The 72,089-nt window shown below is 40.1% G+C and overlaps 1 protein-coding gene and 2 pseudogenes across 3 annotated transcripts; all 3 read right to left on the bottom strand.

Annotated features, from left to right (window-relative positions):
• Positions 1 to 29,973: 29,973 nt before the first annotated feature.
• Positions 29,974 to 31,327, bottom strand: LOC308428062 (homeobox protein NANOG-like; annotated as a pseudogene). Its single transcript has 2 exons — positions 30,915 to 31,327; positions 29,974 to 30,415 (listed from the first exon to the last, which is right to left on the bottom strand). The product of its transcript is annotated as a homeobox protein NANOG-like (transcript).
• Positions 30,459 to 30,876, bottom strand: LOC308428099 (large ribosomal subunit protein eL31-like; annotated as a pseudogene). The gene has a single exon. The product of its transcript is annotated as a large ribosomal subunit protein eL31-like (transcript).
• Positions 31,328 to 40,752: 9,425 nt separating the features above from the next.
• Positions 40,753 to 41,694, bottom strand: OR10G3 (olfactory receptor family 10 subfamily G member 3; the record flags this gene model as incomplete). The annotated part of the gene is made up of 1 exon (XM_080926334.1): positions 40,753 to 41,694. One exon carries the CDS (start codon positions 41,692 to 41,694, stop codon positions 40,753 to 40,755), a length of 942 nt encoding a protein of 313 aa, XP_080782460.1.
• Positions 41,695 to 72,089: the final 30,395 nt, after the last annotated feature.

Genomic DNA, 72,089 nt, shown 5'->3' with positions numbered 1-72,089 from the left:
ATCTGGGGAAAAAATGGCTTAAATGTCAAGATAAAAAAAAGAAAAAGGTAGATATTGGGTTGGAGAGATAGCTCAGAAGTTAAGGGCAGTGTCTGCTCACCTAGAGGTCCTGAGTTCAATTCCCAGTAACCACATGGTGGCCCATAGCCATCTGTAATGGGATCTGGTACCCTCTTCTGGTGTGCAGGCACACATGCAGGGAGAGCATTGTATATAAAATAAATCTATAAAAAATAGATATTGAGTCAGGTGATGGTGGCACACTCCTTTAACCTCAGCATTCAGGAGGCAGATCTCTGTGAGTTCAGTGCCACCCCGGTCTATAGAATGAGTTCCAGGACAGCCAGGGCTACACAGAGAAACTCTATCTCAAAAACAACCAAAACGACCACCACCATCAAAACCAAATGTGGAACATCTACAAGGAAACATGTACAGTCCACTCTGGCTCTTGGCTTTGCATGTTTTGTCTGTCATGTTGGTTGTTCTGCTAGTGAGGGAACAGTGTGGCGTAGAGGGGAGCACCCTGTGAGAACTGCCTTGGAAAACAGTTCCTGGTCTCACTGGATGGCTAGCAGTCCTACCTCCTTCTGGGGCAGTTGCCATGGTGTTTCAGAGGAAGTGGGAGGGAGTGAAGATTAAGAATGGTCCTTCAGTTCTTTCTGTTAGAGATGTCAGGAATGTAAACGTTCGAAAGAGGAAGGATAGGGCTTGCTCTTTTTGCTTTCCTTTAAATACCAGTGGAACTTGAGTTTTTAAAGAGGAGAAGGGTAATGGAACAGGAGAGGTGGGGTGTGGGGTGAGGGCTGAGAAGGCTAGGGAGAGACGGAGAGAGGCGGGAGTGGTGTGTGTGTGTGTGAAAATTTCAGAGATACTATATTTACCCATTAGGAAAAACAAAATCAAGGACTGGAACCCGAAATTAGGAGGCAACAGGGTAGTGAGAAACCCCTAACAAAGCTGTCAGAAAGGAGAACAAACCAGAAAGATGAGGAAGGGGTAAGTGTTAGAAGCAAGGTTTTGAAGTAAGTGGGACCTACACTGAGGGTATGTTAGAAACTTTGATTCTTTTCGGTCGGGTCTAATGGGAGCACCTCTTTAATCCCAACAGAGGGAGGCAGATGTCTGACTTTGAGGCCAGCCTGGTCTACAGTGCAAGTTTAAGATAGCCAGGGCTACACAGAGAAACCCTGTCTTGAGAGACGGACAGACAGAGAGGGAGAGGGAGAGAGAGAGAAACTGAATCGTTTCAATTTAGTAGAAGTGTGCTTCCAGGGTTTGGAAGTAGAAGGATTTTAGGGACCGGTCTCTAAGTTTCACTTTCCAGACAAAGAAACTGAGACACAGAAGTTAACTTGTTTTCTTAAAAGCTCCCAGGAATCAGAGTTTATCCTAGGAATTTTTCCTTCCTGCCTACCACAACCTGGAGAAGAAAAAAGGCAAAGACATTGGGGAAATGCTCCTATGTGAAAAATGTTTGCTGTCTAAGCATGAGAACCATTACGAACGCTTTCCCTGTAGTCCCAGTCCTAAAACACTGAGACAGGCTGATCCTGGGGGCCTTGCTGTCCAGTTAGTCTAGCCATTGGTGAACTCCAGGTGTCTCAAAAAACCAAAAAATAAAAACACACCCCCAACTCAAGATGGAGGGGCCGGAGAGATGCTCAGCAATTAAAGAGCACATAGTGCTTTTGCAGAGGACTGTGTTCAGTTCCCAGCACCCACATGCCATAACTTTTAATTCCCTGAAACTCTGGTTCCAGAGGACCTAATGCCCTCTTCTGGCCTCTGAGGGCCCTGCATTCACATATACATAATTAAAAATAAATCTTAAGGGGCTGGAGAGATGGCTCAGTGGTTACGAGCACTGACTGCTCTTCCAAAGGTCCTGAGTTCAAATCACAGCAACCACATGGTGGCTCAGAACCATCTGTAATGGGATCTGATGTCCTCTTGGGTGTGTACAGTGTACTCACAATAAATAAATAAATAAATCTTAAAAAGAAATCTTAAAAAAATATGATGGAGTGACCTGAGAAAACACTCCATGTTAATGTCTGGCTTTGTACAAATGTACTTATGCAACACACACACACACACACACACACACACACACCAGAAACAAGTGGGAAGCAAAGCAGACAGTAACTTATTTTCTTGGTCCTTTCTAGAATTTATTCCATTTCTTCAACTTTGTGGAGGGACACTAAGAGCTCAGCTGCTGGGGCACTGGAGAGATGGCTCAGTGGTTAAGAGCACTGTCTGCTCTTCCAGAGGTCCTGAGTTCAATTCACAGCAACCACATGGTGGCTCACAACCATCTTTAATGGGATATGATGCCCTCTTCTGGTGTGTCTGAAGGGAGCAATGGTGTACTCATATCCATAAAGTAAATAAAAAAAGGTTCAATAATAACAATTAAAAGGAAAAAAAATCCCTCACAGCTGTACACAGCTGCTTGGGTTTTAGTTATTCTAGATGTAGTCAAGTTGACAACCAGGAACAGCTGTCCCATAACCCCAACCTTTTCTTGTGCTCTCCCCTTCCTCCTGGTCTCTTCTTCCCTACTAGTCCTACTTCCGTGTGTGTGTGTGTGTGTGTGTGTGTGTGTGTGTGTTAGTGTATGTGTGCTTCTGTGCATCCATGTATGAGTGCATGTGCATGTATGAGTGTGTGTCCCAGTGAGTTTGATTAGGGTTGTTTAAGGATCATGGGTGAAGGGTTTTGGTGGTGGAAGCTAGGAAGCACGTGAAAGCACTAACACTGATCACTATTGTATAGAATGGTTTTTTATTTTTGGTGGCAGGCTTTCTCTATGTAGCTCTGGTTGTACCTGAACTAGCTCTGCACGTAGACCAGGCTGGTCTCAAACTCACAGAGATCTGCCTGCCTCCGCCTCCTGAGTGCTGGGAGTAAGGCCGGACTTCAATCTTTTGATGGCATCTTTGTTGTTTTTAATGACACAATCTTAAAAAATAAGCAACAATGACAAACTAATAATTATTGTTATTGGCTTTGAGACGGGATCCCTGGCTGGCCTCAAAATGTGGTCAAGCATGACCTTGAACTTGGATCCTTTTGCTCTGCTTCCTGGGTGGTGATATGTTACCAATGACACCAGCACTCCAGCTGTGACTGGGACTGGGCCTCGAACCCAGGTCCTCAAGAAAGATATATAAACATTCTGCCAATTGACCTACATCTCAAGCCCCTAATGCCCCTGCTATAAATAAACGAAAGCATTTAGACTTCTTTAAAAATTGGAGCATGGCATGGTGGCAGACGCCTTTAATATAGGATTAGAGAGGCAGAGGCAGGAGGACCTCTATGAGTTTGAGGTCAGCCTAGTCTACAGGGTAAGTTCTAGGCCAATCTGGGTTACACTGTGAGATCCTGTCTCAAAAAAAAAGAAGATTGAAAGAAAGAAAAAGAGAAAGAAGAGAAAGAAAAGAAAGAAGGAAAAGAAGAAAGAGGGAAGAGAAAAGAAAGAGGCTGGAGTGAGTCCAGCCACATCACAGCCCTGGGCCCTCGACACAGGAAGACAGAAAGGGCTGGGTCACTGAGGAAGGCCTCTGAGTAAGGACAGAGGTAGACTAGCTGCTGTTAGCGCCGCGGTAGCAGCGTGCTTTGAATAAGCAGCCCTGGGTACAATCTCCTGCGCCTAGTCACCATCCCCGTTGGTATCCGATGAGGTGCTGGGTGAGGTGCGGAGAGCTGCAGTTTCCATGATCCTTGCAACCGGACTTCTGAGGAACCAGGGGTACCCTCCCTGTACTTTTTGGGGGTGTCCCAACAGGCAAGACAAACAGGGAGCCAGAGTTGGTAGAAGATTGTTTTATAGGAGGTGGGTGGCTCTTTAGCCCAGGCTGGCCTGGAACTCACTGTGTACCCCAGGCTGGCCTTGAACCAAGTGGCAATCTTCATAGCTCAGTTTCTTAGGTGTTGGGATTCCTGGAGTGAGCCCACAGGCCCGGCTGTGATAATACTTGGGGACAGGGTGTCTGGGACATGGGGAAGTAGACAGAGGTGGGGAGGGACAGTGGATATGAGGGTAAAGATGAGACACGGCATGGCATGGAAAGGACTTGGTGACCAGATCATATCTCTATGAGGTTTAGCATTTTTGTTTCCTATTTAGTTCAACTAATTTCACCATTTTTGGGGGGAGGGGAGTTGAATGGTGGTGTGTATGTTATGTATGTGTATATGTTAATTAGTGGGAGTTGGATAGAAAAGACGATGGAGAAGAGGGCCTAGGAAAATAGGAATGTTATACGACAGAAGCTTTTTTTTTCTTCTATCATTTATTTTAATCTCTGCTCTACAGATAGCCACCATCCTATATATATTGACCCAAAGTAATAAGCCATAAATTATGGAACTGAAATGGTAAGACGTTTATTTACAACCAAGTCTGCTCCAGATACAATGACGATTCTGCAGCTTGGCTTCAATTTAAATAACCTCTTTTTAAAAAAGACTTATTTATTTATTATATATAAGTACACTGTAGCTGTCTTCAGACACACCAGAAGACGGCATCAGATCCCATTACAGATGCTTGCTGGGAATTGAACTCAGGACCTCTGGAAGAGCAGTCAGTGCTCTTAGCCACTGAGCCATCTCTCCAGCCCAAATTACCTCCCTCTTATCATCTGCATTTCCCTAGGCATTTTTTATTAACTTCTATTGGCCTTAGTTTCTTCCTGTGAAAATTGCTATTAGCACTTTACAGGACTGAGGCGGAGATTTAGAAGAATTTTATGCAAGCATTTGGTCTAGGCCTTGCGTCCTTCCAAACTCCATGCATTTCAAAGCTAATGTCACTTTGCTGACCTAGATAGGCAAGGGTCTTCCCATCTTCAGAGAGAGGAAAGTTCACTTCTATCTAGAGATTAAAGGCAGGTCGCAATGACTTCACATGGTAAAACTTGGAAGTTAACTGTTACTTGTGTATGTGTGTACACGGTGGCAGAGTAATGCCAGGTGTTGCTGTAGCCAACAAATGGTTCTTTGTTGATCTAGAGTGTCTTCCTCACCAAGTGTTTTAGTGGCTGGCCAGTCCATGAGAGCAAACAAAACAAAACAACTCCTTCTCAAAACCCAAACCCAACCCCCAACAAGGCGACTGGAGAGATGGTTCAGCGGTTAGAGCACTGACTGCTCTTCCAAAGGTCCTGAGTTCAATTCCCAGCAACCACATGGTGGCTCACAACCATCTGTAATGGGATCTGATGCCGTCTTCTGGTGTGTCTGAAGACAGCTACAGTGTACTTAGATATAATAAATAAATTAAAAAAAAATCCCCAACCCTCCCCCCAAAACCCCAAAACTGAGCTAACTGGTCCCTCCCTTTTTGTTTTTTGTGCTAAAGAGCATTATCCGCCTTTCAAGGCTCTCCACGCAGCCCTCCCTATCTCCTCATGCCCCTGTGTCTGTAGGCATTCCTTGTTCAAGTTTACTACGTACTCCCTAGTTTGCTATTTCTATTTCTGCTGTTGCTCAGAAGCCAGGAAGAGCAAAAATGGATTCCAAGTTGCTGGTCAAACACAAATTCCTATGGAAACCAAAGACAGAGAAAACAAAAAAGGGAGGAATAGACAGCCACGGTTTGACTTCTCAAGTTTTCCCTGAATTCTGTTTTCACTTGCTGTTTTTTTTTTTTTTTTTTTTTTTTTTGGTGTAGAAAAGAGTTTATTCAGGACATGGGGAGGGAAGTTAGAAAGGAGTAGAGAAGTAGAGGCCAGCCATGAGCACGGGGAGAAGGGAATGGGGGAGGAGAACCAGAGCAAGAGAGGAGGAAAAAGGGAGAGCAAGAGAGCAAGAGTCTGTTTTCACTTTTGAGCAAGTATTTATTATTCTAGAAGAGACTAACCTGACTTCTCCAGCGTAACCAGCGTGGAGATGGAAGGCAGCGGGACATTGCCACCTGGTGGTAGAAACGTGAAACCACCACTAATTTAACGCAAAGATCTGAGGTTTTGGAGTCTCTCCTAGCAAAGAGTAGCTAGTACATTAACACGTTCTTCTCAACATTAATTATTCTAGGATTTAAACATTGTCTTAAGGGCTGGCAAGATGGCTTAGAGGTTGATATGGCGCCCTATTCTTGCAGAGGACCTGAATTCTGTTCTCAGCACCATTGGGCAGCTCACAACTTGGCTGTAACTCCAGCTCCTCTCCTCTGCACGGCTAGTCACATACACGTACCCTACCACACAAGCACGCGCACAAACATCTTATATTGATGACTTCTTTTTGAATCCCAAAATAGGGTGATCTTATGCTTGAAAGCACACACTATCTCTGAGCTCTTGCACTCTCGGCTTCATTACGTCAGAATTGCCTCACTGAACGCCCAGCTGTTACAAATGCAGTGACGGAAGAAGCCGTTGCTAGCTTGCAGATGGCAAAGGATGCCGTTTCGATGTAGTTTCTTTGGTTCCTCCAGGGTTGAATTTTTCTTTTCCAGTGGGTTACCGTGTCATTGTCCCCACCCCTGTACAGCCTTTACCACATGTGGCCAATCTTTCTGCAGGAGTCAGGACAAGAGAAAGGTGGGTCCACCTCTTTAGCCTCTTTTGCCTTCCCAGGCAAATACACTAGGGGACCTGCAACAGATGTTCCACACTGGAAAGCTAGAACGCTGCAGAAGAAAATGATAGTGTACAAGAGGTAAAAATTCAAGTTCAAGGATGGAGCTCAGCAGTGAAGCTCTTGTTTAGAATGCTTGAGGACCTTCTACCCAAATGAATGATGATGATGACGACAACAAATCCTAGCTCACCTGGTGTTTCCTTCTCACTGTTTAAGGGAAGGAACCTCAAATCTTAGGTCTTACGGAACAAAAGGGATGTTCCCACAGGTACCCCTGCTGCTGATCTGACGGTGGAGTGAACGAGACCCTGGCTTCTCAAGTGAGCTCCGTAAGTTTAATCTTATATCCGTGGGGGCTGAAGGCTTGCTAGACTCTGTATGAGTTGACTAATGGTTCCATTTCGTACAGTCATGTCTTACGATTGTGAATGAGTAAGATTAACCCTGAAACTGTTTTGCAGATGCCCTTTCTTCAGGAGCTCATCTGATTGGACTTGATACCGCATAGCCTTGGCGTCAGCCTAAATCACGGAGGGGTAACAGCCTCAGTACAAATCTATTTTTTTTTTGCATTATGAAATATTTCTTATTTATTTATTTGTGTATTTATTGACACAGGGTTTCTCTGTCCTGGAACTTGCTCTGGCCAGGCTGGCCTCGAACTCACAGAGATCTGCCTGCCTCTGACTCCCCAGTGGTGGATCACAGGTGTGCACTACCACAACCTGGCTTCTATTTATTTCTAATAAAAACAGAATTATGTTACTTTCTCTTTCTTTTCCCTCCCTCTAGTCACTTGCTCTTTTCTCTCACCCTCCCATAGCTTCTATCCCTCCATTTTCAACCTGACGTCCTCCTTTTCTTCGATTATTATTGTCACACACACACACACACACACACACACACACACACACGTCTGTATATGCACAAATAGATAAATCTAACCTGCTGAGTCATGTGGTTGTCCATATGGTTTCAGGGCTGGCCTCTTTGGACTGGACAACCAACAGGGGCTCATCCGTGGGAGGGGCTAATTCTCCCTCTCCCAGCAGTCAGTAGTTGCCTACACTTCTTTGTCTAGGGGTGGGACCCCATGAACGTCCCCCATTCACAGTAGCACATGATTCTTGATATTGCCACAGTTTGGGCCTTGCTAATGCAGCCGTCTCTAGAGAAAACTGCTTCACAGCAGGCTTCCTTACTGTCCTTTTGCCCCCTCTTCTGTGATGTTCAACAAATTCAAACGCTCTTACTTCTATTTTCTTTTTTCCCTGTGTGTATTATGGTTGCATGTTCACATGAATGTGGTTGCATGACTGTGCAGGCTAGAACTGATGTCAGAAGTCTTCCTTTTTTTTTTTTTAAAAAAAACTATTCTGACTTATATAATTTTCCCTGCCATCTTGTTCAAAAATTTTGTTGGATAACGGGATTAAATCAATTATATATGATATTTCTGAGTCTGTTGATGCTTCTTTATTTCTTTTTCTTTTTAAAAAATTGGATATTTTATTTGTTTACATTTTAAATATTATCCACTTCCCGTTTCCCTTATGCAGACTCTCTATCCCCCTCTTCTCCTACTTCTATGAGGTTACTCACCCACCCACCCACTCCCACCTCACCACCCTAGCATTCCCCTACACTGGTGCATCAAGCCTTCACAGGACCAAGGGGCTCTCCTCCCATTGATTTCAGTTAAGGCCATCCTCTACTATATATGTGGCTGGAGCCGTGGGTCCCTCCATGTATACTCTTTGGTTGGTGTTTTAGTCCCTGGGAGCTCTGGGAGTCTGATTGGTTGATATTGTTGTTTTTCCTAAGGGTTGCAACCCTCCTCAGCTTCTTCAGTCCTTTCTCTAATTCCTCCATTGAGGACCCTGTGCTCAGTCTAATGGTTGGCTATGAGCATCCACATCTGTATTTGTCAGGCTCTGGCAGAGCCTCTCAGGAGACATCCATATCAGGATCCTCTCAGCATGCACTTCTTGGCATCTACAACATGTCTGGGCTTGCTGTCTGTATATGGGATAGATCCCCAGGTGAGGCAGTCCTGATGGCCTTTCCTTCAGTCTCTGCTCCACACTTTGTCCCTGTATGTACTTCTGTGAGTATTTTGTTCTCCCTTCTAAGGACAGAAGCATCCACACTTTGATCTTCCTACTTCTTGAGCTTTATATGGTCTGTAAATTGTATCACGGGTATTCTGAACTTTTGGGTTAATATCCACTTATCAGTGAGTGCATACCATGAGTGTTCTTTTGTGACTGGCTTACCTCACTCAGGATGATAGTTTCTAGTTCCATTCATTTGCCTAAGAATTTCATGAAGTCATTGTTTCTGATAGCTGAGTAGTACTCCATTGTGTAAATATACCACGATTTCTGTATCCATTCATCTACTGAAGGACATCTGGGTTCTTTCCAGCTTCTATAAACATGGTGGAGCATGTGTCCTTGTTAGATGTTGGAGCATCTTTTGGGTATATGCCCAGGAGTAGAATAGCTGGGTCTTCAGGTAATACTATGTCCAATTTTTTGAGAAACCTTTAGACTGATTTCCAGAGTTGTTGTACCAGCTTACAACCCCACCAACAGTGGAGGAGTGTTTCTCTTTCTCCACATCCTTGCCAGCATCTGCTATCACCTGAGTTTTTGACTGTAACCATTCTGACTGGTGTGAGGTGGAATCTCAGGGTCATTTTGATTTCCCTGATTACTAAGGATGTTGAACATTTCTTTAGGTGCTTCTCGGCCATTCGATATTCCTCAGTTGAAAATTCTTTGTTTAGCTCTGTACCCCATTTTTAATAGGGTTATTTGGTTCTCTGGAGTCTAACTTCTTGAATTCTTTGTATATTTTGGATATTATCCCTCTATCTATAGGATTTTTTCCCTAATCTGTTGGTTGCTGTTTTGTCTTATTGTCAGTGTCCTTTGCCTTACAGAAGCTTTTCAATTTTATGAGTCCCATTTGCCTATTGTTGATCTTAGAGCATAAGCCATTGGTGTTCTGTTCAGGAAAATTTCCCCTGTGCCCATGTGTTTGAGGCTCTTCCCCACTTTCTCTGCTATTAGTTTCAGTGTATCTGGTTTTATGGGGAGGTCTTTGATCTATCTACTTAGACTTGAGCTTTTTACAAGGAGATAAACATCCCTTCTGCATGCTGAGTACCAGTTGAACCAGCACCATGCGTTGAAAATGCTGTCTTTTTTCCACTGGATGGCTTAAGTTTTTTTGTCAAAGATAAACTGACCATAGTTGTGTGTGGGTTCATTTCTGGGCCTTCAATTCTATTCCATGGATCTATCTGCCTATCTCTGTACCAATACCTTTTTTTTTTTTTTTTTTTTAATAATCACAATTGCTCTGTAATACAGCTTGAGGTGAGGGTTGATTATTCCCCCAAACATTTTTTATTGTTGAGAATAGTTTTTGATATCCTGGGTTTTTGGTCATTCCAAATGATTTCAGAAGTCTTTCTTCATCTTATTCATGGAGGCAAGGTCTCTCTCTCTGTTGAACCCAGAGTTGTCTAATAAGGCCAGTCTTTCTAGATAGCTTGTCTTGTCTCTGCTGTCTGGGCTCTGGGATTCCACCTGGTTCATGAACTCCATTTGTCCCTTAAACCACTGAGCTGGTTTCCCAGGCCCTTACTCTTATTTCTTTTTGTTTTTTCTTAATATATATTTATTATATATAAGTACTGTAGCTGTCTTCAGACACACACCAGAAGAGTGCATTGATCCCAATACAGATGGTTGTGAGCCACCATGTGGTTGTTGGGATTTGAACTCAGGACCTCTGGAAGAGCAGGTGATACTCTTAACCACTGAGTCATCTCTCCAGCCTAATAAATCCTGAAGCTCCCTTTGTAGACCAGGCTGGCCTCAAATTGAGAGAGTCACCTGTTTCTGCTGGGATTAAAGGCATACATCAACAGTTTCATCAGGACTGGCAGCTTGCCCACAGGTTGCTGAGTGCTCGGAAGAGCTGCAGAAGGGCTCTCCAACCAAAGTGATGGAGTCAACTTCTTCTCCCCACTGTCTACCCTGGGAGAGGCCGCCCAGAACTCTCATGGCGCAGGTGGCAGTTCTGCCTGGGAGTGCACACTTCTGGCCCAAGGCCAGACCTGGCCCAGATGCATCAGGACTGGGCTCTTCCACCGGAACTCAAGCCTACCCAGAGAGACAAACACCCAGGAGCAATCTCCCTCTGGAGACCATGGTCCCACAGACCCACAGGAGAGACAAGCTCCAGCAAGAGACAACAAGATCATCTAGCATCACCTATAACAAGATGGCAAGAGGCAAGCACAAGACTCTAAAAAACGGAAACCAAGACAACCTGGCAACATCAGAACCTCGTTCTCCCACTACTGCAAATAGTGGATATCCTAACTCAACAGACAAACAAGATTTAGATGTAAAATCATACTTCATGATGATGATGGAGATCTTTGAGAAACATAAATAACACACTTAAAGAAGTACAGGAAAGCTAAGAGAACACACTCAAACAAGTTGAAGCCCTCAAAGAGGAAACACAAAAAAACACAAAGATCACTTAAAGAGCTACAGGAAAGCAGAACTAGGTGAAGGAACTGAAAACAGAAAGAGAAACAATGAAGAAATCACAAAAGGAGACAACCCTGAAGTTGGAAAACCTAGGAAAGACATCAGAAGTCATAGACACAAGCATCACCAACAGAATACAAAAGATGGAGGAGAGAATCTCAGGAGCAGAAGATACCATAGAAAACATTGACACAACAGTCAGAGAAAATGCAAAAATAAAAAAGATGCTAACCCAAAACATTCAGGAAATCCAGGACACAATGAGAAGACGAAACCTAAGGATAATAGGTGTAGAAGAGAGCGAAGACTCCCAACTGAAGGGCCCAGTAAATATCTTCAACAAAATTATAGAAGAAAACTTCCCTAACCTAAAAAAAGAGATGACCAGAAACATACAAGAAGCCTACAGAACCCCAAATAGACTGGATCAGAAAACAAATTTTTCCAGACACATAATAGTCAAAACAACAAATGCTTAAAACAAAGAATACTAAAAGCAGTAAGAGAAAAAGAACAGGTAACATATAAAGGCAGACCAGGGCTAGAGAGATGGCTCAGCGGTTAAGAGCACGGATTGCTCTTCCCAAGGTCCTGAATTCAATTCTCAGCAACAACATGGTGGCTCACAACCATCTGTAATGAGATCTGATGCCTCCTTCTGGTGACTCTGAAGACAGTTACAGTGTACTTATATATAATAAATAAATCTTTAAAAAAATGAAGGCAGACTGATCAGAATTACAGCAGACTTTTTAACAGAGACTATGAAAGCTAGAAGATCCTGGACTGACATCATACAGACCCTAAGAAAACACAAATTCCAGCCCAGGTTACTATATCGAGCAAAACTCTCAGTCACCATAGATGGAGAAACCAAGATACTCCAGGACTAAATTTACACAATATCTGTCCACAAATCCAGACCTACGAGAGAAACTAATCCTCTTGCAACAAGCACCAAAGAAGAAAAGCACACAAACCTAACTCTACCTCTAACAACAAAAATAGCAGGGAACAACAATCAATATCTCTTAACATCAATGGACTCAATTCTCCAATAAAAAGACATAGGCTATCAGACTGGATATGTAAACAGGATCCAGCATTTTGCTGCATACAGGAAACTTATCTTAGCAACAAAGACAGGTACTACCTCAGAGTAAAAGGTTGGGAAAAATCTTTTCAAGCAAATGAACCAAAGAAACAAGCTGGAGTAGCTATTCTAATATCAAATAAAATAGATTTTCAACCAAAAGTTATCAAAAAAGATAAGGAAGGACACTTTTTACTCATCACAGGAAAAAAATCTATCATGATAAACTCTCAAGCTTGAACATCTATGCTCTAAATACAAGGTCACCCACATTCATAAAAGAAACCCTACTAAAGCTCAGAGCATATATTATACCTAATATACCTAATAGTGAGAGACTTCAACACCCCACTCTCATCAATGGACAGATCATGGATGCAGAAACTGAACAGAGACACAGTGAAACTAACATAATTATGAACCAAATGGATTTAACAGACATCTATAGAATATTCCATTCTAAAAACAAAAGAATATACCTTCCCAGCACCTCATGGCACTTTCTCCAAAATTGACCATATAGTAGGTCACAAAATGGGGCTCAACAGATAAAAGAAGATCAAAATAATCCCATGAATTTTATTAGATCACCATGGATTAAGTCTGGTCTTCAATAATAACAAAAACAACAAAAAGCCCACATACATATGGAAGCTAAACAATGCTCTACTCAATGATAGCTTGGTCAAGAAAGAAATAAAGAAAGAAATCAAAGACTTTTAAGAATTTAATGAAAATGAAGGCACAACATACCCAAATTTATGGGATACAACGAAAGCAGTGCTAAGAGGAAAACTCATAGCGCTGAGCACCTCCAAAAAAGAAACTGGAGAAAGCATACACTAAAAACTTGACAGCACACCTGAAAGCTCTAGAACAAAAAGAAACAGATACATCCAATAGGAGTAGAAGGCAGGAAATAATCAAACTCAGAGCTGAAATCAATCAAATAGAAACAAAAAGAATTATACAAAGAATCAACAAAACCAAAAGCTGGTTCTTTAAGAAAACCAACAAGATTGATAAACCCTTAGTCAGACTAACCAGAGGGAGCAGAGAGAGTATTCAAATTGACAAAATTAGAAATGAAAGGGGAGACATAACAACAGAAACTCAGGAAATTCAAGAAATCATTAGATCCTACTACAAAAGCCTATACTCAATAAAACTAGAACACCTAGAGGAAATGGACAATTTTCTAGACAGATACTAGGTACCAAAGTTAAATCAGGATTATATAAATCATCCAAACAGTGCATAATCCTTAAAGAAATAGAAGCAGTCTCAAAAATCTCTCAACCAATAAAAGCCCAGGACCTGATGGGTTTAGTGCAGAATTCCATCAGACTTTCATAGAAGACCTAATACCAATACTATTTAAACTATTTCACAAAGTAAAAACAGAGGGAATACTACTCAACTCATTTTTTGAAGCCACCATTACGCTCAGTCCTAAATCACACAAAGACCCTAAAAAAAAAAAAAAAAAAAAGAGAACTTTAGACCAAATTCTCTCATGACCATTGATGCAATTGATACTCAATAGAATTCTTGCAAACCGAATTCAAGAACACATCAAAATGTTCATTCACCATGATCAAGTAGGCTTCATCTCAGGAATTCCAGGATGATTCAATATACGGAAATCCATCAATGTCATCCACTATATAAACAAACTCAAAGAAAAAAAATCACATGATCATCTCTCTAGATGCTGAGAAAGCATTTGACAAAATTCAACACTCCTTCATGTTAAAAGTCTTGGAAAATGTCAGGAATTCAAGGCTCATTCTTAAACATAATAAAAGCAATATACAGCAAACCAGTAGCCAACATCAAACTAAATGGTGAGAAATTTGAAGCAGTCCCACTAAAATCAGAGACTAGACAAGGCTTCCCACTGTCTCCCTACCTATTCAATATAGTGCTGGAAGTTCTTGCCAGAGCAATAAGACAACAAAAAGAGGTCAGAGGGATACAAATTGGAAAAGAAGAAGTAAAAATATCACTATTTGCAGATGATACGATAGTATGCTTAAGTGACCCCAAAAATTCCACCAGAGAATCTTTATAGCTGATAAATACCTTCAGCAAACTGGCTGGATATAAAATTAACTCAAACAAATCAGTAACCTTCCTCTACTCAAAGAAAAAATAGGTTGAGAAAGAGATTAGAGAATCAACACCCTTCACAATAGTCACAAAGAATATAAAATACCTTGGTGTGACCCTAACCAAGAAAGTGAGGAATCTGTATGACAACAACTTCAAGTCTCTAAAGAAGAAAATTAAAGAAGATCTCAGAAGATGGAAAGAGCTCCCATGCTCATGGATTGGAAGGATTAACATAGTAAAAATGGCCATTTTGCCTAAGGCAATCTACAAATTCAATGCAATCTCCACCAAAATTCCAATTCAATTCTTCATAGAGTTAGAAAAAGCAATTTTCAAATTTATTTGGAATAATAAAAAACCCAGGATAGCAAAAAACATTCATTCTTAACAATAAAAAAAAAAGTTCTGGGGAAATAACGATCCATGACCTCAAGCTGTATTACAGATCAACTGTGATACAGTGCCTGGTATTGTTATAGAGACAGGCACGTAGATCAATGGAATAGAATCGAAGACCCAGAAATGAACCCACACACCTATGGTCACTTGATCTTTGACAAAAGAGCTAAAAACATTCAATGGAAAAAGGACAGCCACTTTAACAAATGGTGCTGGCTCAACTGGGAGTCAGCATGCAGAAGAATGCAAATCAATCCCTTTTTATCTTTTTGTAAAAAGCTCACATCCAAGTGGATCAAAGATCTCCACATAAAACCAGGTACACTGAAACTAATAGAAAAGAAAGTGGTGAAGAGCTTAGAACACATAGGCACAGGGAAAATCTTCTGAATGCTCTAAGAGCAAGAATCGACAAATGGGACCTCTTGAAATTGCAAAACTTCTGTAAGGCCAAGGACACTGTCAAAAGGACAAAACAGTAACCAACAGATTGGGAAAAAGATCTTTACCATTTCTACATCTAATAGAGGGCTAGTATCCAATATATACAAAGAACTCAAGAAGTTAGACTCTAGAGAATCAAATAATCCTATTAAAAATGGGGTACAGAGCTAAACAAAGACTTCTTAACTAAGGAATATCGAATGGCTGAGAAGCATCTAAGGAAATGCTCTACATCCCTAGTCATCAGGGAAATGCAAATCAAAACAACCCTAAGATTCCACCTCGCACCAGTCAGAATGGCTAAGATCAAAAACTCAGGTTACAGCAGATGCTGGCAAGGATGTGGAAAAAGAGGAACAGTCCTCCACTGTTGGTGGAGTTTTGAACTGGTACAACCATTCTGGAAATCAGTCTGGCCCTTCCTCAGAAAGTTGTACTTAGTACTATCTGGGGACCCAGCTATACCACTCCTGGGCATATACCCAAAAGATGCTCCAACATCTAACAAGGACACATGCTCCACCATGTTCATAGTAACCCTATTTGTAATAGCCAGAAACTGGAAAGAACCCAGATGTCATTCAACAGATGAATGGATGCACAAATTGTGGTAATATACATAATGAAGTACTACTCAGCAATTAGAAACAATGATTTCATGAAATTCCTAGGCAAGTGGATGGAACTTGAAGCTATCATCCGGAGTGAGGTAACCCAGTCAAAAAGAACACTCATGGTATGTACTCACTTATAAGCGGATACTAGCTCAAAAGGCTCAGAATACCCAAAAAACCATCCACAGAACTTATGAAACTCAAAAAGAAGGAAGGCCAGAATTGGATGCCACAGTCCTTAGAAGGGAGAACAAAACACGCCTGGGAGGAAATACAAGGTCAAATAGAGGAGCAGGAACTGAAGAAAAGATCTACAGAGACTGCCTCACCTGGAGAACCACCCCATATGCAGCCACTAAACCTACGCACTATTGCTGATGCCAAGAAGTGTTTACTGGCAGGAACCAGATATGAATGTCTCCTCAGAGGCTCTGCCAGAGTCATATAGATACAGATGAGGATGCTTGCAGCTAATCATTGGACTGAACACGGGGACCCCAGTGAAAGAACTAGAGAAAGAACTGAAGAAGCTGAAAGGTTTGCAACCTCTTGAGAAGAACGTCATCAACCAGCCAAGGCACTGAGGTGAAGAAGGTGATTGGGAGAGGGAGCACCTTCATTGAAGCATGTTGAGAGGGAGGAGGGAGGGGAGTGGGGGGAAGGTATAACATTTGAAATGTAAATACAGAAAATATGCAATAAAATTGGAAAAAAAGGCATATATTGCCTTCTGCTTTTATGTTCTTAATATGGCTTGGTGGTTAAAAGTATTTACTGTTCTTTAGAGGACCTGGGTTCAATTCCCAGCATCTACACAACTGCTTTGTAACCAGTTCTAGAAGATCCAATGTCTCTTCTGACCTCTGTGGGCTGCCACATGCATCTGGTGCCTATATACATACTCAGACCCATACATATATACATCTAAAAACAAAATAAATTTCAAAAAACCTTACATGGCATAAAGACATAAACAAAAAAAAAATCCACAAAAATGTTCAATTATATTTAGTACTCCATCAAATCCTAGAAGAGGAAACACATGTCTGGGACTGTCAATCTGGCCAAGAACCTTGTGTTTGGGAGCTAATGGGCTGCAGGAATGAACCACCACCATTAATTTGTTCCACAGACACCCTGTCAAAGTGCTCTCTAAATTCATCTCTCTTCTCTCACAGATTATTGCAGTTCTCAGACCTCATTAGAGAAGTTTCCCTGTGCAGGGGACAGTGACTGCTGCAAAAAGTCATGAGTGGTCAAAGTCAGAGGAGGAGTGATTGAGGGTACTCAGCCACAAATGGGACATCTAAACCGACATGCTTGGCTTGACCTGTACAACTCTGAACTAGCACAGAGATGTACCGAACGGCTGAGTTTGTAGTAGTTTGTTAGGCAGGAATAGAGAATGATCGCTGCTGGGATTCTGTAAACCCCACCACTCAGTTACCTGGCAACAGCAAGGTATGCTCTGCCCCAGTTACCTGACACTATAAAGGGGGCTACTTGCCCCCTCCTCTCTCGTCCTCTGTGCTCTTGCTCTCTTGGCCTCTTGCTACTCACCTCTTTGCCCCCTTTCTTCCCACCACCCCCCTCCACATGCCCATGGCCAGCCTCGACTTCTCTATTCCTCTCTTCTCTCTCTCTGCCTCTACTACACTCTTAATTCTCATCGTGATCTGAATAAACTCTATTCTGTACTATACCGTCGTGTGGCTGGTCCCTCAAGGGAAAGAGATTTCCAACATGGGTCCCCAGAGGCGTTCCTCTTGCCCCCATGCCTTGTTCCATCTCCATGGACCATACCCCCCCTGCCCTCTTCATTCTTTTCCTAACACTGGTGCCAAAACCCAGGACATCATCTTTTTATTTTTTATATACACACCAATCACATTTCCTATCATGTTAAGTTAAGTGAAATAATTTTACATAGTTTCTGAAGCTTCACACAATCTGATTCTTGCCTGTGTCTGGGGTATGACTATCTGCCTGTTTCCTAGGCTCTTTCTTCTAACTAGTCTCCTTTCAAACACATTGAAGTGCTTTAAATGAAAAATGACTTCTAAAGGTTCTTGCATTTGAATGTTTGCTTTCTGGTTGGTATTTGGGAAGCTGATGGAACCTCTAGAATATGGAACCTTGATGGGGAGAAGCTTGTCACTCACTGATGGTGGGATCTGAGTGTTTATAATGTACCCCACTTCCGGTGTGCTGGCTCTGCTTCTGTGTGCAGTTGAGATGGTGTCTTGGCTTCCTGCTTTGGCTGCTGTGCTTCCCTTGGCATGATGGACTGTAATCCTTTGGAACTATTAAAGCCAAATAAACTCTATCTTAAGCTGCTTTCGGTCATGGTGTTTTATCATAGCAACAGAAAGTAACCGTAGCCAAGGCACAGAGGAACGCTCAAACTAAACCACTCCACAGGCAGAAGGACAGACAGCTTGTTTGGAGAGTCAAGCTGCTGGGCTCTCTCGGGGGGGCAGGGGGTCAGAGAACAGTGGTGGCAAGAAAAGCATTGTTGGTTTTCAGGGGACAGGTAGCTGTGGGAGGTGAGGTGTGAGCCAGAACAGCCTAGGGTTTAGCATGGGAGCTTTGATTTGTAGCAGGCTGTTAGGGAACTAGATGCCCTTTCCTGAGGTAGTTGATCACTGGTGTGGGTAGGGAAAAAATTGGTTTTCCTGGTAAATAGAAACCCACTTTATGAGATCCTTGAGGAATGCTCAGTTTAAACCTTTGTTTACCCAACAACTATCCTTTTGTTTACACAACCTGAGTCCTTCTATTAAGCAGCATCACTATTTTTGGAGCCCAGTTTGGACCCAACAGTGGTTAAGAGAAGAAATTGGTACCAGGAAGTGGGGCCCCTGTTGTGATTCTGACCACATTATTTTATTTTTTTAGAAAAAATTTGCAAGTGTTTGGAAGTTTGTACTTGGATGGGCCATTCTAGAAGGAACCTGGAGGACAGTGATGCTGAGATTAATATGGAGTATGAGGACCTGAAACTGAGAGGTTTAGATGGGATAAGTGATACACGTTTTCTCTATCTTGGTGACACAGATATATAGGCCAGATTAAACCAGATTAAAAGTAGATAAAGGCAGGTTTATTAGGTACTGCTTCTGGGTGGGTTCATCAGTGCAAAAGAACAGGGCTGAGGAGGTCAGGCATCCAGACTAGGGTGGGGAAGTTTTATAGACTGTGAAGACTGTGAAGGCCCACATATGGTCAAGAGCCATATGTGGGGATTAGGGTGTCTGGCAGCATCTGGGAAGGAGGGAGTTGAGATAGCTGCTAAGGATGTGGAACTGGGCTTGAGGAGCCATTCCTTTGTTCAAAGTTTTTCTGTGTGGGAAGCATTAGGGGAAGGAGGGCAGGTGGGGTTTCCCAGCTTGTGCTGGGGTGAGCAGAAGTTCCAGCCCTCTCTGGGTACAGGGCACACATTTAGATATGTCTACTTCCGGCTGAAGAGAGCCTGTGTTGGGTGGGGAAGTCAGGAGTTTGTGGGATGGTGTTCAAAAGGAGGTAGGGGTGTAGAAGCGTTTGGTTAACTGGAGACTTTGGGAATCCATTCCTAGAGGAAGAGGAGAAGGCAAAGGGTTAGAAGAAAGAATAGACAAATGAGAACAATTGGGCCCATAGTGGGGTGAGCCTGGCAAAGGTTAAGGGAGAAGTGGGCTGTTTGCACAGCTTGAAGTCCTTCCCCCAGCTTCTGGAGTGACTCAGTCCGGGTCTCCATCAGGCCAGACTATTGATGTAGCAGCATCAATCCCCTGCCCAAAATAATTTCCCATCCCATCCCCACCCCTGCCCAGGAGTATGCAGGTACTACCCTTATCAGTTATAAGGAGGTCAAGGGCCCTCCAGTTTTGCAGGGCTATTGAAGCTTATAAGGATATTTTTAAGTTTATAAAAGAGGTAGGTTTTAGAGATGCTAGGATTAATCATTGTTTGTAATCTGTATTGAGACCCACATTGTAGAGAAGGCAGCAGACACACACTTTTGGGTCACAGTAGAGGCTTGGAAAATGATTTTGGGTTAAAAGCACAAACATTCTTTAAGATGAGCTTAGGAAAGACAAACCTTCCATGGAGCAGAAGGGGCAAAAGCCCACTTGATCTTGATTGTCAGTATGACCACAGATTTTGGAAAGGGGATTTCCCCTCTCTCCAGAAGACTGGATGCATCCAAATCTCACATTGTAAGAAGTCCTATTAAGTTTATACTTGGGAAACAACCAAAGGAGACTTAAAACCTTGAGCTTGTGACTACGATATTAGTGGATTGTATAATGGAAGGCTTTATAAAGTTAGACCAATAACTTGTCAGAACTTTATTAATTAATTAATTAATGCTAAAACTTTGAAGTCTTTTTTTGGGTATAGAATAGAGTTTATTCAGAGCATGCGGAGGGGAGTTAAGAGGTTAGTGGGGGCAGATATATATATAATACATATACAGAAGTAGAGACAGGTCAGGAACATGTTGGGTGGGGGAGGGAATGGGGAGAGAAGGGACAAAGTAGGAAGAGGGTAAGAGAGCACCTTTGAAGTCTTAATACAACAGTAGCATGAGAAGAAGAAATCTGAAGCATTGTTTGTTTCTTTTTTTAAATTAGGATTTATTTATTATATATAAGTACACTTTCATTGTCTTCAGACACACCCGAAGAGGGCATTGGGTCCCATTACAGATGGTTGTGAGCCACCATGTAGTTGCTGGGATTTGAACTCAGGACTTCTGGAAGAGCAGTCAGTGCTCTTAACCACTGAGCCATATTCTTTGTTTCTTTTATACCTTAAATCACTTTCTTTTACTGCTTAAGCTTTCACATCCTCCAGCCTTCATAACTTGCATTTACCAAACTTACAACGCCTTCTTAGACCCCCAAAGCAACTTTCTTAGCTCCTCACAACTTTAGCTTTTATATCCTGACCTTATATAAGCTTTATGCCTTTTTATATAATTATTTCTTTTTTTAACTTTATTTTAAAAAAGATAAATGTACAGATTTTTAAGCATTTTTGCATAAAAGTATACAAGCACATTTTTATAAGGGTGTAATTAAGTGTTTGTGGGTACCTATACATACACATATGTATATATGTAACAATAATATAGGAAAAGAGGTTATTAATTTGAGGAGATAGGAGAGAAACTGGGAGGGGCTGTAGGAAAAAAGGGGGGATGTGATACAGTTCTATTTTAATTACATTATAATCTTTTTTCTCTTTTTTCTTGATCTTCACACAGTCTGTGGGTTGTTTCTGGGGTGTTCAGGGCTTTCTGGGGTTAGTATACCATTATCAGTGACTGCATGTTACGTCTGTTCTTTTGTGACTGGGTTATCTCAGAATGATATTCTCTAGATGAATCAATTTTCTTGAGAATTTCGTTAGGCCATTGTTTCTGATAGCTGAGTAGTACTCCATTGTGTAAATGTACCACAATTTTTGTATCCATTCATCTACTGAAGGACATCTGGGTTCTTTCAGCTTCTGGCTATTATAAATAGAGCTGCAATAAATATTGTGGTGCATGTATCTTTGTTGTATGTTGGAGTATCTCTGGGGTAAATGCCCAGAAGTGGAATAGCTGGGTCTTCAGGAAGTACTATGTCCATTTTTCTGAGGAACCGCCAGACTGATTTCCACAGTGGTTGTATCAGTTTACAACCCCACCAGCAGTGGAGAAGTGTTCCTCTTTCTCCACATCCTCGCCAGCATCTGTTGTCATCTGAGTTTTGGATCTTGGTCAATCTGACTGGTGTGAGGTGGAATCTCAGGGTTGTTTTGATTTGCATTTCCCTGATGGCTAAGGATGTTGAGCACTTTCTTAGATGTTTCTCAGCCATTCGATATTCCTCAATTGAGAAATTTTTGTTTAAGTCTGTACCCCATTTTTTAATAGGGTTGTTTGATTCTCTGGTATCTCGCTTTTTGAGTTCTTAGTATACCTTGAATATTAGGCCTCTATCTGATGTGGGGTTGGTAAATATCTTTTCCCACTCTGTTGGCTGCGGTTTTGTTTTCATGATAGTGTCTTTAGCCTTACAGAAACTTTGCAATCTCATTAAGTCCCATTTGTCAATCTTTGACCTTAGAGCTTGAGCTATTGGTGTTCTGTTTAGGAAATTTTCTTCTGTGCCTATGAGTTCTAAGGTTTTCCTGACTTTCTCATCTAATAGTTTCAGTGTACCTGGTTTAATGTGGAGATCTTTAATCCACTTGTACTGAGCTTTGTACAAGGAGATAAGAAAGGGTCTATTTTCATTCTTCTGCGTGCTGAGCGCCAGTTGGACGAACACCATTTGTTGAAGAGGCTGTCCTTTTTCCATTGAATATTTACAGCTTCTTTGTCAAAAATGAGGTGACCATATATGTGAGGGCTCATTTCTGGATCTTCTATTCTATTCCATTGATCCACGTGCCTATTTCTGTACCAGTACGATGCAGTTTTCAGCACAATTGCCTTGTAATATAGCTTGAGGTCAGGGATAATGATTCCCGCAGATGTTTTCTTGTTGTCGAGGATGGATTTCGCTATTCTAGGATTTTTGTTATTCCAAATGAAATTGCACATTGCTCTTTCCAACTCAGTGAAGAACTGGGTTGGAATTTTGATAAGGATTGCGTTGAATCTGTAGATTACTTTTGGTAAGATGGCCATTTTTAAAATGTTGATCCTTCCAATCCATGAGCATGGGAGATTTTTCCATTTTCTGAGATCTTCCTCGATTTCCTTCTTTAGAGGTTTGAAGTTCTTGTCATACACGTCCTTCACTTGCTTAGAGTCACACCAAGGTATTTCATAGTTTTTGTGACTATTGTGAAGGGTATCTTTCCCTTAATTTCTTTCTCCACATGTTTGTCCTTTGAATATAGGAAGGCTACTGATTTGTTTGAGTTAATTTTGTATCCAGCCACTTTGCTGAACTTGTTTATCAGCTGTAGGAGTTCTCTGGTGGAATTTGTGGGGTTGCTTAAGTACACTATCATGTCATCTGCAAATAGTGATGTTTTTACTTCTTCCTTTCCAATTTGTATCCCTTTGATTTTCTTTTGCCGTGTAATTGCTCCGGCCAGGACTTCCAGTACTATGTTGAATAGGTAGGGGGAGATTGGGCAGCCTTGTCGAGTCCCTGATTTTAGTGGCATTGCTTCAAGTTTCCTGTTAAGTTTGATTTTGGCTGTTGGTTTGCTGTATGTTGCTTTTATTATGTTTAGGTATGGGCCTTGGATTCCTGTTCTTTCCAAGACTTTTAACATGAAGGGGTGTTGAATTTTGTCAAATGCTTTCTCAGCATCTCGTGAGATGACCATGTGTTTTTTTTCTTTGAGTTTGTTTATATGGTGGATTACATTGATGGATTTCCTTATATTAAACCATCCCTGCATGCCAGGGATGAAGCCTACTTGATCATGGTGAATGATCGTTTTGATGTGTTCTTGGATTCGGTTTGCAAGGATTTTGTTGAGTATTTTTGCATCAATGTTCATAAGTGAGATTGGTCTGAGGTTCTCTTTCCTTGTAGGGTCTCTGTGTGGTTTAGGAATGAGGGTTATTGTAGCCTCAAAAAATGAGTTAGGTAGTTTTCCATCTGATTCTATTTTGTGGAATAGTTTGGAGAGTATTGGTATTATGTCGTCAATAAATGTGTGATAAAATTCTACACTAAACTCATCTGTCCCTGGGCTTTTTTTTTGGTTGGGAGGCTTTTGATGACTGCCTCTATTTCTTTAGGTGTTATGGGATTATTTAGATGGTTTACCTGGTCCTGCTTTAACTTTAGTACCTTGTAACTCTCTAGGAATTCAGCCATTTCCTCCAGATTTTCCAGCTTTGTTGAGTATAGGCTTTTGTAGTATGATCTGATGATTTCTTGAATTTCCTCAGTTTCAGTTGTTATTTCTCCACTTTCCTTTCTGATTTTGTTAATTTGGATACTCTCTCTTTGCCCTCTAGTTAGTCTGGCTAAGGGTTTATCAATCTTGTTGATTTTCTCAAAGAACCAGCTCTTGGTTTTGTTGATTTTTTCAATGGTTCTTTTTGTTTCTATTTGGTCGATTTCTGCCCTAAGTTTGATTATTTCTTGCCGTCTACTCCTCTTGGGTGTATCTGCTTCCTTTTGTTCTAGAGCTTTCAACTGTGCTGTCAGGTTGCTGATGTATGCTCTCTCCAGTTTCTTTTTGGAAGCACTCAGAGCTATGAGTTTTTGTCTCAGTATTGCTTTTATTGCATCCCATAGGTTTGGGTATGTTGTGTTTTCATTTTCATTGAATTCTAGAAAATCCTTAATTTCTTTATTTCTTCTTTGACCCTGCTATTGTTTAACAAAGTATTGTTTACTTTCCATGTGTATGTAAGCTTTTTGTTGTCTTTGTTGTTATTAAAGACCAGCCTTAGACCATGGTGGTCTATGAGGATGCATGGCAGTATTTCAATTTTCTTATATCTATTGAGGCTCGTTTTGTGACCAATTATGTGGTCAATTTTTGAGAAGGTGCCATGAGGTGCTGAGAAGAAGGTGTATTTTATTTTTTTTAGGATGATATGTTTTGTAGATATCTATTAATTCCAGTTGGTTTATAACCTCTGCTAGTTTTACAGTATCCTTGTTCAGTTTTTGTTTCCCTGATCTGTCCATTGGTGAGAGTGGGGTATTGAGGTCTCCCACTATTATTGTGTGGGGCACAATGTATTTTTTGAGCTTTAGTAGGGTTTCTTTTATGAATATCGGTGCTTTTGTATTTGGAGCATATATGTTAAGGATTGAGAGTTCCTACTGACAAATTTCCCCTGCAATGAGTAAAAAATGTCCTTCCTTATCTTTTTTGATAACTTTTGGTTGAAAATCTACTTTATTCGATATTAGAATGACAACTCCAGCTTGCTTCTTGGAGCCATTTGCTTGGAAGGTTTTTTTTCACCCCTTTACTCTGAGATAGTGTCTGTCTTTGTCTCTGAGATGAGTTTCTTGTATGCAACAAATTGCTGGGTTTTGTTTATGTATCCAGTTTGATAGCCTATGTCTTTTTATTGGGGAATTGAGTCCATTTATGTTAACAGATATCAAGGAATAGTGGTTGCTGTTTCCTGCTATTTTTGCTTTTGGAGGTTGAATTGTGCCTGTATGTCTTTCTTCTTTTGGTTTTCTTGCTTAGAAGCTTTCTTGTTTTTATTGGGAAGTAGTTCCCCTCGTTGTAATTGGTTTTTCACCTATAATTCGTTGTAGTGTTGGGTTTGTTGTCCGATATTGTGTAAATTTAGTTTTGTCTTGGAATATCTTAGTCTCTCCATCTATGGTAATTGAGAGTTTTGCTGGGTATAGCAGCTTTGGTTGGCACCTGAGCTCTCTTATGGTCTGCATGATGTCTGTCCAGGCTCTTCTAGCTTTCATAGTCTCTGTTGAGAAATCAGGTGTGATTCTGATTGGTCTGTCTTTATAAGTTACATGGCCTTTTTCCCTTACTGCTTTTAATATTTTTTCTTTACTTTGGGCACTTGGCGTTTTGACTATTATGTGTCGGGAGGAGTTTCTTTTCTGATCCAATCTATTTGGAGTTCGGTAGGCTTGTTTTATGCTCATGGTCATCTCATTTTGTTGAAGATATTTACTGTGCCTCTTAGTTGATATTCTTCGCCCTCTTCTATTCCTATTATCCTTAGGTTTGGTCTTCTCATTGTGTCCTGGATCTCCTGGACTTTTGGGTTAGGAGCTTTTTGGTTTTTGCATCTTCTCTGACTGTTTTGTCTATGTTTTAAATGTTGTCTTCAGCCCCGGAGATTCTCTCTTCCATCTCTTGTAGTCTATTGGAAATGCTTGCATCTGTGACTCCTGATTTCTTTTTTAGGTGTTCTACCTTTAGGGTTATCTCTTTTAGTGTTTTCTTTATGGCATCAATTTCTGTTTTAAATTCCTTCTTCCATTCCTTCATCTCTTTGGTTCTGTTTTCCTCTAGTTCTTTGAGCTCTTTGAGTATTTTTCTTGTTTCCTCTTTAAAAGCTTCTGATTCTTTTTGCTTTTCCTCCCGTTCTTGTTTAAGGATCTCTATCATCGTCTTAAGGTATGATTTTAGGTCTGCGTCTTCTTTTTCTGGTGTGTTTGGCATTCCGCTGTTTGCTGTGATGGGAGAGCTGGGTACTGGTGTTGCCAGGTTGTCTTGTTTTCCTTGGGATATACTCTTTCGCTTTCCTCTTGCCATCTTGTTGTCAGTCTTGTGTCCCTGGATCACTGCTGGATCACCGCTGGCTCACTGCTATTCCTCTGGCTCACTGCTGATCCTGGTGGCAGGTGGTCTGAGTGCGGTTCTTCACTCCTTGTTGTTCAGCTGGGAATCTAATTATTTCTTTTTATTCAATTATTTACCACAAGAGCAGAGATTGGCAAAATGAGTTCCTTTAAATAAACGAATGGTAAAAAGTTACTCTGAAATCTGTTTTCTGAGTCTGGTAATAAGGTAGACTACGTCTAGACCTAGTAGTAGCAGCTCTAGGAACATGAGGCCTGTGGCCTGATTTTCATAAAGATGACTGGAGAGGCAGCTAAAACCTTGGCTTTTGCTGTGAAGCTGACAAACTATTTGCTAGCCTAGTCTTTGTACCCATCAGAGATCAGAGAAATGTCTCTCGAGTAAGAAGGAAGAGCAGACCAACCAGTTTTAGAGTCAATTAAGGTGGCAAAGCTTAACAATGACCTGGACAGTCACTTAAGGTTCTTATGTGGTTCAGTGGGGACATCAGTCTTCGGCCTTCAGGTTCAGACAATCTGAAAGACATTCCTGTGGAGTAGGAACTTAGTGGGGACTGTCCTACCTTGTCTAGGCAACCAACTCTCCAGCTTCTTGCATGTCCACAGTTTGGACAGTGTGCTGTCAGCAGTGGAGGTAAAAGGGCAGTTTATAGCCCAGTGTTCAGCTTTTCTACATTTAAAGCAAGCATCAGGAGGAGATTCTTTTGTGCCTGTTTTCTTTAGAGGAGATTAGAGGTATTGATGAGGAGCTGATACCTATCATGAAAAGTTTTTTTTTAAATTAAATATTAAAAAGATTTAATTTTATTATATATAAATACACTGTAGCTGTTTTCAGGCACACCAGAAGAGAGCATCAGTTCTTATTACAGATGGTTGTGAGCCACCATGTGGTTTTTGGGAATTGAGCTCAGGACCTCTGGAAAAGCAGTCAGTGCTCTTAACCACTGAGCCATTTCTCCAGCCCCCTTAATTAAACATTTAAAATGGCACATTCTGCAGGTCAGGACCATTTATCTACCTAAGACACATTTGAATAGACAAAATTTGTCTTTAATTAATTACTTGGAAACTGTATACAAGAGGCTTGATAAGGTTTATTTTTGTAATTAATTACATTGGTACTTTTGAAATTAATTGCATTAGGATTTAGAATGATTACAAATATAGTTCTGAACACATTTAAGAATATGATTGGGCTGGAGAGATGGCTCAGTGGTTAAGAGCACTGACTGCTCATCCAGAGGTCCTGAGTTCTAATCACAGTGACCACATGATGATGGCTCACCACCATCTGTAATGGGATCTGATGCCCTCTTCTGGTGTGTCTGATGACAGATTCAGTGTAATCATATACATTAAATAAACCTTAAAAAAAGACTATGACAGAGATGCTCCAGCATACAATAAGAACACACGCACCACAATGTTCATAGCAGCTCTATTTATAATAGCCAGAAGCTGGAAAGAACCCAGATGTCCTTCAGTAGATGAATAGATACAAAAATTATGGTATATTTACACAATGGAGTACTACTCAGCTATTAGAAACAATGACTTTATGAAATTCCTAGGAAAATGGATGCATCTAGAGAATATCCTGAGTGAGGTAACCCAGTCACAAAAGAACAGACATAATATGCAGTCACTGATAATTGGATACTAGCCCCACAAAGAAACAACTCACAAACTCACAGGCCATATGAAGCTCAAAAAAAAAAAAAAAAAAAAAAAAAAAAAAAAAAAAAAAAAAAAAGACCAAAAAGTGAAAGCTTCAGCCCTTCTTAGGAAAAAAAAAAAAAAGTGTATAGCACCCTGTGGTACACCTGGACCTTAAATCATTAATAATTCAAGAGATAAGAATATAGCCTTGTGGCACTTTTTGGAATTCAAAAACCATTACGTTTAATCTATACACACCAAGAAAACTCTGTTTCCATGTTACATTCTGTTCTACATATACTTTATGCTTATGGTAACTAGTAAGATTTCAATGCATACTACCAAACTTCTAAAAGAATTAAGTACTGACAAAAATAAATTCATATAGTTTTATGACAAAATGCTTAAAAAAATCTGTACACGTATCTCTCTTTTAAGAATAAAGTTTTAAGAAAAAAAGAATATGATCATGTATAAGGTGACTGACTATTAACTTGCATCTTAAAATTATCCTTAAACAGTCAGTTCGTAGCTTATATAAGGTTAGGATTCTGCAGCTTTACGCCTGTTTTGTTCAAGCCTTAAAAGTAACAGTCTTTGAATTGAAAGCTCTTTTAGTATCAAAATAACAATTTAATCATAGATACAGTCCATAGAGAGACCGGCAATTTTATTGCTCCTATTATATTGTACTGTTATGTAGGACATTGTTGTCTTTTGTATGGCTTAGTTTATCCAACCAGCTAAAGCTGACACAAAGAAGCCTGACAAATATTACTGTGAACTTTAACAGACCTTAGGAGTTCATAGGTCTTGATTATCTAGCTCGATGTTGAACATTTAGCAAAGACATAAATAGTTAGACATATAAAGTAGTTCTTAATAATTTGAATAGACCTTTATAACCATGACATTTTATCATCACACAAAAATTCACACCAATCTGAAATGTTTAAGACTTTTTTTCTTAGTCTAAAAGGAGATATAATAATAAACAGAGTTTATTACAACTAAGAAGTTTTATAATTGTTGCTTTATATCATGGAATTCCAGTGGGGTCACCAGCCAAGATGGAAGAGAGACATATGGTTGTTATTTAAAACAATTTGTGGTTTTAGTAGATATATGTTCCTTTAAATGAAAGTTGGGCCCAAGTTACACACACACACACACACACACACACACACACACACACACACACATATATATGTAAATCTAAGTTTCATACACACACACACATGCACACACACACACAAACATGCATACACAGAGAGAGTCGAATCTCATATATATAAAACATAAACATAGGAGGCCAAATAAAGCTTATTTTGGTTATCACTTATGCCTATAAATATAGTTATGAACATATTAAAGAGTATGATTATTTATGAGGTAATCTTTTTTTTAAATTAGTGTCTTATTTTATTTAAACTGGTCCAGTGGGCATTGGTTCATCATGGTACATAGAAGCCTCTTGGTGGAACTCCAGAGACATAGAGGAAATAAAAATGCCATAACAGGTGAAATTTTATTTTGTTGAGACTTTAGTTTTATTTTGTTGAAATGCTGTCTTTACTACTTAAATATAGCAGGTTGGTCTTGAACTCATTGTATATCTGAGCTAGCCTCAAACTTATGATCCTTCGGTCTCATCCTTGAGAGTAGCCACCATGTCTGAACGAATCTTTATACTTTGTATACTTTTAAACCTCACCCCTCAAAGAGACACACAGTGTACACTAAGACCTAAGCTTCCAAAAAGAAGACAAACCTAGGTTAGTGTGGGGTAAGGGTATTCGAGACATGAGAGGATGTAGTCCACTGTCTCCGAAGCCTATTGTTCACTCACACACACACACACACACACACACACACACACACACACCCCTAAGACAAATGCAGCAACACGAGTCCTGAATAGAGCTCTGTGGTTGAGCGGGTGCCCAGCATGATCCAAGTCCTAAGTTTGCACTCTGGCACCAAAAGAATAAAAACAAAAACAATATGCCAGCATTCAGGAGGCAGAGGTAGGTAGGCAGATTTCTGAGTTCGAGGTCAGCCTGGTCTATAGAACTAGTTTTAGGACAACCAGAGCTATACAGAGAAACCCTGTCTTAATAAACAAAACAAAATAAAACAATAATTAAAAAAGATAGTAACAATGCAAAAATCTTAGGAAGACGATTTTTGCCCTGACTTTAAGCCTAGTTGCTGTGTAAGCCTCATGTTTCTCCTGGTAGATTCACAGAGTAGTTCAGGAATAATTCTAAGGCTTGTGGGGTGCTAAAATCTGCATGGCTTTCCCTACTGGCTTCCAAATTTGCCTCCCGATCACTGGCAGAGAAGTTTTGCTGCAACTGCACATAAGGCTGCAGAGAGTCCTCCCTGAAGTTATGGAGCGGAGCAGGGTTCCAAGTCTGGCTGTCCAGGCTTGAGTATTCCAGGATTAAGTGGTCCAGGTCTGGCGGCTCCAAGTTGGGTTGGTCCTAGTCTGGCTGCCCCACATTGGAAGGCTTCCAGATGCGTTCACCAGATAGCTGCAATGGATGCTGGGATACTCCACTGGTGGCCCTTCTGAGTCAGGCCGTTGCTAGTCTTCAGCCATTGGTTTTTCTGCCACCTCTTGCACTTCTTCATTCTTTGGTTTTGGAACCAGGTCTTTTTCTATTTTTTGGCAGTTCTGCACCTTTACTTGACATTCAGCAGGTTAGTTCTCAACCACACTGACGGTCTGTAGATTTTTGAATGTGGTAACAGGCACATAAGTTACCAATGTGTAGAGCTTGTTTGGTGAATCCTCATCCTCATTACGTTTTCTGGACAAATTTACTCGGATGCCATATAGAACATTCCTTATTCCCTTGGCCCAGACGGCTTTATTGAGACTGGTGTCAATGCGCACATCTGGAGTCCCCATTTGCTTCATGGCAAATTTTCGAATTTCTTTGAGTGCCCAAGGACCACTCTTCTTGAAGCCCACTCCACGGATGCGCTCGTGAATGTTGACGGTGTATTCTCGGGTCTACCACCTCGTAGACGGCAGAACGGCCCTTCTTCTTCTTGCTACCAGCCTTTGCAGGAGCCATTTTGCCCGGCCCAAGTAGGAAAAGAAGGGCGCAAGGGATTGTGGGATGGGAGGAAGCGTCTGGAACCAGGTGTTAACCGGCTTATAGCTAAGGTTCAGAATGGTAGAGAGTTCTTGCATCTGCTGGAGGCTGATGTACCTCTCTCTGCCTCTGAAACCTGTCCTTGAGTGCACACAACTGGGCCTGAGAGAACACAGTTGTTCTTGGTGAGGACTTTGTTCTCTCCCTTCTCTGGGCCCTCATCAGCCTCGGGACTAGACAGCTGTAGTCTAGGATTGGTACAAGAGTCAGGGCTGTCTTGAAGAGGCAGGTCCACAGAGGAAGGCTGAGGAGAGTCAGTCCCTGTGCGGAGCATCTCAGTTGCAGATGTTTGTAAGCCAGAATAATTTTCCTCAAGACGACCAACCGCAATCATTGGCGAGGAGTCAGTAGAATTCGATGCTTTCTCAGAACTAGGTAGACTATGGGGACCATAAGGATCCACACTCATGTCAGCCCAATGGCGAGGGAAGGGACATTTAAAAAGTTTTTAACAACGACAAAAAAAAAAAAAAAAAAAAAAAAAGACTTTACAACCCAGTGTCTAGAGGGACAGATCTTAGAAGTAAGAGAGTTAAATGTCCAGATGTAAAATTATTAACAAGACAGAATGAAGTGAGTTTCAGTCTTCCCACAATAGAACCAGACACGAAATCAGTCTATCTCTTTAGGAGGTAATCTATAATTAAGTTATATGCTTTAATTGTGTTTAACAGTTTATAATAAATGTTTGTATGGGACTCAACGGTTATGAGCACTTCCAGAGGTCCTGAGTTCAATTCCCAGAAATCACATGGTGGCTCACAATCATCTATAAGGGGATCCGATGGAAACTGAACTCAGGACCTCTAGAAGAGAGTCAGCGCTCTTAACCACTGAGCCATCTCTCCAGCCCATGCTTTGCTTTGTTTTTGTTCTTGTTTTGTTTTTGTATTTAGCTTTTGGGTTGTTTATTTTTGTTTGTTTCTTGTTCTTTTTTCGAGATAGGGTTTCTGGAACTCTTGCTCAGGCTGGCCTTGAACTCTCACAGAGATCTGCCTGCCTCTCCCTTCCGAGAGCTGGGATTAAAGGCAACACCCAGTTTTGTTTTTGTTTGTTTTGCGGTGGGCTAACCTTGAGCTCTGTGTGATCGAGAAGGTAACTGAGAACAGTTACAAATAGACCTCACCATCCCTGGCTGTGATTTTGTTTTTAATGTTGTTTGAGATATGGTCTGCATAAGTAGCCTAAACTGTCCACAGACTCAGTCCTTCTGCCTCCCCTCCTGAAGACTGAGTACAGGTCCATCTCACAACACCTGTCCAAGCATAATATTTGATAACTTTTTCTTTACTGATGTCTGTGGTCAAAAGTAAAAAAAAGAAAAAAAACTTTATAAGTTATATAGGAATTTTTAAAGTAAATATTGAATTCAATAGATTCTTTTCTGTAGTTATTGAGGTAATTGTGTATTTTTTGTATTTTGTTCCTGGGTCAGCGACACTGAGTTGTCTTAGTTGTTAGTTACGCTCACCACTGATGCCTGAAGAAAACTGTTATGTGGTTAGTCAGTGCTTTATTTTTGCTGACTCTAGGTTTGATTTTTGTCTGTCTTTATAAACAAAACTACCTCTAAATTTGCATTCTTGTGTTATCTGTCAAGGTATATAAAAAAGTAATAAAGGGTAAGGCATTATATATGTATATTTAAGATAACAATTAAAAATAGAAAAAAGAAGGTAGATAAAGGCAGGTTTATTAGGTGCTGCTCCAGGGCAGGTTCATAAGTCCCAAAGACTGGGGCTGAGGAGGTCCTACATTGGATTAGGGTGGGAAACTTTTATAGTTGTAGGCAAAGGGTGATGATTTGTCAGCCATAAACTGGGTTTGTACCCAAGTATGGTCAAGAGCTGAGGACGTGGGTGGGCATTAGGGTGGCTGGCAGCATCAGGGAAGGCGGTTGTGACAGCTGCCAAGAATGTGGAACTGGGCTTGAGGAGCCATTTGTAGATTTTCAGTGCAGGTGGGATTGGGAGAAGGAGGCTGATCTGGTTTCCCAGGTTTCAGTGGAAGAGCAGGGGTTCCAGCCTAGCAATAAGGACTCTTTTAGCAACAGAGATATGAGCTATTCGTGTGAAATTTTGATGAAGAGTATGGCTGCTTTCTGCCTCTGACTTGCCTGAAGCTTAAAAAAAAGAAGGAATAGACCAATTTCTTTGATGGAAGTGATTTCAATGCAGCATAACATTGAGCTTGTGAAGCAATTATTATGTATGACTGCTTTCATGCATGCCTACAACGAAACAGCAATAAATAATACAAAAAGAAATAAAAAAAACCAACATAATTTAGAGAGAAAAAGAGCACTAGGAAGCTAAAGGCTGCAGTAAAGGAATGTGTTGAAAAGAAAATATTTGTTAAAAGCTGTTAGCGTCGTGATGACCTCCCTGTTGGCGTGAGCATGGGAGAGCTGGACCGGGTACTGTCAGACTGACAGACTCAGCTACTTACCAGGCCCAATGCAGAGCTTTGAGCTGGCGCACCCCAGCATCTACCCCATCTACGAGCCACTGGAGCATGTGAAGGGGTTGGCCCTTCAGAAATGTAGCCACAGGATCTCCACCAATCAGGGCAATGGCAGGATTTCTGAGAGGAGTCTTGGTGAGGGTCCAATATTGATAGTGTAGCAGAGGCCAGAAGCCTCGAAACAGACCAGTGACTCCCTGCAATGAACATTTACTGGTAAAGATGTTTGGGCAAAAGGGTATACAGTGACACACTACAGTTTCTACTTTTAGTTTTAGTTTTTTGTTTTCTTTTGGGGTGGGGGTAACAAGGGTGGAGGGTGGCCTAGGAAATGAGTGGGATTGGGGTGCACAATGTGAAAATTGGAAATAATCACTAAAAATTTAGACGTTGTCAGCATCACAAATGAGAAATCTTCTGCTCTACACGGAAACATTGGGAAAGGTGGTCTCAGGGCAGGACTTCATCCAGATAAGGCTACAGCTTGAGAACCAGAGTCCACGTGGTTCTTGATCTTAGAGATAAACTGCGTATTAAAGCTGATGCAACTGTGGTCCAGAGGCCCAGTGTCCATTGCAGGCTGATGGCTGTTCTTAGTGCTGCATCCCATATGGGGCTGATTTCAGAGGTGTGAGAGACATAGCTTCAAGGGATCACACATTCTTTCTGCACGGTTTCAGAGAGGCCAGGTGACATGCGAAAGAAGACAATGATCTCTCAAAGCCTCTTCACAGGCAGCCTCTTCCAGATAAGCTCTGGTGGTACTAGTTGAGTTAGCTGGTCTCTATTTCTTCCAGGCAACTCAGTTCATCTCAGAGTGTTTCACAATAGTCCTTATAGTTTATACATACTTGGGGATTGAGGGACCCAGTGTATTTAGTCAGTTTCAGGGACTTCCTGGAGCCTTTGACCTATTTACTTCCTGAGCTGAACTAGCTTTTTTGCAGGATGAAATGCTTCAACTCCTTTAGCTCATCCTACTGTTTAAGGATCCTACATCCTACACTGTACTCATTTATGTAAAGTAATTAAATATTAAACATTTTTGTCTTGTAACTTAGAGAAACATAAACCTGACTTTGTCACCAGAATATTCTTTCTTTCTTCCTTCCTTCCTTCCTTCCTTCCTTCCTTCCTTCCTTCCTTCCTTCCTTTCTCTCTCTCTCTCTCTCTCTCTCTCTCTCTCTCTCTCTCTCTCTCTCTCTCTCTTGCTTCCTTCCTTTTTTCTTTTCTTTTTTTTTTTTTGTGATTTTTCTATTGCTGTAACAGATACCATGACCATGGTGGTAGGAAAATGGTAACAGCAAGCAGACACGGCACTGGAACAGTAGCTGAGAGCTTACATCTTGAGACACAGTCTCGAAGCAGAGAGGAAACTGGGAATGGCCTGTGTCTTCTGAAACCCCAGAATTCACACCCAGTGACACACTTCCTTCAACAAGGCCATATTGTTCAATCCTTCCTAAAGAGTTCAATTAAAAGGACTAGTATTGAAACACATGATTCTATGGGGGCCATCCTCATTCAAACAACCACATCAGATTTTGTGTCACCAGGATAGTTAAGGTATTTTCTTTTTGTTGAATTTTTTATTTTTTAGATTTACTCATTTATTTTATGTATATGAGTACACCATAGTTGTCTTCAGACACAGTAGAAGAGGTCATTGGATTATGTTACAGATGGTTGTGAGCCACCATGTGGTTGCTGGGATTTGAACTCAGGACCTCTGGAAAAGCAGTCAGTGCTCTTAACCCTTCAGCTATCTCCTAGCCCCTAGTTGAATTATTAATTGCTTTTAAACATTTTAATTAAAATATATCATTTCCCTTTCCTTTATTCATCCTTACTCATGTTCCCTTTCAGTTCTATTTTCAAACCAATAGCCTCTTTTTTTTTTTTTTGATTTTTACTGTTACATATATATCATATATGTACTCACATGTATAGACAAATATGCAAATAGATCATGCTGAGCCCATTTTCCTTGCTTGTGTGTAAATGTTTCAGGGCTGACAACTTTGTATTGGATAACCTCTCTGGGTCTCATCCCTGGAGATGTTAATTCTCCCTCTTAGCAGTCTTAAGTTGCCTGTAGTTCTTTGTCTAGAGGTGGGACCTTTGAGATTTTCTCCCCTCTGAGTTAGCATGTCTACTAATAATACTCAGATCTTGTTTATGCAACCCACTGTAAGACAGGCAGGCTCATAGCAGGTTCATAGCAGGTTCATAGTAGGCTCATAGCAGGCTTTCTGACATTCTGTCTCATAACCTTTTTGTCTCCCCTTTCTGTGATGTTGCCTGGTCCATAGATGCAAGAACTGTGCTGCATATTGTGAAGAGCATTTTTGGCACCTCTGGACAGTTGGTAGTGGATAATCTTATTTTACCAGGACATTCTGCAGCTGGCCAAAGGCAGGAACCTGGCCTTAGTGCTACACCCTGAAAGGGTAGAATTAAGTACATTTGCATCTGAAGTTCAAGGTGGAACCCTTAGGAATTTAGCTCAGGACATGAGATGATCATGAGTTTTTTGTCTTTTAGTTTGTTTATGTGATGGATTTTATGTATTGATTTATGTATGTTTAACTATCTCCCTATCTCTGGGTCAAAGGCAACTGATCATGGTGGATGGTCATTTTGATGTGTTCTTGGCTTCAGTTTTCAAATATTTTATTGAAAAGTTTTGCATATATATTCCTAAAGGAAATTGGTCTATAATTCTCTTTTATTGTTGGACCTTCTTGTGGTTCGGGTATCAGAGTGACTGTGGACATATAAAACAAATTGGGCAATGTTCCTTCTGTTTCTGTTTTGTGGAGTAACCTGAGGAGTATTAATTCTTCTTTAAAAGTCTGGCAGAATTTGTGCTAAAACCATTTGACCCTGGGCCTTTTCTGATTGGGATACTTCTAGTAACTGCTTCTAATTCATTAGGGGTTATAGTTTTGTTTAAAGTGCTTATTTGATTTTGATTTAACTTTGTTAGGTAGACTGGATTGAGAAAATTATCCCTTTTTTTTTTTCACTTTAGATTTTTCAGTTTGGTGAAGTACAGGTTTTTAAAGATAGTTCTTAGGATTTTCTGGATTTCCTTGGCGTCTGTCATTTATGTGCCCTGTTTGACTTAATTTTGTTAATTTGGATCTCCTCTCCCTGTTTTTTAGTTAATTTAGATAAGGATTTGTTAATCTTATTGATATTTCTCAAAGCACTGACTCTTTGTTTCATTGATTTTTTTTTGTTGTTGTTTCCAGTGTATTGATTTTATCCCTGAGTTTGTTTCTTACCATCTATGCCTTTTGTGGGTGAGTTCTGAGTTCCTTTTTTTTTTTTTTTTATTCTAGAAATTTCAGGTGCACTGTTTAGTTACTAGTATGCCATCTCTCTAATTTTTTTTTTGTTTTGCTTTTCAAGACATGTTTCTCTGTGTAGTCCTGGCTGTCCTGTAATTTGCTCTGTAGACAAGGCTGACCTCAAAGTAAAGGTGTGCAACCACCATCTCCCAGTGACCTTGGATTCTTATTCTCCATAAAACCCTATAGTTAGGAGATCTTGTTGATGGTATTTTATACTTTATTCATGTTCCTCTCCTCTGCTTTAATATTTTTTAGCACTCTGCTTGTTTAGTCTAGATGCTGTACTTTATGTCTGCGTCTTGACATTCTAGCTTCTGCTTGAGTCGTTCTACTTTTAAGACTTTTCCCTGAATTTTCTTTCTAATTGAGATATTAAAATTTTTTCCATGTTATTTTCCCATTGTGTCATCCTCAATGTTTTATCTCTTCATTCATTCCAGTTTTCAAATCCTTAGGAACTGTCATCATTTCATTTAGTCATGTATCTGTATTTTTTCAGACGTCATTCAAGTGTTTATTGTCATTGTCTTAGAGTCCAGTAAAATGATTGTGTCTTCATTAAATTTATTGGCAGTTCTTATGCTTGTTCTTTTAAATTTTACCTCCTAGCGTTCATCTAGATAGTTCCTCTTACAGACTGTTTCTATAGGACTAGTGCTTTTGACGGAAGACATGATGTCTTGACCATTCTACCATATGGTAGAAACTCATTTTGTACCCTAACTCTTCTGTCACAATGAAGTGGATTCTCCTCATTAATCATCAGTCAAGAAAATGTCCCATTGACTTGTCTACAGGCCAGTTATGAGACGTTTTCTGCAGATGCAGGATTACAGGCATGTGCTTCTATTTCAGGCTTCCTTGAGGTCTTTTAACCTACCTACTATGGGAAATGTATTTTAAAATGTTTCTTATTTGTATGTTTGTATATGAAGAGTTTGCCACTCCTTTTTTTGAAAGGTTCATAATTTTATTACTGGACAAACACCTTAATTTAGACATGAGTAAGTCTCCAGGTTAAAAATGTTGAAATCCATCTGGTAGGACTGATGGATGACCACAATTCATTATAAACTCTCAGTCTTGCCATTGTGTGAATCCTTACAGACCAGCTTCCTTCTCCTCCAGTGTCTTCTCTTAGAGTTACAAATGATTTTGTTACCAGTTTTCATCTGAATCCACTGAGGAATAGGATGATTTTGCTTTTGTTTCTCGGCCAGGATTTGCTTGATTCTGAAAGTCTTGTGAGATTACATGGGGAGAAGTCAAATCAGGCGAAGTGTGCATGAGGGCAGAAGAAAGAAGAAGAGTGAGTTTGCCACTTCTTAAGGTTGAATAATATTTTATTGTATGGACACCCCACATTTTATTTATTCATTCAGTTTTCCATGATGAGTTGGGGTGCTTCTACCTTATGGCTGTTCTGAAGAATGTTCCTATGAATGTAGCTGAAGAAATAACTTTTTTGAAATTTTATTTTTAGTAAAGTTTGCTGGTTAGTTTCTTTTGTCAACTTGATACCAACTGGGTCTTCTGAGGAGGTGGGTCCTCAAACTGAGAAGTCGGATAGAGAAGCACACACTTGTAATCCTGGCAGTTGCAAAAATGTCTCATTATTTGAGCCTGTAGACAAGTATATGGGATGTTTTATTGGTTGTTTATTGATAAGAAGGGTACAGTTTAATGAGTAGAGTTCCACCCCTGCACAGTTGTACTGGGAGGTATAAGAAAGTAGTCTGAGCAATCTACAGAAAGAAAGTCAGTAAGTAGTGTTCCTCTATAGCCTTTGCTTCAGTTTCTGCTCCAGTGTCCTATTCTAACTTCTCTCAGTGATCAACTGTAATCAAGGTATCTAAACCAAATAAGCCCTTTATTTTCCAAGCATCCCTGGTCAGTATTTTATCACAAGAGTTGAAAGCAAGGTAGAATGATACAGGAGTGAAATGATGAGTTATACCTAAGTTCTAACTGTGGTTCTCTGAGGAAGCTTCCTATTGCTTTCCATAGTGTACTGTTGTTCAATTCTCACCAACATTGTACATGAGGTCCAATTCTTTACATAGTTCACAGAACATGGTGCTCTCTGGAATTTTTGTAGGTCTGGTAGGTCAAACTCAAAGCTTACAGCATATTAAACAAATACTGTACAACTGAAATATATATATATATATATATATATATATATATATATATATATATATATACATACATATGTATATCCCAAAGCACTGACAACTTGCTCAGAATCATTCCATTTGATGTGTTTTATTATAGGTTTATAGATCATTTTAATGATGATTTACTAATTGTTAACATCACAATGACAATAGCAATTATGCTGATCAGTTAGAAAAGAGGATAAAGGTATCATTTGCATTCTTTGGATTAACTTTTTGCCTTATTGGCTACAAACTTGAGCTTACTTTTCATAATTTATTATTTATGCACTGTTGTTGTGGTAAAAATAAAAATACAAATCTGTTTTGTTGCTATCGGTCCCATGGTCTCACTCTGTGGGACCAAGCACAGTCCCCTAAGTGGTTAGTTCCCAAGCCTGGTACCCATGCATCTTGTTCCACGGGCCTCAAGTGCCCTCACCTCACATTGGCAACAGAGCTGGAATTGCTGGTTGCATCTGCCTCTTAGTCATTGCTTTCCCACACTGTCCTCCACAGCCTGGTAAAAACATGACTAAACAATCAATAACTTATCAAACAGCTTTATATGTTAAATTTTCAATTGACAATCCCTCTACAAAATAAGCTTACGACATTGATAAAGATATAAACCGCCCACCTAGATAAGATAAATTGACTTATAGAATTCCATCCCTAGAAAGTATACATGTCTACTCATGGATACTCAAAGCCATGCAGAAGAGATGGGTCATATTTGACTTCTATTTTGAATCTCCCACTTTCTCTCTCTCTTTTGTCTTACCACCACTTTCCTCCACACATCTTTACTGTTCAATCATGTATCACCTTGACATCAACCTACACGCTTTAGTAAAGATTTAAGAGATTTTGTAAAGAACATTGTGGCAAGAGGAATCTGATACTTGGTGGATTGCCTGTTTTCTGAACCAAACACTGAGGGCAAGCTTCATCTAGGGAGAAGATGACTTTCTGTCTCTTTGAAGAGTTCGATAAACTAGTGGTGAGTCCCTTGGGAATGAACATTCACAGGACCAAACTCGACTGAGTGACTTTGCAGTGTAGGCACTGAGATTGAGCACATGGGTAGAGCTACTGTCCAAGCTGAAAAGCTGGAGGACAAAGCAGAGACACAGAGGGGAAAATAAAGAGGAACAGGTGCTAATGGGACAAAACCAAAGATCCCATGATGTTTGCTCACACTTTTAGGGCCTGGAAGCTCAGGGAATGCTTGCTCATCTCACATCATGGACCATGAAGTGCTCCTTGACTAGTTATGCTGTTACTCTGGAAAATTTTCTATTTTTTTCGATTTCATATAGGGCTTTAATTTTGAGAACCAAAATATATACTCTTGAAATATACACACAAATATAGTACATGCACACACAAATGTATATTTGTTTCTCAAGATGTCCTCAAGGCTAACTTCACCTCCTGGTTCCTCAGAGTGTAGATGAGGGAATTGAGGAAAGGAGTTATGGCTGTGGAGAAGAGAGCAGCTGCTTCATTCAGGATGCTGAGGTATATATTGAACTGGGAACTGTAGACTATCATAGAAGGGCTTGACTAATGATGGCCAGGACACCAAGGGATCATTGGATGCTTTTAGAATGCCAAATGTGCCAACATGGTTGGGTGAGTGTCACCACCTACTTCTGTGGCAGCTGGAGCTGTTTGTCTGGAGGAGAAACTAAGAACGGCTAGGAAGTTGTGTCTCCCTTCATCTCTGTTCCATCTCATTGTGTGGATCCATGTGGCTGTCTTCACAAATGAGAAAACCCAGGAAATCCTGTTGAAACCTAAACACAAGCCTAGGTGGAAACCCAGGTGTCTCCTCAGAAGAGAAGAGGTGCTCAGAGCTCACTCTTAGTGCTTTGGCCTCCTACCATTCTCCTCAAGGCCAACTTCACCTCCTGGTTCCTCAGAGTGTAGATGAGGGGATTGAGGAAAGGGGTTATGGCTGTGGGGAAGAGAGCAGCTGCTCCATCCAGGATGCTGTGGCTGTCAGGTCGCAGGTAGATGAAGGCACAGGGCACATAGTATACAGTAACAATAGTCACATGGGCTCCACATGTTGAGAAGGCCCTTTTCCTCCCATCAGCTGTGCGGATTCTCAGGATGGCCCGAATGATATAGATGTAGGAGAGAAGGATCAGGGAGAAACAACTGGCGACAACCACTCCAATGTCCACAAAGGTCACCAACTCATTGACTGAGGTATCTGCACAGGCTAGCTTCAGAACAGCAGGGATGTCACAGAAGAAGTAGTCTACCTGGTTGGGACCACAGTAGGGCAAGCGGAAGGTTAGAATGGCTTGGATTGCTCCATGGATTGAGCCAGCCACCCAAGCTCCAGCCACCAGCAAGGTACTCAGCTTAGCAGACATGAGGACTGGGTAGCGCAGGGGTTGGCATATGGCCAGGTACCTGTCATAGGCCATTGTGGTATATAGGAAACACTGGGAACTTCCCAGAAAGTGGTAGAAATAAAGCTGGGCCACACATCCCCCAAATGAGATGGGCTTAATGCCTGGAGTGAAATTCATCATGAGACGGGGGACAATGATGGTAGAGATGCCCATGTCGATGACAGAGAGTGCACCAAGGAAGATGTACATGGGGCGCGCATGGAGCTGCGTGTCGGCACAGACAGTGATCAGGATGAGCATGTTTCCCAGCTGAGTCAGGATGTAGATTAGCAAAAAGAACACAAACAGGAAAGTCCTCAGCCTGGGAGGGTGGGGAACTCCTGTGAGGATGAACTCAGTCAGGAGTGTGTAGTTGACTCTTTCCATCTTTGGGAGATCTAGAGGACAGACAAGCAGGGGTTAGCATAGGTGACATGCATGTGAGGGGGGAGTGAAGGAGCCTGTGGGAACCAGGGTGCTGATGGGGAAGTTCTGAGGAGCTGTGACCAGTATGGAGGACCTGTGTTCTCTGCCAGGATCATTGTCACTTAAATAGGAGCACAGAGTTTCATTCTCTCTCTCTCTCTCTCTCTCTCTCTCTCTCTCTCTCTCTCTCTCTCTCTCTCTCTCTCTCTCCCTCTCCCTCTCTCTCTCTCTCTCTCTCTCTCTGTCTGTTTCTCTCTCTCTCTATTTGTAATACTATGTAATAACTCATGACAGCAATCACATTGTTGCTGAAATATGTCTCCATCTTCATTTCATTCTCTTGCAATGAACAAATAGTGTCAGTGAATTTTATTTAAAAAAGTGCAAAAACATTTTAAATTTAAGAGGGATACCTATATTTCCAGTGATCTAGTGGTATACCCAGAAAGCTCAGGAACTCATGATCCTCCTTAGGAACACAGTGTGTTTGGGCTAGCCTGAGCTAGCTGAGATAAAGAAAAGAAAGCCAACCTGGGACAGATGAAGTTTAGAAAGGGAACACCTTTCTTTGCCAGATGTGAGTTAGTGATTCTGGATCCTTCTGCTCACTCTCCAGCTCTAGAAGCCACTCAGGACTCATGTTTCCTCTGCCTGAGTTCTGCAGTACCTGTCTGAGTTGGCCTTCAGCACTGATGGTTCAGGTGACAGCTCTGGTCTGGGTGTCACTGGGGTTCTAGGTTTTTAGGGCTCTGCTTACAATGAGAAGCCTTAGTCAGTCATATCTTTCCCTAGGTAAGCCTCTTGAAAATCATCTGGTAAGCATTCTAGTCCCCAAGAGAATGATCGATCAAAGAAAACAATTTATCAGCTTACAGTAAGATATCTTATCCCCGTGGCTGAAATGGTGGGCCTCCTGCCAGGGCACCTGATTACTAATGATTAGAAATCAAATTAGGAATTGTACGCATAGTTCTTCATTTTGAGTGGGAGCAAAGGGAATTTGATACAGCATTTTCATCCAGGCTGTGTGAGTCCTGGGGAGTTGGGTTTGGCTCATCACCAGGATCTTTATTTGAAGAACATGTCCTCCTTTACTTCAGATTCAGTCTTCTGTACGTGGTAGTGAGGACAGACTGATAGTTTTACTACTTTCCTCCTGAGCCTGTGTCTCTCAGAGCAGGTTCTCTGCATTACCCTACAACATATATCTCCAAATTACATTTCATACTATCTTTCTGTTTAGGTTAAGAAATTCCTCCTTTTTCTTCTTCTACTTATCTTCCTTCTCCTCTGCCGGCTCTTCTTTTTCTTCTCCTTTTCCTCATCTTTCTTCTCTTCCTCTTTCCTCCTCTGCCCCAACTCCTGCTTCTAATCCCAATGCTAAGAATTGAGTCTAGGCCCTTGTCTCTTGGAGGCAAATGTCTACACTGAGCTACGTCCCAGCTGAGAATGTTCTCTAATTACTGTCCAGCATGGGTCATTTCTTTTGTGAAAAGTTCCCACGGCTAGTGAGTTGTAGTCCGTTCTCAGTGTGAGTTGCAGCCCACCCACACGGAAGCAGAGAAGACAGTTTCAAAGGAGGAATGTTTGCACCACTGTATGTCAATCTGATTCAAATTCATTCTAGGTACAAACTTTCCTGCCATTACCTTTTTTTCTTCATTAATTTTAAATATCAGTAGGCAAACAGCCCTTACCCTCTGTCAACACTGTTCCCTCTGGGAAATGTCCATTATCACAGAGCCTTAAGCACAAGGTTGGTTCAGCAGAGCACGCATCCTCTATGATGTCATTTTGGTTTGTTAATATTCCCTAGACATGGCTCTGAGATAATTTAATACCCTTTAACGACAGAGATGTAGAGACAAAGGAGAGAAGAACAGAGAGTCAAGGAGAGAGGAAGGAAAAAGTATGACAGAAAAGGAAAGAAACCAAGTGCTGGTGAAGCCTCATCAGGTGAAGGTGGGGTCCATGGGGAGCATCTGCGACAGGCTGACTAGTTCCAGCACTGAAATGGCCGCAACACCTCAGCCTCTCCCTCACTGCAGTGTGGTAGTGAAAAACCACAGACTAACGTTTTACATACATATAGTTCTACTTGGAAGAGGGATTTAAGAGCAAGAGGCTATGCATCTTAAGGAGGCCATGGGAATAGCTGGAGCGACGAGAAGGTGAAATGCGCTAATAATCTAGTTAAAAAGAAAAATTAAACAAAGAACAGTTAGATAGGTTGTAGTGTAGTGACGTCATGTGCATCCAGGTAGCATTCTCATGATCCTTAGAGGCTAAATGAAAGAGAAATATCACAACCATAATGGAGTGTGGCTTCCAACAAAGTGTGTGTGTGTGTGTGTGTGTGTGTGTGTGTTCCAACAATGCCTGTGGTTTCCTGTCCAAAAGATTTTTGTTTTACTGAACATCAACAAATAGCAAGCCAAAATAATTTAGTAAAGCATTGGTTTGAATAGTGAGTTTAAGAGTCAAATGGTCTAACCTGGTATTACTTCCCTCATTCAAAACCTTGATGTAGGTAGCAACATGACTCAGTGGACATGGCTGGCACTCACGTGTCCTGATGACCTGAGTTCAATTTCCAGAAACCAGGTTGATGTGCTGGTGCACAGTTACCACCTCAGTGTTCCTTGTCCAGCGAGATGGGGGGTGGGGAGAGACGTTGGTAGACCTGGTGAGTTGGGGGCAGGGGACATAAGGATGGCACATAAGATGCCGGGACAGCCAGGCTGGAGTATAGAGTATGGCCGAAACAAGCAAGAGAGTATGCCGAAACCTTGACAAGGTGGAAAGAGAGGACTGACTTGACTGACTCTATGGTGTCCTTTGCCTTCCACATGTACACACACACACACACACACACACACACACACACTCACAGCCCTCCCATTATAACATACATACAAACCACACACTATACACACATATACACCATTCACACATATACCATACACACAGACACACTCACAACCCTCCCACATATAACATACACCACACACACACTCATATACACACAACATGCACACTCACACAGACACATACACAACCCACACACATAAGCAAAAAAATTAAAAGGCAAAACTCCTTTTAAATACAAAATATAGATATAGTGGGGGCTGGAGAGATGGCTCAGCAGTTATGAGCACTGACTGCTCTTCCAGAGGTCCTGAGTTCAATTCCCAGCAACCACATGGTGCCTCACAACCATCTGTAATGAGATTTGATGCCCTCTTCTGTGTTTTTTTCTGAAAACAGCTATAGTGTACTCATATGACTATAATAATAAATAAATCTTTAAAAATACAGATATAGTGAAATGCATCTTTTTGAGGCATGTCTTGCAATCGGCACGGGTCTTGGCCTCATTATGTAGCCTAGGATGGGTTGAGCTTCTGCTCTTCTTCCACATGGTGGTATTGACACTTCAGGTGTGTTCCCACCATGCCCAGTGTATAGACAGTGCTGGAAGCCCACCCAGGGCCCTCTCCCAACTGAGCCATCCCCTTAGCTTCTGTGAATGTTCTACAGTCAGTCACAGGGTCAAAGTTTGTTTCCGTTAATCTACAAAAGTACTCATGGTTTGCACTGCCTATTATTTTACCATGAGTGTCTCCTTCATCATTACCATTTACTTTTTAAAATAAGGAGTAAGTTTATATTTAGCATGCACAATGAAATCTCACAGAAAATAAAGAATCCTAAAGAAGGTTTGGTCTTGGAACATACACATCATCTTAACAAAAGGCAATTGCGGGAAAGTGATTAGAGAAAGGAAAGGGGTTTGGGCTTCTAGTGGAACTGAGGAGACTACCATATGGGGACACTAATGGGAGATGAGACGTTGGTGGCAAGGCCTCTGCAGACTCCAGCTGATGCTGCTCACAGTGCTGAGCTGTCTTCTCTTCTTGGCCAGGGAGATAGAAACAGTCACATGTGGGGAAATATTCACTGCAATTTGTTTTTAACATACTGAAGTTTGTGTCACAGTTACAAGAGGAAAGTTAAGCTCTACTTTCCGAGAAAGGGAGAAAGCAGAAACTTTATTTTACATCTGCAGTGTCTTTGTTCATTTGTTTATTTATTCTTTAAATAATTATTTTTTGAGAGAGCATTTCTCTGTGGAGCCTTGGTTGTCCTGGAAATCACACTGTAGACTAGGCTGGCATCAAACTCAAGAGATCCACCTTCTTGCTGGGATTAAAGGCCTATATCACCACCACCTGGCTTAATCTGCAATGTCTTTTTAAAATTTTTTAAAAGAATTATTTTATTTATATGAGCACACTGTTACTGTCTTCAGACACACCAGAAGAGGGCAACAGACCCCATTACAGATGGTTGTGAGCCATTATGTGGTTGCTGGGAACTGAACTCAGAACCTCTGGAAGAGCAGTCAGTGCTCTTAACCACTGAGCCATCTCTCCATCCCATCTGCAGTGTCTTAATTGCTCAAATTACTCAGCCTAAAATAATCTTTGTGCTGAAGTGGCATTGTTTGTTTAAAAACAGGGTCACAGGTCTGTCTGGCTTTTGAGCTCTTGTTTTTCTGCCTCTGTCTCCCAAGCACTGGGATTACATCTGCATGCCACCTTCCACAGCTCCGAAGAAACATCTTTTGAAGTTGCATATTTGAATCCCTCTCAGTAGCAAGTATCTTTGATGTATTTTAACATATGTTTTGTATGTTTGTATAATCCTTAAATTTTCAAGTTTTTTTTTTTTTTTTGGGTGGTGGTGGGTGTGGTCCTAACTCTACTCATGAATCTTATCTCTTGTTCTTTTCCTGAATTTTACAATTTAAACCAAAAATAATGTAAAGATGAACTACATTAAAAGGAATACACAAGTGTAAAAGGAATACGTAAGTGTGTGTGTGTGTGTGTGTGTGTGTGTGTGTGTGTGTGTAATGAGAAAAGTGTTGTCATGAAATCTGAGACAAGAGAATAACAAATTCCAAAAGGAATAAAAAGCCCTAGGGCTAGTCATGCCCTTTAACCTAGCACTCAGAAGGCGGAGGCAGGCTGATCTCTATGACTTTGATGTCACCCTGGTCTACAAAACGAGTTACTTGTTAGGCAGGGCTATAGTGAGATTCTGTCTTAAAAATCAACAAAGCACGAGAAGAATATAAAGCCTTTAGTAACGGGTCTGCATTATCCATTCAGAATACCCTGTGACACAACAGCCAGGTTCTAACTCGCTTAATCTAACCTTGGAGTTGTGGGTAGAGCTGAGGGAAGTGACTTACTTGACAAGGACCACACAGAGAAGGAACACAGAACCACAGACACCAAGACACGCTCACCCAACCTGGCTCACACTGGAGGCAGTCAGTGAACTGTTGCTAGTGCAGAAAAGATGGACAGATGTAGCCAGTGAACAGCTGGAGAGGTAGTGTCTCACGATTTAACAGAACAGGACGAAACTTGTTGGAGAGTTGAAAGAAATTTATGTCCAATAATTAATAAAGAGCAGATTGAGAGACAACAGAGTGGAGACTTGCCTTATGGCTCTGCCCTGGTCTTTGCCTGCATCTGGAATGTAGGTGTTTGGGGACATAGCCCTGTCTCCTTGCACTCTTTAGCACTGACTACCAAGCCTCCAGGTGACTTGAAAGATGGGCCTCATACATACTGTGGTTGGTGTGGAGGGCGAGTGATGTTCATCAGGAGGTGCCAGCATCCACGGAAGAAGGTCCTGTCGGGGTTTGAAGGATATGCTCTGTTGCTTGAGAGAGCTCTACATGCCACAGGGTCAGCACAAGCTGTGGTGAGGAGCCCTGGGAGAAGACACAGCAGACTGAGAGACTGAAACTTGAGTAATTTATTATTTGTGGATCTTCTCCTCCCATTTGCTGTGGACTGGGGAAGAGTGAGGTTGTTCCTGAAGTTGGTCCCTGCTGTGGTCTGTATTTCGTTTGTTTTCCCAGGGGCACTTTGTGTGAGCTCTTCAGTGTGGGACTGCTGTAACAGCACCCCTGTGAGAAGGCAGTACTCATGTCTGCAATCTGTCTCCTGGGAGACTTCCTTTGTAGCCTTCACCAGTTGTGTAATGCCAGGTGGGACAATGTCTGTGGGGCTTATCAGGACTTGATGACTTCATGTCTGTGGTTTGCTTTTCCTCTCAAAACAGATTATGGAATTGGAGGAGGAAGAGAAGGAAGAAGGGGAGGAGGATGTGGTGAGGTATGGGTGTAGGTTGAGGACAAGGAAGAAGGAGGAGGAAGGATCAATGGAAGATGAAAATGAGAGAAGAGTATGGTTATTAATGGTGAAGATTTTTTATTAGCATATTCATATGCTATAAAATTAAGCCTTTTCTGAATCACTAAGTTTCTTTGATAGATCTTTGTAGACTAAGAGAAACAATGACTGACTCTCATGGTCCATGGGCTGTTTAAAATATTTATTTTATAGTTTGTTTTGGTGTTTGCTAGTTGTTCTCACGCAGTTGAAACAAAATTTGAACTACTTTAAAATTAATTTAAAACCTCTTAGGTGCCAGGATTACAGTGTGGTCTTGACCTCTGCTTTGTCTTCCAATACACGCATCACGTGAAATGTATTTACGTGGTTTTGCATTTATTTATTTATTTCATGCTTGTGTGCATGTATGTGTATGCTTAAGGTATTTAGAAGCTCCTGTTTAGTTCAGAGAACAACTTTTGAGAGTAGGTTTTCATCTACAATGTGGATTCTTGGAATCAAAGTTGGGTTGCCACACTTGGTGGCAAGTACCTTTACCTCCCAAGCTGTCTTGCTGGCCCCTCCATGTACAATATCTTAAGCATTCTCTATGGGATTTACTATCTTTATTTCATTAACTTTATGTATTTATTAAGTTTTTTGCAAGTAAACAAACCCCAGATTTCTTCAGGCCTTCTGCCTTCTGACTTCCTTTCTCTGTATAGTCTCATTTGCCTTCTAGACAAATTTGCTTCCACATTTCACACACATACAATATCTTCTTTGCTTTATATTTATTAGCTAACTTAAATTTAATTCTATGAGTTTTCTGAGAGGTTCTAGTTTTCTTTTTTAAAGATTTATTTATTTAATGTATGTGAGTACACTGTCGCTGTCTTCAGACACACCAGAAGAGGGCATCAGATCCCATTACAGATGGTTGTGAGCCACCATGTGGTTGCTGGGAGTTGAACTCATGTGCGGAGCCCTTGACTGACTTCTTGCTTGTGATTAATCATGAATGAGTCTGCCTACATCTGTCTTTGTTTTTAGTTAAGATGTGCATTAATTATATCCTGCTAAGCTCTCCTGCTTAAGCACACGTCCTCGAGAGAGTGTCCTAGCTGGAGGAAATGGGCTTAGTCAAATATAGATACTGTGTACCGAATACTTGCCATGTAAGCATTTGTGGTCATTGTTTATCTTCCTGTAATTGTTCATGCTTTGTGTTGCTTACCTTTAATAGACACTGAAAAAATACAGTTGCTTGCTGGCATGGTATCAACCAGCGACCCTCCTATACCTGTTTCTTGCATCTTCTTCTTGCCTTTCCAATAATCATCCTTACTCCATGTTGAATGACCGGCTACCTCAGGCAAACTCAGGGCCTCTAGAAGAGCAGCCAGTGCTCTTAACATGTAGAACCATCTTTCCAGCCCGAAGTTCTAGTTTTGAACAGTATGTTTTGGTCATACTCATCTCTCATCCCCAGCTCTTCCCAGATCCACATCCCTTCCTTGCTCACCCAACTTTGTGTCCTTTGTTTTTAAAATACTTCTATAAAATTAAAAAGTTGTTCATTTTTTGAGATTGTGATGTAAGGATATCATTTTCTTCTTTCCTTTCCTCCCTCAAAACTTTCCCATACACCCTTCTTATATAACCCTCTCTGCTCTCTTTCAGATTTGTGACTTCTTTGTTGTTACATGCTGTTTTCGTCAACATTCTACTGCTCTGAAGAGACAATTTGACTCTGGCGACTCTTATAAAGGAAAACATTTAATTGAAGCTTGCTTACAGTTTCAGAGGTTTAGTCTGTTTGTTCATTTCATTAAGTGTGTTTATTCATTTTTTGCAAGTGTTACAAAACCCACATTTCTTCAAATCTTCTATCTGCAGGCAGACATGGTGCTGGAGGAGCCAAGAGTTCTACATCCTGATCCACAGACAGCAGGAAGGAGAGAGACACTGGGCCTTTACTCAAGCTTTTGAAACACCAAAGCCTACTCCTACTGACACACTTCTTCCAACAAGGCTACACTTCCTCCAACAAGGCCACACCTCCTCCAACAAGGCCACACCTCCTAATCCCCATCAAGTAGCACCACTCCCTAATGAACAAGCATTGAAACATGAGCCTATGGAATCATTCCTAGTCAAACATGTATCATACACACACACACACACACACACACACACACACACACACACACACACACACTCCTAAATCTAACTTGCTCAGTCTACAATGCTACTTGTGTGTATGTTTTCAGGGCTGTTTGGTATTTTAGATAACCCACTGATGTGCTCCTTTATAAAGAAGATTATTTCTCAAGCTCTCAGCATTCTTTAGCTGCCTGTAAATCTTTGTTGAGGCCTTCTGGTCTTTTCTTCATTCACTTTGGCGTGTCTATATTCCTTGTTCAATAATTTAAGCGCTCACATTTGTGAGACCATGGCTGTAGCTTCTGACATTCCTAGGAACTTCAATCTCACAACAAACTCTCCAATTCTCTGGCTCTTACAATCTCTCTTCTCTTTCTACAATGTTCCCGAGCCTCAGGTACAGCAGTGTTTTGTAAATGTATCCACTGGAACCGGACCCCAAAACTCTGCATTTTGATTGGTCATGTTTTCTTTTTTTAATGGTCTCCATTTGTTGCAAAGAAAAGTTTCTTTGATGAAGGGTGGGAACTGTACTAATCTCTGAGTATAAGGAGACAAATCCGGAATGCAATTAGAGATTATGATGGTTTAGTAAAATGGTTGTAGGTTCTCCTCTAAGTTCCATGGCTTCACTACTCCTGAGTAGTTGGCTAGGTTTCAAGTACCAGGTATGATTTCCCTCTTGTTAAGTAAGTAGTAAAGTCCAATTAGAGAACTTCTGTTCACCTCCAAGGTATGTGCACTCCTACTGTATCTTTAGGATTATGGTGTCATTCTGGTCATTGTGTTTCGCAGGTATCATGGCTGGGTAGGACTGTCTGTTTCCTCCCTTGTTTGGAAGCTTGCACAGCCCCTTTTAGCTTAGGGTCCTATGGGTCCTGTGTCCAACGAGCATGGCATATTCAACAAAAGGTCTTACCATCCTCGACTGGGGGTCAACTAGGGGGAATAGCAATTGTCTGTAATGTTTTGGAAGTCTTTTGTATATCCCTAACCAACAACTCAAGAGAACTTCTCATGTCTTGTGTTGGAGTTTTCATTAGATATGGGTTTCTATGGCTCTTGGAGAAAGCATTATCAACCCAGATGATAAAATGTTACTTAAACCATGAATGCATCTTTGTGTACAGACTTGTTGCAGTAAATATTAAATAAAATCTGGCCTATCTCTTTATTGGCCCTTGCAGTCTCATTCAGTGGGCACCACTTTTAGTATGGAGCTGTGCGCACGGACTCTGTCACTCTGCCCAAGCTGCCCTCTTCAGGGAATATTCTTCCCAAGCAGTTCACTCCGCCCGCCTTGTGCTTCTCCCCCGGCGTGTTTCTTTACCCCACCACCCAACATAAGCATGCCTATAAGGCCCAATAGCTTTTCATACAGGTTTATATATTACATTCTCCATCCACTAACCCTCTACTCAGTAAGATTACATCAAATGGACAAAGATACAAACTACCCTTCTACATGAGATAAAAGACCTATAAAATCCTTAAAGTATTTATAGCTACCTAGTGCCAATTAAGTACACCTGGGTCTAGATCACCCTCTTGAGCTCCATCTTAATCTCCCTTTTGCTCTCTCTCTTCCACTTCTGATTTCCTTCCTTTTCTCTGCCTAGCTCTTTCTGTCCAATTGTGAACTGCCTTAACATAAATCTACATAGACTTACATGTATTATAGTTTTTTTCTAAAAGGTAGTTAATAGTATGATTTCTTATGACTTTTCAGACACCCCCACTATTAACCCTCTTCCCTCCTTTTTTTATCTTTATTTCTACTCCCTAATTAGAGCATGTTGCAGTAAATAAAAATGTGGTTACCGTTTATCCCACACTAGTGCCTGTACCATTAGGGCCACATGGCACTGGGGGAGGTATCTTTATCTCACAGGCTCCATGCTGCCCCTAAGTACTTTCAGACCCAGGAGACCGAAAGCTGCCCTCTCGCAGCTGTCTCCCTGCCAGCCAGGAACTTACCTCACATTCCCCACAGCCCGGTAAAATCATGACTCAATAATCAACAATTTATCAATCAGATTTATATGTTAAATTCTCAATCTACCATACATCCACCAATAAGCTTACAACTATTTGACAAAGATGTAAACTGCCCACCTAGATAAAACAAATTGACTCATAGAAACCCTTAGAAATAATCATATCTACCTACTGACAATTAAGACCACCTGGGTCTAGAAACTCTTCCTTTGGCTTTGTCTTTATTTTCCCTCTTTCTCCTTCTCTCCCCCTTAACAAGACTTTGTTCCCACTCCACTCCCTACTGTCCAATCATGTATTGTCTTGACCTAACTAGTGCCAGCCCTACATATAGACATCAACCTACTGAGCACCCCCACATTCCCACTTCTTTGACCAGACAATTATACCCTACCTTTCTACTCTCTATTGTTTTCTTAGTCTTTCTAGTTTTCCTAGTCTTTCATTCTGACTGTGGTGGTTTGAATATTCTTGGCCCAGGGAGTGGCACTATGAGGTGGTGTGGCCTTGTTGGAGTAAGTGTGTCATTGTGGAGGTGGGCTTTCAAATCTTTGTCCTAGCTACCTGGAAGCCAGTCTTCTCATGTTCACTTTTGAAACAAGATGTTGAACTCAGTTTATTCTGCACCATGCCTGCCTGCATACTGCCATGCTCCTGCCTTGATGATGATAATGGACTGAATCTCTGAAACTGTAAGCCAGCCCTAAGTCAATGTTGTCCTTATAAGAGTTGCCTTGGTTATGGCAGCTATTTACAGCAGTAAAACCACTAACTAGGACACTGACAATGATCCCTTTTTATTTTTTTTTGGTTTCTTAGTTACTTCAGGATATATATTCACTCATGAGGATTTGGAACCAAGAGACTTGGATGAATGAGAACATATGAGTTTTGTTTTTCTGGCCCTGGGTTACTTCACCCAAATATGACCTTTTCTAGTTCCATTCATTTCCAGGCTAAACCTTGGAGTAGGATGTGGGAGATCTGGCTGAGTAGACAGTTGATGTGATGTGGAAGGGACCTGTGTGTTAGTGACAGGTAGGGTGGGTCCTGGTGGGGTCATAGAGGAAGGTTGTAGCATATGCAGGGGTGGCCAAGTGGGGTGGAGAACTGGATGTGGATGTGGGACCTGGTGGATTTGGGTTGTGGTTAAAACAATTTTTAAATGTAGGTGTTTGAGCTATCAATGTCCCTGGTAGGACTGCTTTTAATGTGTCCCTGAGATTTTGCCATGTTTCTTTTTTTTTTTTTTAAATTTAGTTTCAGGAATTCAAAAAAAAAACTTTCTTCTTTTTTTTAATTGAACAACTTTATTTTAAAAAACAAAGATAAATGTACAGATTTTAAGCAGTTTTGCATAAAAGTATACAAATACATTTTTGTCAGTGCTTGTTTTTTTTTAAAGGTTTGATAGTGTGCATTAAGATCTTACTAGTTACAATGGGCATAAAGTACATGTAAAGCATGATGTAAACTGGAATTAGTCAAAGTTTTCTTGGTGTATAAAGATTAAGCATAATGGTTTTTATTTTCTTTTTTATTTTCTTTTCTTGAACTTCATTTAGTCTGTGAGTTATTTCTGGGGTGTTCAGAGCTTTCTGGGGTTAGTATCCAATTATTAGTGACTGCATATTATGTTTATTCTTTTGTGACTGGGTTATCTCACTCAGGATGATATTCTCTAGATGCATTCATTTTCTTAAAAATTTCATAAAGTCATTGTTTCTAATAGCTGAATAGTACTCCATTATGTAAAAATACCACAATTTTTGTATCTATTCAACTACTGAAGGACATCTGGGTTCTTTCCAGCTTCTTGATATTATAAATAGGGCTTCTAGGAACATTGTGGTGATGTATCTTTGTTGTATGTAGGAGCTTCTATGGGGTATATGCCCAGAAATGGAATAAATGGGTCTTCATGTGGTAATATGTCCAATTTTCTGAGGAATAGGCAGATTGATTTCCAGAGTGGTTGTACCAGTTGACAGCTCCACCAACAGTGGAGAAGTATTCTTTCTCAGCATCATCGCCAGCATCTGCTGTCATCTGAATTTTTGATCTTAGCTAATCTGACTAGTGTGAGGTGGAATCTCAGATTTGCTTTGATTTGCATTTCCCTGATGGCTAATGATGTCCAGCACTTTCTTAGATGCTTCTCAGCCATTCGATATTCCTCAATTGAGAACTTTTTGTTTAGCTCTGTAGCCCATTTTTTAATAGGGTTGTTTGATTCTCTGGTGTCTAGCTTCTTGAGTTCTTTGTATACCTTGGATATTTGGCCTCTATCTGATATGGGGTGGTAAAGATCTTTTCCCACTCTGTTGGCTGCCATTTTGTTTCCTTGACAGTGTCCTTAGCCTTACAGAAACTTTGCAATCTCATTAAGTCCCATTTGTCAATCTTTGACCTTAGAGCATGAGCCATTGGTGTTCTGTTCAGGAAAATTTCTCCTGTGCCTATGTGTTCTAAGGTTTTCCCTATTTTCTCATCTAATAGTTTCAATGTACCTGGTTTAGTGTGGAGATCTTTGATCCACTTGCACTTGATAAGAAAGGAGATAAGAAAGGGTCTATTTTCATTCTTCTGCATGCTGAGTGCCAGTTGAACCAATACCATTTGTCGAAGAGGTTGTCCTTTATCCATTGAATGTATGCAGCTCCTTTGTCAAAAATCAAGTGACCATATATGTGAGGGCTCATTTCTGGATCTTCTATTCCATTGATCCATGTGCCTATCTATGTACCAGTATCATGCAGTTTTTAGCACAATTGCCTTTTAATATAGCTTGAGGCCAGGGATAGTGATTCCTGCAGATGTTTTCTTGTTGTTGAGGATGGATTTCGCTATTCTAGGTCTTTTGTTATTCCAGATGAAATTGTACATTGCTCTTTCCAACTCTTTGAAGAATTGGGTTGGAATTTTGATGGGGATTGCATTGAATTTGTAGATTGCTTTTGGTAAGATGGCCATTTTTAAAATGTTGATCCTTCCAATCCATGAGCATGGAAGATCTTTCCATTTTCTGAGATCTTCCTCGTTTTCTTTCTTTAGAGGTTTGAAGTTCTTGTCATACAGATCCTTCACTTGCTTAGTTAGAGTCATACCAAGGTATTTCATATTGATTGTGACTATTGTGAAGGGTATATTTTCCCTAATTTCTTTCTCCACATGTTTGTCCTTTGAATAGAGGAAGGCTACTAATTAGTTTGAGTTAATTTTATATCCAGCCACTTTGCTGAACTTGTTTATCAGCTGTAGGAGTTCTCTGGTGGAATTTTTGGGGTCACTTAATTACACTATCATGTCATCTGCAAACAGTGATGTTTTTACTTCTTCCTTTCCAATTTGTATCCCTTTGATTTCCTTTTGATGTCTAATTGCTCCGGCCAGGACTTCCAGTACTATGTTGAATAGGTAGGGGGAGAGTGGGCAGCCTTGTCGAGTCCCTGATTTTAGTGGGATTGCTTCTTGTTTCCCACTGTTAAGTTTGATGTTGGCTGTTGGTTTGCTGTATATTGCTCTTATTATGTTTAGGTATGCACCTTGGATTCCTGTTCTTTCCAAGACTTTCAACATGAAGGGGTGTTGACTTTTGTCAAATGCTTTCTCAGCATAGGGTGAGATGACCATGTGGTTTTTGTTCTCTGAGTTTGTTTATATGGTGGATTACATTAATGGATTTTGATATATTAAACCATCCCTGTATCCCAGGGATGAAGCCTACTTCATCATGGTGAATGATCATTTTGATGTGTTCTTGGATTTGCTTTGGAAGGATTTTGTTGAGTACTTTTGCATCAATGTTCATAAGTGAGATTGGTGTGAAGTTCTCTTTCCTTGTAGAGTCTCTGTGTGGTTTAGGAACGAGGGTTTTTGTAGCCTCAAAAAATGAGTTAGGTAGTGTTCCATCTAATTCTATTTTGTGGAATAATTTTGAGAGTATTGTTATTAAGTCATCAATAAATGTCTGATAAAATTCTGCACTGGACCCATCTGGACCTGGGCTTTTTTTGTTTGGGAGGGTTTTGATGACTGCTTCTATTTCTTTTCGTGTTATGGGATTATTTAGATGGTTTACCTGGTCCTGGTTTAACTTTAGTATCTGGTATCTGTCTAGGAATTCATCCATTTCCTCCAGATTTTCCAGGTTTGTTGAGTGTAGGCTTTTATAGTATGATCTGATGATTTCTTGAATTTCCTCAGTTTCAGTTATTATGTCTCCACTTTCATTTCTGATTTTGTTATTTTGGATACTCTCTCTTTGCCCTCTAGTTAGTCTGGCTAAGGGTTTATCAATCTTGTTGATTTTCTCAAAGAACCAGCTCTTGGTTTTGTTGATTCTTTGAATGGTTTTTTTTGATTCTATTTGGTCTATTTCTGCCCTAAGTTTGATTATTTCTTGCCGTCTACTCCTCTTGGGTTTATCTGCTTCCTTTTGTTCTAGAGCTTTCAACTGTGCTGTCAGGTTGCTAGTGTATGTTCTCTTCAGTTTTTTTTTTTTTTTTGGAAGCACTCAGAGCTGTGAGTTTTCCTCTCAGTACTGCTTTCATTGCATCCCATAGGTTAGGGTATGTCGTGTTTTCATTTTCATTAAATTCTAGAAAATCCTTAATTTCTTTATTTATTTCTTCTTTGACCCTACTATCGTTTAATAGAGCACTGTTTAGTTTCCATGTGCATATGGGCTTTTTGTTGTCTTCGTTGTTATTAAAGACCAGCCTTATACCATGGTGATCTGATAGGATGCATGAGAGTATTTCAATCTTTTTATATCGATTGAGGCTCGTTTTGTGTTCAATTATATGGTCAATTTTGGAGAAGGTGCCGTGAGGTGCTGAGAAGAAGGTTAATTCTTTTGTTTTAGGATGATATGTTCTGTAGATATCTATTAATTCCAATTGGTTCATATCCTCTGCTAGTTTTACTGTGTCCTTGTTCAGTTTATGTTTCCATGATCTGTCCATTGGTGCGAATGGGGTGTTGAAGTCTCCCACTATTATTGTGTGGGGTGCAATGTATTTTTTGAACTTTTGTAGGGTTTCTTTTATGAATATGGGTGCTTTTGTATTTGGAGCATATATGTTAAGGATCGAGAGTTCTTCCTGACAAATTTCCCCTGTAATGAGTAAAAAGTGTCCTTCCTTATCTTTTTTGATAAATTTTGGTTGAAATCTACTTTATTCAATATTAAAATGGCCACTCCAGTTTGCTTCTTGGGGCTGTTTTCTTGGAAGGTTTTTCCCACCCTTTTACTCTGAGATAGTGTCTGTCTTTGTCTGTGAGATGAGTTTCCTGTATGCAGCAAAATGCTGGGTTTTGTTTATGTATCCAGTCTGATTGCCTATATCTTTTTATTGGGGAGTTGAGTCCATTTATGTTAACAGATATCAAGGAATAGTGGTTGTTGTTTTTTGCTATTTTTGCTTTTGGAGGTAGAATTGTGCCTGCATGTCTTTCTTCTTTTTGTTTTCTTGCTTAGGAGTTTTCTTGAAAAACTTCTTCTTAATTTCTTCTTTGATCCATTCATTCTTCAGTAACGAGATGTTTAATCTCCATGAGTTTGCATACTGTATATTTATACAGTCTAGAAGCCAGAGGAAGAGAATCTAACATCTTTGTCTTTCTAAGATTGGCCTAATTCCTCTAATATGATTTTAATCTCATCTGCTTTCTTGCATTTGGCATAACTTATTTTTTGTATCTGTGTATGTGGCAACACATACCACAGTTTCTTTATCATGGACTCTTAACTGATGTGAACTGTACTAGAATAAACATTGATATATAAGTGTTTTTTGTAATATGATGGCTTCAGTTTTTTTTTTTTTTTTTTTTTTTTTTTTTTTTTTTTTTTTTTTTTTTTGGTAAACATATATTGTGGTCTGTATATCCAGTGAGACTCCTTTGGAGAAAACTTTCTTTTTGTATGAGTAGTTCTAGGATAGGGATGATGGCTTGTGTCTATTACCTCCTCAGCTCTGGGACCCCACCTGGCACAGACCCTAAAGGCCCTGACATGCTGTCTCATCTCTGTGAGTTCTTATGTGTGTCAGTCTTTTATTGTCTGGAAGACACTGTTTCTTTGGTGTCTTCTATCTTCTCTGGCTCATTTCTGCCTCATCTTCCATGGGGTTTTCTGAGCCCTGAAGGGAGAGATTTTATGGAGACATTCCATTTAGGGATGAATGTTCCAAGGTCTCTTACTCTTTGAATAGTGTCTGGCTGTGGGTCTCTGTATTTCTTCCCATCTGCAGCAGGAGGAAGCTTCTCTGAGGATGGCTGAGCAAGGCACTGATCTATGAGTACAGCAGAATGTCATTAAGAGTTCTTTCATCACTAATTTCCCCTCCTTATTTGTAGACCAGTATTACTTAGTTTTACCTTACGTCCCTAGGATATCTAGTCTTAAGTTCTTGATTATCCAAGCTGTGTCAAATATGGGTTCCATCTCATGGAGTTGGCCTTGAGTCAAATCTAGATATTGGTTGGTTACTCTCAAGAGCTTTGTGCCACCATTGCCCTAATATATGTCTTGCAGAGAAGACAACACTGTAGATAAAGGATTCTTGGCTGACTTGGTGTTAATGTTTATCTTTTAGTAGCGTGCAAAGCACCTTCCTTCCTGTACCAAAGGTGGTAAAAGTGAGGGATGAAAGCTCTATGTAGGCACCAGCTCTATTTTCCCCATAATCACTAAGTTGGGTAGATATTGTCTTCAGCAATGGGGCTTTGCCATCAGTTAGTGGAGAGTAACTTAATAGTCTTGGCAACATTCTGGGTTATTTGGTGATTCTCACTAGACCCCCAGATGTAACCCAATCCTGGTACCAGAAGCTTCATAAGTAACAAGAGAGGGACATATGGAAGTCTTTCTCCCCTTTTATTTAGTGATTTCATTCATACTGTTTTCATATATATGTATGTGCTATGTATATGTCTGAGGAGGTTTCTATTGATTTAGGAGGAATTATGGAAATACTGCCCTTCAAGTGGTCCTTAACTCTAGCCGTCTTTCATATTCCCTCCTGGTTCCTGCCTTCTTGTCTCTTCTGCGCTTATCTTTCCATTACATCTCCACCATCCACCCATGACTAATCTATTTTCCTTTCCTAAGGAAATCTAGCTGTATCACTTAGTCCCCTACTCTATATTTAACCTCTATGATTTTCAGATTATAGCTTTGTTATTATTGATCTAACAGCTAAAATCCACATATAAGCAAATATTTACCATAATTCTGGGCCTGGGTTACCTCACTCAGGACAATATTTTCTACTTCTATCATTTACCTGCAAGTTTTATGAGTTCCTTTTAAATTTTTATTTTTCTTATTTATTTTATTGGATTTTTAAATTTACCTTTCAAATGTTATCTTCTTTCCCAGTTTCCTTCCAGAAACCCCCATTCCATCTCCCCTCCCCCTGTATGAGGGTGTTCCCCCACCCACTCACCCAACCTACCTCACAGCCCTAGCTTTCCCCTACACTTGGACATTGAGCCTTCACAGGACTAAGGGCTTCTCCTCCCATTGATGCCTAACAAGGTCATCCTCTGTTACATATGTGGCTGGAGCAATAGGTCACTCACTGTGTACTCTTTGGTTGGTGGTTTAGTCCATGGGAGCTCTGGGGAGTCTGGTTGGTTGATATTGTTGTTCTCCTATGAGGTTGCAAACCCCTTCAGCTACTTCAGTCCTTTCTCTAACTCCTTCATTAGGGACCATATGCTCAGTATAATGGTTGGCTGCAAGCATCTGCCTCTGTAATTATCAGGCTCTGATAGAACCTCTCTGGAGACAGCTATATCAGGCTCCTATCAGCATGCACTTTTTTTTTTAAATAAAACAACTTTATTTTACAAAACAAGGATAAATGTACAGATTTTAAACATTTTTTACTTAAAATTATACATTTTTTGTCAGTACTTTTTTTCAGATTTTAACATAATTTTTACATAAAACTATATGAATATATTTTTTAGTCAGTACTTGATTTTTTTCGGTGTTTGATTGTATGCCTTGAAAACTTAATAGTTACAATGAGCTAAAGTACATGTAAAACAAAATGTAACATGGAAATAGTTAAAGTTTTCTTGTTTTGTAAATATTTTTTTTTTGTTTTGTTTTCTTTATTTCTTGGACTTCATACAGTCTGTGAGTTGTTTCTGGGGGAGTGCAAGCCTCTGGGGTTAGCATCCCACTATCAGTGACTGCATATTATGTCTGTTCTTTTGTGACTGGGTTATCTCACTCAGGATGATATTCTCTAGATGCAGCCATTTTCTTAAGAATTTGGTTAAGTCATTGTTTCTGGTGGCTGAGTAGTATTCCATTGTGTATATGTACCACAATTTTTGTATCCATTCATCTTCTGAGGGAAATCTGGGTTCCTTCCAGCTTCTGGCTATTATAAATAGAGCCACTATGAACATTGTGGTGCATATATCTTTGTTGTGTATTAAAGTGTCTCTGGGGTATATGCCCAGAAGTGGAATAGCTGGGTCTTCAGGTAGTACTATATCCAATTTTCTGAGGTATCGCCTGACAGATTTCCAGAGTGGTTGTATTAGCTTGCAACCCCACCAACAGTGGAGAAGTGTTCCTCTTTCTCTGCAGCCTCGCCAGCATCTGCTGTCATCTGAGTTTTGGATCTTAGCCAATCTGACTGGTGTGAGGTGGAATCTCGAGGTTGTTTTGATTTGCATTTCGCTGATGGCTAAGGATGTGGAGCACTTCCTCAGATGTTTCTCGGCCATTCGGTGTTCCTAAACTGAAAACGTTTTGTTTAGCTCTGTACCCCATTTTTTAATAGGGTTATTTGATTCTCTGGTGTCTAGCTTTTTGAGTTCCTTTTATACCTTGGATATTAGGCCTCTATCTGATGTGGTGTTGGTAAAGATCTTTTCCCATTCTGTTGGTTGCCGTTTTGTTTTCTTGACAATGTCCTTAGCCTTACAGAAACTTTGCAATCTCATTAAGTTCCATTTGTTAATCTTTGACCTTAGAGCTTGAGCCATTGGTGTTTTGTTCAGGAAATTTTCTCCTGTGCCTATGTGTTCTATGGTTTTCCCTACTTTCTCATCTAATAGTTTCAGTGTATCTGGTTTAATGTGGAGATCTTTGATCCACTTACACTTGAGCTTTGTACAAGGAGATAAGAAAGGGTCTATTTTCATTCTTTTGCATGCTGAGTGCCAGTTAGACCAGCACCATTTGTTGAATAGGCTGTCCTTTTTCCATTGAATGTTTACTGCTCCTTTGTCAAAAATCAGGTGACCATATACCTGAAGGCTCATTTCTGGATCTTCTATTCTATTCCATTGATCCACGTGCCGATCTCTGTACCAGTACCATGCAGTTTTCAGCACAATTGCCTTGCAATATAGCTTGAGGTCAGGGATAGTGATTCCTGCAGATTTTTTTTGTTGTTGAGGATGGATTTCGCTATTCTAGGTCTTTTGTTATTCCATATGAAATTGCACATTGATCTTTCCAATTCCATGAAGAACTGGGTTGGAATTTTGATGGGGATTGCATTGAATCTGTAGATTGCTTTTAGTAGGATGGCCATTTTTAAGATGTTGATTTTTCCAATCCATGAGCATGGGAGATCTTTCCATTTTCTGAGATCCTCCTCAATTTCTTTCTTTAGAGGTTTGAAGTTCTTGTCATACAGGTCCTTCACTTGCTTAGTTAGAGTCACACCAAGGTATTTCATAGTTTTTGTGACGATTGTGAAGGGTACCTTTTCCCTAATTTCTTTCTCCACATGTTTGTCCTTTGAGTATAGGAAGGCTACTGATTTATTTGAGTTAATTTTATATCCAGCCACTTTGCTGAACTTGTTTATCAGCTGTAGGAGTTCTCTGGTGGAATTTTTGGGGTCACTCAAGTACACTATCATGTCATCGGCAAAGAGTGATGTTTTTATCTCTTCCTTTCCGATTTGTATCCCCTTGATCTCCTTTTGCTGTCTAATTGCTCCAGCCAGGACTTCCAGTACTATGTTGAATAGGTAGGGGGAAAGTGGGCAGCCTTGTCGAGTCCCTGATTTTAGTGGGATTGCTTCAAGTTTCTCGCCATTAAGTTTGATGTTGGCTGTTGGTTTGCTGTATATTGCTTTTATTATGTTTAAGTATGGGCCTTGGATTCCTGTTCTTTCCAGGACTTTTAACATGAAGGGGTGTTGGATTTTGTCGAATGCTTTTTCAGCTTCTAGTGAGATGACCATGTAATTTTGGTCTTTGAGTTTGTTTATATGGTGGATTACGTTGATGGATTTCCTTATGTTAAACCATCCCTGCATCCCAGGGATGAAGCCTACTTGGTCATGATGAATGATCGTTTTGATGTGTTCTTGGATTCGGTTTGTAAGGATTTTGTTGAGTATTTTTGCATCAATGTTCATAAGTGAGATTGGTCTGAAGTTCTCTTTCCTTGTAGGGTCTTTGTGTGGTTTAAGTACGAGGGTTATTGTAGCCTCAAAAAATGAGTTGGGTAATATTCCATCTGATTCTATCTTTTGGAATAGTTTGGCGAGTATTGGTGTTATATCCCCAATAAATGTCTGATAATATTCTGCACTGAACCCGTCTGGACCTGGGCTTTTTTTGGTTGGGAGGCTTTTGATGACTTCTTCTATTTCTTTAGGTGTTATAGGGTTATTTAGATGGTTTACTTGGTCCTGGTTTAACTTTGGGACCTTGTATCTGTCTAGGAATTCGTCCATTTCTTTCAGATTTTCCAATTTGGTGGAGTATAAGTTTTTGTAGTAGGATATGATGATTTCTTGAATTTCCTCAGTTTCAGTTGTTATGTCACCACTTTCCTTTCTGATTTTGTTAATTTGGATACTCTCTCTTTGCCTTCTAGTTAGTCTTGCTAGGGGTTTATCAATCTTGTTGATTTTCTCAAAGAACCAACTCTTTTTTTCAATGGTTCTTTTTGTTTCTATTTGGTCTATTTCTGCTCTAATTTTGATTATTTCTTGCCGTTTAGTCTTTTTGGGTATATCTGCTTCCTTTCGTTCTAGGGCTTTTAGCTGTGCTGTCAGGTTGCTGATGTGAACTCTCTCCATTTTCTTTGTGGAAGCACTTAGGGCTATGAGTTTTCCTCTCAATACTGCTTTCATTGCATCCCATAGGTTTGGGTATGTTGTGTTTTCGTTTTCGTTGAATTCTAGAAAATCCTTAATTTCTTTCTTTATTTCTTCTTTGACTCCACTATCATTTAACAGAGCATTGTTTAGTTTCCATGTGTCTGTGGGCTTTTTGTTGTCTTTGTTGTTGAAGAGCAGCTGTAGACCATGGTGATCTGAGAGGATGCATGGGAGTATTTCAATTTTCTTATATCGATGGAGGCTCGTTCTGTGTCCAATTATGTGGTCAATTTTCGAGAAGGTGCCATGGGGTGGTGAGAAGAAGGTGTATTCTTTTACTTTGGGATAGTATGTTCTGTATATATCTATTAATTCTAGTTGGTTCAAAGTCTCTGCTAGTTTTGCAGTGTCCTTGTTCAGTTTCTGTTTCCCTGATCTGTCCATTGGTGAGAGTGGGGTATTAAAGTCTCCCACTATTATTGTGTGGGGTGAAATGTATTTTTTGAGCTTTAGTAGGGTTTCTTTTATTTATGTGGGTGATTTTTTATTTGGAGCATATATGTTAAGGATTGAGAGTTCCTCCTGACAGATTTTGCCGGTAATGAGTAAAAAGTGTCCTTCCTTATCTTTTTTGATAACTTTTGGTTGGAAATTTACTTTATTTGATATTAGAATAGCCACTCCAGCTTGCTTCTTGGAGCTGTTTGCTTGGAAATTTTTTTCCCACCCTTTTATTCTGAGATAGTGTCTGTCTCTGTCTCTGAGATGAGTTTCCTGTATGCAGCAAAAGGCTGGATTTTGTTTATGTATCAAGTCTGATAGTCTATGTCTCTTTATTGGGGAGTTGAGACCATTTATGTTAATAGATATCAAAAAATAGTTGTTTCTGTTTCCTGCCATTATTGCTTTTTTGGGTTGAGTTGTGTCTGTGTTTTTTTCTTCTTTTAGTTTTCTTGTTTAGGAGTTTTCTTGTTTTTACTAGGCTGTATTTTCCCTCATTGTGTTGGGTTTACCACCTATAATTCGTTGTAGTGCTGGGTTTGTGGTCAGATATTGTGTGAATTTTGATTTGTCTTGAAATATCTTCGTCTCTCCATCGATGGTGATTGATAGTTTTGCTGGGTATAGCAGCTTGGGCTGGCACTTTTGCTCTCTTAAGGAGTGCATGATGTCTGTCCAGGCTCTTCTAGCTTTCATAGTCTCTGTTGAGAAATTGGGTGTGAGTCTGATTGGTCTGCCTTTTGTTACCTGACCTTTTCCCCTTACTGCTTTTAGTATTCTTTCTTTACTTTGGGCACTTGATGTTTTTACTATTATGTGTCGGGAGGTATTTCTTTTCTGGTCCAACCTATTTGGGGTTCTGAAGGCTTCTTTTATGCTCGTGGTCATCTCATTCTTGAGGGTGGGAAAGTTTTCTTCTATGATTTTGTTGAAGATATTTACTGTGCCTCTTAGTTGATACTCTTCTCCCTCTTCTATTCCTATTATCCTTAGGTTCGGTCTTCTCATTGTGTCTTGTATTTCCTGGACATTTTGGGTTAGGAGCTTTTTGTTTTTTGCATCTTCTCTGGCTGTTTTGTCTATGTTTGCAATGTTGTCTTCTGCCCCCGAGATTCTCTCTTCGATCTCTTGTAATCTATTGGAAATGCTTGCTTCTGTGACTCCTGATTTCTTTTTTTGGTGTTCTGACTCTAGGGTTATATCTTTTAGCGTTTTCTTTATTCTGTCAATTTCTGTTTTAATTTCCCTCTTCCATTCCTTTATTTCTTTGGTTCTGTTTTCCTCTAGTTCTTTGAGTGTTTTTCTTGTTTCTTCTTTAAAAGCTTCTGAATCTTTTTGCTTTTCCTCCCTTTCTTGTTTAAGCATCTCTATCAGTGTCTTGAGGTATGATTTCAGGTTTGTGTCTTCTTTTTCTGGAGTGTTTGGAATTCTGATGTTTGCTGTTATGGGAGAGCTGGGTTCTGGTGTTGCTAGATTGTCTTGGTTTTCTTGGGATATACTTTTTCTCTTTCCTCCACCATTTTGTTGTCAGTGATATGTTCTTGCCTTTCCCTTGTCTCTGGTCTGTGTCCCTGGTTCTTCACTGGTCCAGGTGTCAGATGGGCCAAGCCCTGTTTTATGCCTCAGAGTTGTCGGGTGTGAACAGAAGTTCCAAAGTTCTGTTTCTGGTTGCTGGATCAGGCACGGCAGGGCAGGGCAAAGTAGGGGGTGCACTTTCCGTTTGCACTCCGCAGAGATCTCTCTGCTCACCGGCAGCCCAGGTCTCCCACCCACCAGTTGCTCAGCCTCTATGAGCCGCCATTCCGGATGGCAGATGGGCCAGGCTCCGCTCTGTGTCCTCCAGCATGCACTTCTTGACCTATCTTTTTTTTTCTGATATAACTGGGTCCTCAGTGCTATGTCCAATTTTCTGAGGAATCACCAGACTGATTTCCAGAGTGGTTGCGCTAGCTTACAATCCCACCAACAATGAAGTCGTATTCCTCTTTTTCCACATCCTCATCAGCTGTCATCTAAAATTTTGATCTTAGCTACTCTGACAGGTATGAGTTGGAATCTCAGGGTCGTTTTGATTTTCATTTCCCTGATGACTAATGATGTTGAACATTTCATTAGATGCTTCTTAGCCATTCACTATTCCTCAGTTGAGAATACTTTGTTTAGCTCTGCACCTCATTTATAATAGGGTCATTTGATTCTCTGGAGTCTAACTTCTTGAGTTCTTTGTATATATTGAATATTAGTTCTCTATTGGATATAGGATTGATAAAGAATTTTTTCCCATTCTGTTGGTTGTTGTTTTGTCTTAATGACAGTGTTCTTTGCCTTACAGAAGCTTTGCAATGTTATGAGGTTCAATTTGTCGATTCTTGATCTTAGAGCATAAGCCATTGGTGTTCTGTTCAGAAAAATTTCCCCATTGCCAATGTGTTCAAGGACCTTTCCTACTTTCTCCTCTATTAGTTTCAGTGTATCTGGTTTTATGTGGAGATCCTTGATCAATTTAGACTTGAGTTTTGTACAAGAAGATAAGTATGAATCAATTTGTATTCTTCTACATCTGACCTCTAGTTGGACCAGCACCATTTGTTGAAAATGCTTGCTTTTTTTCTACTGGATGGTTTGAATTTCTTTGTCATAGGTTAAGTGACTATAGGTGTATGGGTTCATATCTGGATTTTCAATTCTAGTCCATTGATTTACCTTTCTGTCTCTGTGCCAATACTATACAGTTTTTATGACTATTGCTCTGTTTTACAGCTTGAGGTCAGGGATGGTGATTCCCCTAGAAGTTCCTTTATTGTTTCGAACAGTTGTTACTATCCTGGGTTTTTGGTTATTTCAAATGAATTTGCAAATTTCTCTTTCTAACTCTATGAAGAATTGAGTTGGAATTTTAATGAGGATTGCATTGAATTTGTAGATTGTTTTTGGCAAGATGGTCATTTTTGCTATATTAATTCTGTCAATCCATGAGCATGGGAGACCTTTCCATTTTCTGAGACCTTCTATTTTTTTCTTCAGAAACTTGAAGTTCTTGTCATGCAGATCTTTCATTTGCTTGGTTAGAGTCATACAAAGGTATCTGTCCTGTCTTTCTCAGCCTGTTTATCTTTTGAGTAGAGTAAAGCTACCGATGTTTTTGAGTTAGTATTATATCCAGCCACTTTAATGAAGTTGTTTATCAGCTGTAGGAGTTGTCTGGTGAAATTTTCGGGGTTACTTAAGTATACTATCATATCATATGCAAAAAGTGATATTTTGACTTCTTCCTTTCCTGTTTATATTCCTTTGATTTCCTTTTGTTGTTTAATTGCTCTGGCTAGGACTTCCACTACTATATTGAATAGGTAGGGAAAGATTGGGCATTCTTGTTTAGTCCCTGATTTTCGTGGGGTTGCTTTAAGTTTCTCACCATTTAATTTGATGTTGGCTGCCTAACTGCTCGCTCACTGCCTTACGCTTAATGCCTTCCTTAGGGATGGCGCCATGACATGGACTAGCTCGTTCTACATCAGTCACAGACATGGCCATAGGCCAGCGGATGTGCTTAACTGCAGTTGTTTTAAATCTACACTAAGGACTACCAGTACAACTGGGGAAGAGAGAAAGGAGAGAGGGAGAAACAAAAAAAATTTGATGTTGGTTACTAATTTGCTGTATTGTTTTTACTATGTTTAGGGATAGGCCTTGGATTCCTGCTCTTTCCAATACTTTTAACATGAAGGGGGTGTTGAAGTTTTTCAAATGCTTTCTCAGCCTCTAATAAGATGATCATACATTTTTTTCTTTTAGTTTGTTTATATAATAGATTATGTTGATAGATTTCCATATATTAAACCATACCTGCATCCCTGAGATGAAGCTTACTTGATTGTGATGAATGATTGTTTTGATGTGTTCTTGAATTCACTTTTGGAGAATTTTATTGAGTATTTTTACATCAATATTCATAAGGGAAATTAGTCTGAAGTTTTCTTTCTTTGTTGGTTCTTTGTATGGTTTGGGTATAAGTGTATTTATGACTTCATAAAAGGAATTGGGTAGTGTTCCTCCAGTTTCTATTTCATGAAATAGTTTGGAGAGTATTGGTATTAGGTCTTCTTTGAAGGTCTGGCAAAATTCTGTACTAAACCCATTTGGTCCTGGGCTTTTTTAGTTGGGAGACTTTTGATGATTGCTTCTATTGTTTAGATGCTTTATCTGATCCTGATTTAACTTTTGTACCTGGTATCTGTCTAGAAAATTGTCCATTTCTTCCAGATTTTCCAGTTTTGTTGAGTATAGAATTTTGTAGTAGAATCTGATGACTTTTTGCATTTCCTCGGTTTCTGTTGTTATGTCTCCCCTTTTATTTCTGATTTTGTTAATTTGAATACTGTCTCTGTGCCCTCTCATTAGTGTGGCTAAGAGTTTGTCTATCTTGGTGTTTTCTCAAAGAACGAACTCCTGGTTTTGTTGATTCTTTGTATAGTTGTTTTTGTTTCTACTTGGTTGATTTCAGGTCTGAATTTGATTATTTCCTGCCTTCAGTTCCTCTATGGTGAATTTGCTTCTTTTTGATCTAGAACTTTTAGGTGAGTTGTCAAGTTGCTAGTTTATGCTCTTTCCAGTTTTTTTTTTGGAGGAGCTCAGAGGTATGAGTTTTTCTCTCAGCACTGCTTTCATTGTGTCCCATACATTTTGGTATGTTGTGCCCTATTTTCATTAAAAAGTCTTTAATTTTTTTTTTATTTCTTCCTTGACCAAGTTATCTTTGAGTAGAGCATTGTTCAGCTTTCATGTGTATGTGGGCTTTTTGTTGTTCTTGTTGTTATTAAAGACCAGCTTTAGTTCATGGTGATCTGATAGGATGCATGGGATTATTTCAATCTTCTTGTATCTGTTGAGGCCTATTTGTGACCAATTATATGGTCAATTTTGTATAATGTACCATGAGGTGCAGAGAAGAAAGTATATTCTCTTGTTTTTTTTTTTTTTTTTTTTTTTTTTTTTTTTTTTTTTTTTTTTTTTGTTCTATAGATATCTGTTAAATCTATTTGGTTCATAACTCTGTTAGTTTTACTGTGTCTCTGTTTAGTTTCTGTTTCCATGTTCTGTCCATTGATGAAAGTGGTGTGTTGAAGTCTCCCACTATCATTGTGTGAGGTGCAATGTGTGCTTTGAGCTTTAGTAAAGTTTGTTTTTTTTTAATGAATGTGGGTGTCTTTGCATTTGGATCACAGATGTTCAGAACTGAGATTTCATCTTGGTGAATTTTTTTCTTTGAGGAATATGAAGAAGTTCCCTTTATTATCTTTTTTGATAACTTTTGGTTGATTGCCTATTTTATTCTATATTAGAATGGCTGCTCCAGCTTGTTTCTTGGGACCATTTACTTGGAAATTTTTTTCCAGCCTTTTACTCTAAGGTAGTGTCTGTTTTGTTGCTGAGGTGCATTTCCTGTATGTACCAAAATTCTGGGTTTTGTTTACATATCTAATCTGTTAGTCTATGTCTTTTTACTGGGGTATCAAGTCCATTGTTGTTAAGAGATATTAAGGAAAAGTGATTGATTTTTCCTGCAATTTTAGTTGTTAGAGTTGGAATTATACTTTTGTGGCTAACTTCTTTTGGGTTTGTTGAAAGTTTGCTTTCTTGCTTTTCCTAAGATGTAGTCTCCCTCCTTGCACTGGAGTTTTTCATCTAGTATCTTTTGTAGTGCTGTATTTGTGGAAAGATATTGTGTAAATTTGGTTTTATCCTGGAATATCTTGGTTTCTTTATCTATGGTAATTGAAACTTTTGCTAGATATAGTAGCCTAGGCTGGCATTTTTTTCCCTCTTAGGATCTGTATGACATCTGTCCAGGATCTTCTAGCTTTCACAGTCTATGTTGAGAAATCTGGTGTGATTCTGATAGGTCTGTCTTTGTCTGTCATTTGATCTTTTTCCCTTACTGCTTTTAATATACTTTCTTTGTTTTGTGTATTTACTGTTTTGACTATTATGTGATGTGAGAAATTTATTTTCTAGTACAATGCATTTGGAATTCTATAGGCAGTTTGTATATTGATGGGCATCTCTTTTGTTAGGTTAGGGAAGTTTTCATCTATAATTTTGTTGAAGATATTTACTGGCCCTTTTAGTTGGGAATCTTTCCACTCTTCTATACCCATTGTCCTCAGGTTTGATCTTCTCATCGTGTCCTGGATTTCCTATATGTTTTGAGTTAGGAAATTTTTGCATTTTGCATTTTCTTTAATTGTTGTGTCAATGTTTTCTATGGTATCCCCTTCCCCTGAGATTCCCTCTTCCATCTCCCATATTCTGTTGGTTATACTTGTTTTTATTACTTCTGATCTTTTTTCTAGGTTTTCTATCTCCAGGGTTATTTTCCTCTGTGATTTCTTTATTGTTTCTATTTCTGTTTTTAGATCCTGGATGGTTTTGTTTAATTCCTTCACCCGTTTGCTCATGTTTTCCTGTAATTCTCCAAGGAGTTCTACCTTTTTGCCTGTGTTGTCCTGTATTTCTTTAAGGGAGTTATGACCTTCTTAAAGTCCTCTAACGTCATCATGAGTTGTGATTTAAATCAGAATCTTTCTTTTTTGGTGTGTTGGGATATGCAGGACTTGCTGTGGAGGGGGAAATGGGTTCTCATGATGCCACGCAGCCTTGGCTTCTGTTGTTTATGTTTTTGGACTTGCCTCTTGCCATCTGCTTATCTTTGGTGTTAGCTGGTTTTGCTGATTCTGGCAGTGGCTTGATCCTTCTGTAAGCTTGTGTGTCAGTACAACTGTGGGACCAGCAGGGTCTGGGTATTGAGGGCTGTAGCACAGGGTCATCTCCAGGTGCAGGTGGAAACCAGAAGATCCTGTCCCAGACTGCTCCTTGGTTCCAGTGTCCTGAGTGCTTGGGCAGGTTCATCTTGAGACAGGAATTTGATCAATGGTGGTGGTCTCCCTTTACTCTCTGATGTGTCAGCACCTCTGTGAGATTGTCTCTCTCCCAGTGGGGTCTGAGTACAGAGTGTTCTAGCACCAGGTCAGCTCCAGGCATAGACAAAAACCGGAAGGGAGTTTCTTTATTTAAATGGCTGAGTAATATTCCATTGTGTAAACATAGCACATTTTTTAATCCCCCCTATTTTTGTTGAGATGTCTAGATACTGATAGTTTCTGGCTGTTATAAGTACAGCAGCAATGAACACGGTTAACCAAATGTTTCTATGGTAGGATGAAGCATCTTTTGAGTACATAGTTGAATCTTGGGAAAGATCAATTCCTGTCTTTCTGAGGAACCACCACAGCGATTTTCTTAGTAGCTGTATACATGTACAGTTCTACCAGCAATGAAATTATTTCCTTTGCTCCACGAGCTGTCACCTGTATTATTGATCTTGGCCATTCTGCCAGGTATAAGATGACATCTCAGAGGAGTTTTGATTTGTATTTCCCTGATGGCTAAGGATGTGGAATATTTTTTCAAGTGTTTCTCAGCCATCTGTCTTTCCTCTTTTGAGAATTCTCTGTTTAGTTCTAAAAAACTGGGACATTTGTTTTCTTGATATCTAGCTTTCTGAGTTCTTTGTACACTTTGAGTACTAGTTTTCTATCACAGGTACCATTGATAAAAATCTTTTCCCATTCTATAGGCTGCAACTTTGTCCAAATGATGGTGTTTTTAACCTTACAGAAGCTTTTCAGCTTCTTGAGGCTCCTTTTATTAATCGTTAATCTTAGTGCTTGAGCTATTGGTATTCTGGTCAGAAAATATTTTCCTGTGCCAATGATGTCAAGGCTATTCACCATGTTTTCTTCTATCAGGTTCAGTGCATCTAGCCTTTTGTTGAGGTCCTAATCCATCTGGAGTTAGGTTTTGGCAGGGTGACAAGTATGGATCTATTTGCATTCTTCTACATGGTAACATCCAGTTAGACTAGCACCATTTGTTGAAGACTTTCCTTCCACCGTTTGTGTTTCTGGCTTCTTTATCAATAATCAGATGTCCATAGATATGTGGATTCATGTCTGGGTATTCAATTTGATTCCATTGATCAATTTGTCTGTTTTTATGCCAATACCATTCTGTTTTTATTACTATAGCTCTGTCGTACAGTTTGAGGTTGGAGATGGTGATATCTTCAGCAGTTCTTCTACTATTCAGGATATTTTTTAGCTATCTTGGGTTATTTGTGTCTCCATATGAAGTTAAAAATTGTTTCTTAATTTCTGTGCAGAATTGTGTTGGAATTTTGATGGGGTTTGCATTGAGTTTGTAGTTTGCCTCTGGTAAGATGGCCATTTTCATCATATTAACCTTAGCAATCCATGAACATGAGGGAATATTTCCATCTTCTGACATCTTCTTTGGTGTCTTTCACTCCTTTGCTAGAGTTACCCTAAGATATTTT

This window comes from Micromys minutus (genome assembly GCF_963924665.1).
Source record: "Micromys minutus genome assembly, chromosome: 12".
In the NCBI taxonomy this organism is placed as follows: domain Eukaryota; kingdom Metazoa; phylum Chordata; class Mammalia; order Rodentia; family Muridae; genus Micromys; species Micromys minutus.
This window is presented reverse-complemented; position numbering and strand designations above follow the sequence as displayed.